Here is a 72,089-nt window from a genome sequence, read left to right as displayed (position 1 = left end):
TTCCAGCACCCCCTGGTGGCCACGCCTGGACATTGTGCATGTCAGAAAGGCAGGCGGCCGCTTACAGACAGTGGTTTAACTTGTGTTGTTAAAATTCATTAGATTAAACTGCCTGGTCTTTAAATGATAAATATTATTTTCTTTAGCAAGCGCTAAGAATAACTTTAACAAGACCCAATAAGAATAAATCAGGAGAAATAAAACAACACTTCATAATATGTAGGTGAATAACTTGCCCAACATGGCAGAATTTCGATTCAAACTTACTGATCTGACCCCTTATTTTGCACCAGAAAGTGATTCTGTTTAAATTGAGTTCAAAAGCCTAGTTAGTAAAAAATGATCACACGACAGTTGCAGAGATGAAAACCTATCCCATTATGAAATCAAGACAAAACACCGTTAACTAGTTAAGGGAGCTGCAGACAAGAACGAAAATGAAATCGTCTTAAAAGTGAAGACAGACCGGGCGCGGTGGCTCAAGCCTGTAATCCCAGCACTTTGGGAGGCCGAGGCGGGTGGATCACGAGGTCAAGAGATCGAGACCATCCTGGTCAACATGGTGAAACCCCGTCTCTACTAATACAAAAAATTAGCTGGGCACGGTGGCGCGTGCCTGTAATCCCAGCTACTCAGGAGGCTGAGGCAGGAGAAATGCCTGAACCCAGGAGGCGGAGATTGCGGTGAGCCGAGATCGCTCCATTGCACTCCAGCCTGGGTATCAAGAGCGAAACTCCGTCTCAAGAAAAAAAAGTGAAGACAAGGGTTTCTCCTCAAAAACGTTTGGATCTCAGGACAAGTCATGAACATCATGAACCAAAATACTCTGGATTCAAAGGCAACTGTACTCTACAATAATGCAATTCGTAAATAAAATAAAGGGCGAAAGGAACATTTTAGGAAACTAAGGGAAAATGAGGAAAAATGGAAAATGGGGGAAAATATTATATATATAATATAATATATGATAAATAAAATAAAACATATTATATATTATATATAATATTATGTTATATTATATATAATCTATACTATATGAATTATATATAAAATAAATATTATGTATATAACACATATTTTATACATATAAATATAAATGAATATATTATATATAAATATACATATTTTATATATATACTTTGTATATTTTTATATAATATATAAATACATACAAATATATATTATATATGTAAGATATATTATATATTATATATTTATATATCATATATTAATATATTTATATATTATATATAAATATATTATTATATATAATTATATATCATATAAATATTTATATATTATACAAATATATTTATATAATATATATTATATATATTATACATTACTATATTGTATATAAATATATAATATGTATTTATATTATATTAATATATTTTTATATATAATATATTTATATATTATATATTTATATGCAATATGTTATATATTATATATAAAAATATTATATATTTATATATTGTATATATTCATGTATAAATATATTTTTATTATATATGTAAAATATATCAATATATTTTATATATAAATATAATATATATTTATATATTTTTATATTATATTTATATGTATTGTATATTTATATATCTTATATATAATATATATAATATATTATATATTAGATATATTTATATGTTATATATTATATATTTTGTATAATTTATATATATTATATATTTTATATATATACAGAAAACAGAAATGTGTATACTCAAGTTTAGACAGGCAAAAGAAAACAGAAGAAATATTATTGTAGGCCGGGGGCAGTGGCTCATGCCTGTAATCCCGGCACTTTAAGAAGCTGAGGTAGGTGGATCACCTGAGGTCATGTGTTCAAGACCAGCCTGGCCAACATGGTGAAACTTCATCTTTACTAAAAATACAAAAATTAGCTGAGCATGGTGGCGGGTGCCTGTAATCTTAGCTCTTGGGAGGGTGAGGCAGGAGAATGGCTTGAGCCCAGGAGGCGGAGGTTGCAGTGAATAAAGACTCCACCACTGCACTCCAGCCTAGGTGACTGAGCAAGACTCTGTCGCCCATGCCCAGGTCCATGGGTAAATGGACAGAGGAATGGAAAGCCCAGTCTTTAAGTCTATACTCAAGAAGATGGTGCCCGTCCACACAGGCCCAGGCAGCAGGTGCATCGGAGCTGTGACTCAGGTCCTGCACGTGGAAGGGCTTTGTCTCCCACACCCTCCACACCGGGGACGATAGGCCAGGGGATAATGGGGCCGGCTCAGCATCGGGGGAGCCCTGGCTTCGACACGTGAAGGCCTCTGCTTTGTGACTTTGTCAAAATGACCCCACCTACGAGCAGGTCTCCAACACATACAAGGCAACCTCAGATGAGCTGGCTCTGGGAAGTGAAACTAAAATGTAATATCAGCGACCAGGTAACCCGGTGTGACTTGCAGGGGAAGTGAGTTCAAGTCCTCAGGGGGACATTAAGCAAGTTAATTGCTTAGAATTATTTTAATTGGTTAGAGTTATTTTAGGGGAGAAAGAGCAGTGCCAGTAACTAAATGCACAAAAGGGAAGTGGTGAATAGAACCTTCCAGACACAGAGGAGGAGGGTTCACAGCAGAATGTGGGATTTGAATTGTAAACAGCTGTCACTCCCAGGGATTAATGCACTAAAATCCTTTAAAAAAGGTATAGTTATAAGACATAAAAAGATAAAAAGTAAATTAGAAACATAAGACAACCATTATAGACATGTGCAAAATTGGAACAATTAGAAGACAAGATAAACATGAACTGTCCAAACCCTAAAATAGAATCGGCGTTGCTTTCGGGAGTGTGAAAACAGAAATCTGAAGAACTTACCTGTACTTGCTTGACAGTAAACTCATGAACGCATGAAAGGAAGGCCGAAGGAGGCCATAGGCCACTGGGTCACGTTTTAACACTGAAGGAAATTACGAGTTGGGAGGTGCGTTCCCTGCCGAGCTCAGTGCCTTTGAGAGAGCAGCACCTTCGCACGGAGGAACCTTTAGCAATGACCTCAAGTATGAAATGATAACAACAGTAAAGTTATGGCTTATGGTACCAAGTGCTGATACATTTGTCCTGACACATCTATTAATTCAATTAATCTTCACTAAACTCCTATTTGTACTTTGGGAAACTGAGGCATGAAGCCATTCAGGAAGTTACCTGAGGTCACATGGTGAGTGAGGAGACACCAGGCGGTGAGCTCAGAAAACTTGAGTCCAAGTCCCGGCTGCCCTGCCTCCTGGAAGCTGAGTTGTGGTGTCTCATTCCCAGATCCAGGTGGAGAAACTGAGCCTGACTCCCTCACTGACTCACCTCCTGGAGGCTGAGCTGTGTGGTGTCTCATTCCCAGATCCAGGTGGAGAACCTGAGCCTGACTCCCTCACTGACTCACCTCCTGGAGGCTGAGCTGTGTGGTGTCACATTCCCAGATCCAGGTGGAGAACCTGAGCCTGAGTCCTTCACTGCCCCCTGTCCTGGAAGCTAAGCTGTGTGGTGTCTCATTCCCAGATCCAGGTGGAGAACCTGAGCCTGAGTCCTTCACTGCCCCCCATCCTGGAAGCTAAGCTGTGTGGTGTCTCATTCCCAGATCCAGGTGGAGAACCTGAGCCTGAGTCCTTCGCTGCCTCCCCTCCTGGAAGCTGAGCTCTGTGGTGTCTCATTCCCAGATCCAGGTGGAGAACCTGAGCCTGAATCCCTCACTGCCCCCCATCCTGGAAGCTAAGCTGTGTGGTGTCTCATTCCCAGATCCAGGTGGAGAACCTGAGCCTGAGTCCCTCGCTGCCTCCCCTCCTGGAAGCTGAGCTCTGTGGTGTCTCATTCCCAGATCCAGGTGGAAAACCTGAGCCTGAGTCCTTCGCTGCCTCCACCTCCTGGAGGCTGAGTTGTGTGGTGTCTCATTCCCAGATCCAGGTGGAACACTGGGGCCAGTGTCCCTGGTTATAGTCCCGGCAGCACATGCTCCTGGGATGAGGCCTTGCATTCCCACAGAGCTGCTTGGTGGCTCATGCCTGTAATCCCAGCACTTTGGGAGGCTGAGGAAAAGGATCGCTTGAGCCCAGGAGTTTAAGACCAGCCTAGGCCACATAGCAAAGCCCCATCTCTACCAAAAAAATAAACAAATCTTAGTCTGGTGCAGGTGTGGTGCAGGCACGTGGCTCCAGCCACTGAGGAGGCTGAGGTGGGAGGATGGCTCTAGTCCAGGACTTTGAGGCTGCAGTGAGCTGTGATGGCGTCACTCCACCCCAGCCTGGGTGACAGAGTGACACCTTGTCTCAAAAACTAAAAACAAAAAACCAGCTGTTGGGGTGGTCTTCGGCCAGGCTGGCCCCCTAGTGCTACTTGACACAGAGTATCATCATAAAGGTCCGATTCGACCTGTCCTGCATGGTGGTGCACACAAATCCGGCCTCGGAGGATGGGAGTGTCGTTTCTGATCTGAAAGTCTTTAAAAGATGTCCTTGTTGTTGAAAAGTGGCCTTAAAGTTTTGGTAATGATGATGTTTATGTCCCCAGAGGTCCCTCGTCTCTTCTGACACAAAGTTTGTGGGGGAGGGGTCCAGGCAGAAGCACAGGCGTGGACACAGCATCCCCGGGAGCCCCTGTCCTGGGCGGCACCAGGAAGCACCTGCACTGTCTCCCAAGGACGCTTGTGAGCGTCGTCCCTTTCGCTCCCGGCTGACTGAGGCAGGACCCTGAGGTGGGACCAGGGCGGAGGCGCTTTTCCGGAATCACTTGCAGGACGCCGGCCGGCTGTGCTGTTTGATGACGTCCCCGCCATCATCTGTGAAACTCGATTCTAAATGCAGGCCTGAGCCACTGTCTTTCGTTTCTAGCGGGAGAGATCATTAAATGCAGTCATTGTCCCGAGCAGCCAAACTCCTTTCCTTGCTGCCTTCAGTCAGCAAAGGTCTGTTGTACTCGGCCAGCAACTCCCGGGACGGGTCCCCAGGCCACCGTCAAAGCCCTTGAGACTGTGGGGAGCCAGGCCCTGAGGCCGTAGTCGGGCGAGGTCGCTGCATTCATCCAAAAACCCTAAAACCCCCTTCAAACACAGGTGCCTCTCCCAGAGTCCATTTTCCCGGAGTCAGCGGCTTCCCCTCCCGCGCCCGACGCCCTCAGCAGGGGCAATGCGGGCTCCCCAGCACATCCATCTCTGATCGCCCCCGGGCTCTCCCTGTCCCAGAGTGCGAGGAGGTCAGACCAGGATGGAATCCAAGGAAAACTCACTTTCTCCATAACAATCAACACGCACTCGGGGAGGCAGGTCTCAGGGACACCGTTGAGGTCCAGAGCAGTGAGCTGTCTTCAGCTCTGCAATAAACGTCAATTCTGCAACTTTAGATGCTGAAGGTTAGTGGCAGACACGTGTGCAGCCACGTGCACGGGGCTCTGCTGTATCGGGACAGTGACGGCCACGCAGGTCCAGCTGCCAGCCCCCTGAGGTCAGCATGAACACGGCAGCGTCCACATCAGGATGACAGGAGCTGAGGCCTGGCAGACACCTGCCACGGTCAGCATGCCAGCCGAGGTGCCTGTAGAGACGGTTCTAACGATGCAGTTTAAAGTAGCTCTGGACTCCTGGACAAGCCGAGAATACAAGGATGAACAATTAGTGAATAAAACTGCCTGGCTCGGTTTTCGCCGGACTCCCTTCCGGTAAAGTTCCAGATCCGGCTTCACACGGAGTCAGTCCTCTTCCCTTCCTCCCCGCCTGGCCAGATGCCCCCATCTGCCCCACGTCCATCATGTCGGAAGATGCCGAGCTAGAGAGGCAAGTGTGCCGAGCCCCTCGCCCAGGGCAGGGGCCCTCAGAGGCCGGCAGAGACCCTGCCGGAGGCGGACGGGGCCCCACGTCTCACCCTGAGGTCCCAGGAGCAGGCAGCTGGGATGAAGTTCCTAGGACTGCTCATTTGTTTCCATTGGCGCTGTAACACATCACTGCAAATGTGGCTGAAGACAGCACGGATTGATTCCCCACAGTTCTGCAAGTCAGAAGTATAGAATCCAGGCGTCTAAAATCCAGGCGTCGGAGCCCTCAGGGATCATCCCTCTGACTGCCTTTCCCTGCGTGAGAGGCTCCCTGCATCCTGGGCTCCTGGGTTCCTGGCCCCTTCCCTGTGGTCAAACCTCAGCCTCTGGTTCTGGGGTCCCAGCTCCTTTTCCTAACTTGGGTCCCCTGCCTCCCCACTACGGGAACCCTTGTGACTGTGTCAGTGCCCAGCCCCCCACCCCTAGGTGTGCCAGGACCATCTCCCCATCTCCCCAGCAGATTCCCGGCTTGGACAGTAATTTAACTGCACCGCAAGGTCCTTGCTACCAGGTAAGGAGAAATGCAGGTTCCGAGGCGGGTTCCAAGGCAGGTGGGGACGTGCACACCTCCAGGGGCAGTGGCTCATCCCCCTGCGGGAGTCCTGAGACACACGTGAGGCCCCCGGAGGCCATGCGGCCACCGCACGCACGGGGCTTTTGCTCCTACAAGCTCTTCAAGAGTCTATGGAAATGTTTCCAAACACAATTTTATTGGCTTCCAAACAGGAAATGTTACTGCAAACTTTAAATTAATAAAGGTTTACTCATTCAACAACAAAAATTTCACTTTGTGTCCTCACAAACAATTATAACTTTTTTTTTGAGACAGAGTCTTGCTCTGTCATCCAGGCTGGAGTGCAATGGTGTGATCTCAGCTCACTGCAAACTCCACCTCCTGGGTTCAAGGAATTCTCCTGCCTCAGCCTCCCACATAGCTGGGATAACAGGCACCTGCCACCACGCTTGGCTAATTTTTGTATTTTCATTAGAGACAGGGTTTCACCATGTTGGCCAGGCTTGAACTCCTGACCTCAAAAAATCTGCCCACCTCAGCCTCCCAAAGTGACAATCATAACGTTTAAAACCATTTTGTACATGAGATTTGCTTTTCAATAGGTCCCAAATGGGCCTTGTGTCATAGAAAACTATTAATTGAATGAGATATTGTAGACAATTATTTCAAATCTTTGTAAAATGTTTTATAATTTTTATTTAAAAAATTCTATGTGGTATGTGGATACATTTTTAAATATTCGTGGTACTGGGAAGAGAGACGCACTCTCTGCGTGAGGGTCACTGAGGACAGAACGACCCTCAGCAAGTCTGAGTCCTTGAAGTACATGTCCCAGGTCCCAGAGAACAGAAAGGCTGTTCCCCCTGAATTCGGGCCCATTCCCTTCCCCACTCACTGTTACCCTTCCCTCAAAAACGTTTACCTTAGAAGACGAGGATTGAGTGTATCTCACCAGAAGAACCACCTTGTTCTCCTGCAGAATCACAGCCCAGGTGAAAGCATTTCTCCCACTGGAAGTTGAATTCAAGGACCCAGCGTCTTTCCATCATATGGCACAGCTCAGAAAACAAAACATGCAGCCAGGAAAGCAAACCCAGCACCACCCGTCTTGCCTGAGAGAGGGGCACTGCTCACTGGGGCCAGGTGCTTCACTCTGTCACTGGCGTGGCAGGAGGGAAGGTGCAGGGAGGCTAGGGCTGGCTCCAGTGCAATGGGACCCTCAGGGGTGGGGACACGCTCTTCCTGTTCCGATGGCCTCGGTGTCTGGAAGTTAGGTGTTCCCACACCCCGTGAGGAGAGGAGCTGCTTGTGAGTTGGAGACGCAGCGGATGAAGAGGATGGAGACCCTGCCGGGCCACCTGAGATGAGGTGTTGTCTGCAGGTTTGCAAAAGCATCTTCTGCCCCGATCCCCAGAAAAAGCATCTTCTGCCCCGATCCCCAGAAAGCAGGCCCCCTGGGAGGAACAAGGACCTACTGACCCCAGAAGGCAGAAGCCCCCGAGAGGACCAAGAACCTACCGACCCCAGAAGGCAGAAGCCCCTGAGCAGGGTCAGCCTTCAGCCGGTGGTGGCTGTGGGTGTTTCCAGCCGTATTTGGGAGCTAAATCTGTGAATGTGTTGAGGGCACCACTCACGCGAAAGTGTGGCATGAACAAAGCGTGTGTGGATTTTCTTTTAAAAGAAATTAAACAAAGACACAGACGGGTAATCGGATGAAACCAGACGCCATGGCCTCGGACCGTCGGGCTTCCACGCTGCACTTTAAAGTGTTTACATCCAACTGGAGAGCAGAGCCCACGCCTGCTGCTCGTTCACGCCCAGGGCGAGCGCTGTGCCTGCGCTTCCTGCGGTAACTCCCAGCCGACGGGGACAACCTCCCTGAGACTCCTCAAACGCGGAGTGTGGGCAGAGCCACGTTTTAAATATTAACTAACTTTAAACTGCGTCAGTCCGCTTTCAGTGCAGTGAAAACTGCCAGGGTGCAAACACAAAGGTTCTTTTTATTAAAGAAAAAAGAGTCACAAATAGGAACACAGAAAGAACATCTGTTACTCTTACAACGCTTCTTGTATCTTTTACTTTCTCATAAACAGCTAGTAGTATGTCATGCATTTTCAACCTCTTTTTTTAAAGAGAAGGAAGAAAGAAAGAGAAAAAAAGAAGAGAAACCACAGAAGCCAACAAAACCCCTCGGCCCACAAATATTAGTATTTTATGGACTCCTCATCTGTGTCTAGCGCTGGGCCGGGCGGGATATTCTTTCTGTCACAACCTGCTTTTCCGTTTTTTCGCTGATGGGCTGCCTGATGTGACCTCTCAGTAGATACAGAAACACAGAAATAGCCCTTGCATAATACATGCTGGAGGTTCGTGGGAACCTCTGCTGGGCCATGTGGGGACGCTAATGAGGACACTGAGCTGCCCGTCCACTCCGTGGGCGCCAATGGTGTGTAAATCTTGTGTGCGCCCGGCCCGGGTGGCCAGCCTGCGGCCTGAGGACGGAGGGGCAGGGCTCCCCGAGAGGCTGTCCCTGTGGCCGGCCAGCAGTGGGGCCATGTCCCGGCCACAGCCTCTGACGGCCACCACCAGGGGAGGCCCCGCCAGTCACAGCGCCCACTTACTGGAAACCGCGTGGCCATGTCTTGAGGTCAGTTCCTGAGCAGCCCATAAACAGCCGTTTCCAGAGGTGAATGTTCTATTTGCAGCAGCCCCCTCTCCTCCCGTCTCCTTGAGTGATAAATCCAGCGACGAACTCAACGGCGTGGTTGTTCCACAATATTATGGTCAGAAATGAATCAGTGCCACAGTGTCGCCGGCCGCAGACGGGCCATAAATACACTATTATTAATCTCTGCTTAATAAAATGAAAAGGTGGGGCCACAGAGCTGCTGGCTGCCCAGGTCTGAGCGGCCAGGATCAGTGGCCTCTTTGTTTGGGGTGGGGTGAGCAGGGGAGTGGTGTTGTCACTTGAAAACGGAGACTGGGTCACACCCCTGTCCCCAAAAGGCCTCAGGGTTCACCCTCGATGACTCACAAAGACAACTGTGCTGGGCGTGGGAACGCGGTGCCGGAATAAACGTTCGCCCTGGAGGTGTGCGTCCGCTGGCACCACGAACGCCCGTTCACGCTGCAGTCTGCGTGTTCCCGTTGCCGGCACAACCCCACCTCTTCATGGGGTGGGGAACAGCGCCTGTCTGGATGGTGCAGGAAGGGACCAGCAGCGTTTGGCTATGAGAGGAACTTTTCCTGTCCTTCCTTTCATACCGGGGCTCCCTCCTCACTTTCAGTCACCTGCCACAGTGGCATTTTTTACCCTTATTTTAAAAGCACAGAAAACTACGAAGAAATGATTAACAATCCTTCATGCCAGGAAGAGAAAAATGCAGTCATCCATTCAGAATCCCCCAGGGCAGACCCCACCTGATGCAGCCACGGGCCCCGCGGGTCTGGAACCCTGGACAGGCCCGGCCTGATGGGCCACGCAGGGTCCGGCAGGTTTAGAACCGCCGGCAGGTCTAGAACCCCTGGCAGGCCTGGCCTCGGACGGCCCCGCGGAGCCGGCGTGCTGCTCAGCCTGAGCAGCAGAGGGCACCAGCGCGCTTTACACGCGGTAGGACTTGGCCTTGGCGGTCCTCCTGGTTCCTTCCGTGCCTCAAGCGGAGCCGTTCACACAATTGTTTGTGCACATGACTACGGCATAAAACGGACGCACTGTGAGCCTCTGAACACACCCTGTCCAAATATCTGACATTTTCAGTTCCACGGACACATTCGGGTGGATTCATGATTTAGGAAACCCTCTAAGAAAAGTAAAACCCAAATACGGACAGGAAAGACAGCAGGGAGGCCACGCCCGCCACGGGAAGGAAACGTCAGCACATGCTGCATCCTGAAATCTGGCCAGTCTTCTCACAAGGCCCATCTGAGTGCCATGCGATGTTTCTACTGAATAATGGCCTCACATACACGTTTCCCCTGACTTTTCTGCATATTATTCAACCACCTTTCCATGTCCAGTGACTACCTCTATTTTAATGTTATTTTCCATAGAAAGAACAGAAAGAAAACAGTTTCCAGAGACGTGGAAAATAGGCGTGTATTGTTAGCGCTCCCGGTGCGCCTAACCCACGGTCGAGATTCCCGTGGCCCGCCACAGAAGCACCTGCTTTTCCAACTGCTGGCCCACTGGGCATTGCCCATGCCGGATTCTGAAAGAGTCTAACTGGCCATTGTGTTTGTGCCACACATCTGTCTTCCCGTGTGTGTGATGTGTTTATCGCTGCGTTGCTGCGTCCTCGACAGGGGCGTCTCGACAGATGAGGACTTCTGTTTGGACGAGGCAAGGACCAACCTGCTTGTGACTTCTGGTGTGTGCAGTGGAAGAATTCCCCAGAGCAGCTTCCAGGTCGATGCCTTTTGAGCCTTGTGTCTGCTCAGCTGCCCACCTCCTCGGGCCCCGGAGGACACTTCTGTGTTGGCAACTCACCTCCAGCCTTGCTCTTTGGTGTCACAGGCCGAGTGAGAGGCATGGTGCTTGGGTGAATGTTCTGGAAGCCATTCCCACACTGGGAAGATCAGCAGTAATTCAGACGTGATGGTGAACCTCGCGTGGATCCCGCCGTGCCAGAGTGAAATTATTGCCGTTCATCACTTTTCAAATTGGATCTCAAAGTCCTCATGATTGTCAATTATAGACAATTCAGGACAATCAGCCAAAAACTCAGCTAGGAAAACACTAAGGGCATACAAACATTTTAGGTTCTCCTCTGAAGGAGCTCCTGGATAGCTGGGAAGCCCCTCGGCCTTGATTCTGGTCCCCAAGATCTTCCTAAACCCTCAACTGTCACTGAAATCAGTTGGAACAACCCCCTCAGGGAGTCTGAGCTGCACTCGGCATGCCCACCACTGTGCTGAGCCGTGGACACTTCATCACCGCCGCGCTGAGCCGTGGACGCTTCGCCACCGCCGCGCTGAGCCGTGGACATTTCACAGAAGAAGCACGAATGTTTGCTCTCGAGGGGGAAGGACACTCACATGCACCCTCGGAAAGGCAAAAATGAGCCCCTAAACCAGGAAACAGCCAAGACAACCTACTAGCAAATGTTAGGTGATTTAGCAGCAGGTACAGCAGCTATGGGAACTTAGGGAAGCACTGAATAAATGTCTGTAGACTGCAGAGGAAAACCCAGGCTGCACGCCTCAGCTTCTCTTCCTCAAAGACTGCAGGGATGAGAAAGGAATTCCCAGGACAACCCCTCTCCACTCACCTGCGCTCCTCCATGCCTGTCCCCTGTAACACCCATGTCATTTTCATATTGAAAATGAAAAGAGTAACTTTGACAACAGCCAGCACTTTTGAATGCTAGACAGTACCTTGAGTTCTTCATATAGCCTTGATGTATTTATTTAATCTTTGACAAAACAGCAAACCTATGGTGCAGGCAATGTTGCAGAAACTGCAGTCACCTGCCTAAGCTTACCCAGTCACCTGCCTAATGATCAGTCACCTCGCCTAAGCTCACCCAGTCTCACAAGGCAGAAACCAGTGAGGGTCAGCTAGCGATGGCTGCAGAATCTCAGTCAGGAAGGGGCTTCGGGCCAGGCTGCACCAGGGAGCGGGGACCCAGAAGACCTGCACAGAACTGGGGTTGACTGTCTGGCCCTGTCATGTGCAGCCACGTAGACACGATTGAGATGACCTCCATGGCTGCTGTGAATGGAAGGAGCAAAAACAGGAGGCGAAGAAGAGTGTGGGAGGATAGAGCCTCCCAGCGTCTCCTGACATCATCCGGCTCCACAGCGGCCGCCTGACCCTGGGCCCACTCGCACAAGCACTCAGCTTCCTTGCTTCCAGCTCCCTCACAAACAAGGAAGCATTTCCAGCGCGTCAGCTCACAGAGGCCACTTCTGGAGATTTCTACAGGACCGCTCTACAGAGCATGACTCAACGGACCCGGCTCAGCTTCCAGAATGCTGGTGCCCGGCTGACTGGCCGCTCTGGATATGGCACATATGCCGGGAGGTAGCCTTTGGTTAAACTTAATTCCAAGTATTGGATGCAGCATAAGTTTCTTTTGCAGTTGCTCCAAAAGTTTACATCATAGCTAAATATATCCCTAACTCCTGGATGTGTGGGTTACCAAAAAATGTTTCAATGCCATAGTTAACAATTGACAGACAGGACACGCAGCAGTAATTTAGGATATTTCTTAAATTTTCCATTTATTATAAATTGAACTTCACATTTATAAGTATTGAAAGTGACATTGGTAAACTATCATGGTACCATTTACTATATTTAGATGCAGTTTGAACAATAAAACTGCACTGATCAGCTCAGGGATTTCTCAAACTGTGGAACTTTGTTAGATTTTGCAGCAATTGCCATCTTAAAAAGATCTACGATATGCATTTCTTTCTTACAGTTCGTTAAGATACGTATTATGAAGAAGATGCATACTTTTATTTTCTTCTTTGTCTGAACTTTCATGGCGTATCTTAAGAAAAATAGCGCTTGCTGCCCGGGCGTGGCGGTTCACTCCTGTCATCCCAGCAGTGTGGGAGGCCGAGGTGGATGGATCACTTGAGGTCCGGAGTTTGAGACCGCGTCTCTATTAAAAATACGAAAATTAGCCGGGTGTGATGGTGGACGGCTGTAGTCCCAGCTACCCGGGAGGCTGAGGAGGGAGAATTGCCTGAACCTGGGAGGCAGAGGTTGCAGTGAGCTGAGGTCGTGCCACTGCAGCCTGGAGACAGAGCAAGACTCCATCTCCAAAAAGAAAGAAAGAAGAGAAAAATAGTGCTTGCTAAATTGTAACTCAGATGAATTGCGAGGGCGCTCCTGCTGCCGGTGGGCGGGGAACCCCCGCTCCACGCAGGCCTGGCCAAGAAAACGTGCCCAGTAGGTGCACAGCCCCAGGGAAAACCTGCAGGGCCCAAGCTCCCAAAGCCACAGGACCTGAGGCTGTCCCGTCTGACTTTCCACCCATCTTCTCACTTTCATCAGCTCTTCTGTCCCCACCATGCTTAGCCACAAGTGGCTGAGCCACGTCCTGGAGGTGGAGCGGGGGTAGTTCTGACCCGGCGGGGGGGCAGCTCTGACCTGGGGGGGTTAATTATAACTGGGGATTGGGGGGTAGTTATAACCTGGGGTGGTAGTTCTAACCCGGGGGGACCGTTCTGACCTGGAGGGTAGTTCTAACCTGGGTGGTGACTCTGACCTGGGGGGAGCAGTTCTGCCCCTGGTAGCACTGTATCCTCTCAACTTCTCTGTCCCCGAAACGTGACTCTGGACAACACCTTGAGAGTTTCACCATTGAGAGATACAATGTTTCTCCTCAATTCTACTGGAGATAAAATCCTCTCTGAAAGAGAAACAGTCTAAGTGCTGCATGAGTTTGATCTGTCATGCAGCGTGTTTGCAGCACAGTGGGGAGATTTGCAACTCCACCCCAAGCTGTGTTTCCTTTAATCCACGGTGGCTTTGGCTTATGGTTGCCTACATCGGGCACTCACAGCTGAGCAGTGCTTCCTGCACCGTGCGGGCTGATTGGGTTCCTCCCGGTTCACCGTCTGGTCCCTCCACTCCCGGACTGCACATCCAGCCCACGTCTTATGCCGGCCAGTGGCAGAGCCATTAGCAGTGATGGTTTATAGGACTGCTGCTTCCCACAGAACGTGGCCGGCATCATATAACAGAGTGAGCCCAGAGCGAGGCCGTGCCACAGCTGTGGGGACACATTCTCCTTGGCCGACTACCAACAACTCAGCCACTGCCTGCCCTTAAAAGTTTCTGTTTTAGCGGGCATGTACCTGGAGGGGCCAGCCTCCTGCGAGCTCACTGATCCAATTGATTCTGCCAGCTGTACGTCCGTAGGCTGCCTGGCAGCGACTTCCCAGTGCCCACGGCCCCAGCAGTGCCAGAGAACAAAGCCAACCCCCACGTTCAGCAAGAGGCTGGGCAGAACGAGATGCGTGGAGACATTCAGAGGTAAAGAATGCAGACTGTCACAATGGCTTGCTCCATGTCAGTCCCTTTGGAGACGACTTAGTTCCTATGTTCTCAAAAATACATTTGGATGTACAGGAAAAAACTCAGGTTAAGGCGTCATCTGGAGTTTCCACTCAGTTAGGTAAATTTTCTCAGAAAAGTTGGCAGACTGTTTCATTACTACCAAGACCTTATTTATCATAAGTAACTTATTCACACTGAGGGCGCTATCCAGCCACAGGGTGAGTCTGTAGCTGTCCTCCCCAGGTGGGGCCGCTGTTCTTTGTAAAGAGAGCATGTCCTGAACTCACTATCCCCAGGCAACAGCCTGGGCGGGTCTGGGCATCTCAGAGGGGAAGTTTCTGCTTGTTCAGTGTGCAGAGCCTATCTACTTTAAGGAGTGATTACTGATTGGTGCTGGTGAAGCGAGGCCAAGGCTGCTGAATCTGGGGAGGAAATCCGTCACTCCCCCACCCTAGTGATGCCGTGTCTAGGAGGCCCCATCTCAGGGCCCGCCTCAAGCTCACGGCCTCACACTGTACTCGTTGCAACTGCCCCTCCATCTCCAAGATGGCAGTGCCCTCTGCCCTCCAGGCCTCCCTCTGTCGCCCTGCACTGCCGTTCCTGGGCCACCGTCTCACAGTCAGCTTTCTTCCAGTAAGCAGAGGGTTAGCTTACCGGACAGATAGTTCTTCCCTCTTTAAACCATCCTGTATTGAGTGCACACGATGTCGTGGAAATTGCCTTTCAGCATCCTCTGAGGGACTTCAACAATCACGGTGCCCTCCACTCCGCATCCCCCTCTGGTTACTCAGTCAGTGACTAACCTCTCCACACAGGCCTGTGGAATCTCCCCTAAACTTCTGCCCTATTCAGCTTTCCTCAGAGTCTCCCCAAAGGACCTGCTCCTGGCATCTGCAGGATTCACGCCCCATCCTTGTCTGACTCCTCATTTTTTTTCTCTGGGCCCAGGCTCCGTGTTCCCATCCATAGCGAACCTCATGGAGTGTGTGTCCCTGAGTTCTGCAGACACACGCATGTAGCCTTCACCGCTCCACACTGTCGCACACACATGGCACCATGGGGGAGCCAAGGGTCCAGTTACAATCTCAGCAGGAGCAGGGCTTCTGGGTGCTTCTCTGCACCAAGGCGAGTTGTCCACACAGCAGACCCTTCCCAGGTAATTGACGATTTGTTTCCTATGAGAATTCCAACAGGGACCGTGGTACGATCCACACGTGTGAAGAGGGACCGTCCCTCACACCCACACATGTGTGAGCACGCTGCACGGCTCCACCCGCTGGAGGTTTACACGGAGGTTTAAAAACAGCCCAGGAGACGTGCGTTCTTCTGGGGGAGCGGTGGAGATTCATCTTCTATCATCAGGGAAGGGTCCTGAATACCACAGACAGAATGGGCTGTCCCGGGACATTCGCGTATGTGATGAGAGGAATCCAAGCCCGGGTTACGTGACTCCTGGGGTTTCTCAGAGAAAGTGAGGTTCGCGGCACCCCACCACTGGGCTTCTGGGAGAGCTGCTAAGTGCTGGGCGCTTTCCCAAAATCGGCATGCTCACTTTCTCTTCTCTGGACCCTCTGTAGCTGTCAGTTTCTCCATGAGACAATGGGCCCTGCCTAGATGGAGGCTCCAGGTTGGACAGCACAGATCCTGGCCCTGGCCCAGGCCCACCCCAGCACCTCCTAACACGCTCCGTCACCACTGTCGACTGTGCCAGTGGTTGACCGCTGGCCTCAAGCACAGAAGGGCAGGGCCCGCACCGACTTGTTAAGGAGTGACTCTCGGGACCGAGGCTGTGCTGCTGGCCCTCCATCCTCCACCCCTGCTGACCGAAGAGCCACTGAGCCAGAAATGCACTTAAAGGGTTTTCAAGGATCATTTTAAATATTAACAATATCTATTATTTGCAGACATTAGTTATGCTCATGTTAGTACATCATGATACTTGTACATAGTGACTCACCTGTATACACGCATGCTCACATTAGTACATGCATCATGTGTGTTCACAGTGACTCATCTGTATACACACATGCTCACGTTAGTACATGCATCATGTGTGTTCACAGTGACTCACCTGTATACACGCATGCTCACATTAGTACATGCGTCATGTGTGTTCACAGTGACTCACCTGTATACACGCATGCTCACGTTAGTACATGTGTCGTGTGTTCACAGTGAGTCATCTGTATACACGCATGCTCACATTAGTACATGTGTCGTGTGTTCACAGTGACTCACCTGTATACACGCATGCTCACGTTAGTACATGCGTCATGTGTGTTCACAGTGAGTCACCTGTATACACGCATGCTCACGTTAGTACATGCGTCATGTGTGTTCAGTGACTCGCCCGTATACACGCATGCTCACATTAGTACATGCATCATGTGTGTTCACAGTGACTCACCTGGATACATGCATGCTCATGTTAGTACATGCATCATGTGTGTTCACAGTGACTCGCCTGTATACACACATGCTCACGTTAGTACATGCGTCATGTGTGTTCACAGTGACTCACCTGTATACACACATGCTCACATTAGTACATGCATCATGTGTGTTCACAGTGACTCACCTGGATACACGCATGCTCACATTAGTACATGCATCATGTGTGTTCACAGTGACTCACCTGTATACACGCATGCTCACGTTAGTACATGCGTCATGTGTGTTCACAGTGAGTCACCTGTATACACGCATGCTCACGTTAGTACATGTGTCGTGTGTTCACAGTGACTCGCCCGTATACACGCATGCTCACATTAGTACATGCATCATGTGTGTTCACAGTGACTCGCCTGTATACACACATGCTCACGTTAGTACATGCGTCATGTGTGTTCACAGTGACTCACCTGTATACACGCATGCTCACATTAGTACATGCGTCATGTGTGTTCACAGTGACTCACCTGTATACACACATGCTCACGTTAGTACATGCGTCGTGTGTTCACAGTGACTCACCTGTATATACACATGCTCACGTTAGTACATGCATCATGTGTGTTCACAGTGACTCACCTGTATACACGCATGCTCACGTTAGTACATGCGTTGTGTGTTCACAGTGACTCACCTGTATACACGCATGCTCATATTAACAGATGAGCTTCTTGGTCTATAGTCCTTTCCAGAGTCATATTTAGTTACTTTGATTTCTTCTGTTATTGTGACTATATGTGTTATCTGTGATTTAAAGTTCTACATGTGAAAAAGCAAAACTCTAATACAAGGAAATAGAAAATATTTTAGTACCTCTATATTTAGGAAAGCAAAGCTAAACGCTAAAACTCAGACTGGAATAACCCTCACATCCTTTAGAGCCGTAATTTATTTTCCCTAACGTAAAGTAAAATCACACAAGACCACACTGTAAGTTCTTCTTCACAAAGACCCCACCACCACCACCAGAAGCAGGAGCAGGATGCAGCAGGCAGGACTTTGTCTTGGAGGGTGATGTGGCTGGGTCTTCCCTCCTCTGTCTAAACAGCACCCCACACCCCCTTCCACAAACTCCCCAGCATGATGGCCCCACAGCTGCCACAGAGCCAGGAAACCTGATACAGGAGTGTGAAGCCTTGGGGTCCACCCCTGAGAGATGGGCCTCGTGGAGAACTCCTTGGTGCTAGCAAAAAACAAAGAATAACAATTCCAGTTCCCTACAAATCAGTTGGTTCGGAGTTACCCCTCAAAATCCTGGCCATCTCAGTGTTAAAGAAGGACCCTCCCCACCCACGTGGCAGTCACCCGGTGAGGTGGGGGAGATGGTGTCCTCTCTCCCTTCTGTCTCCCTCTTTCTCCAAGCCCAGCAGATCCTTTTCTCTTCCCGGCTGTGATCATGACAAGTGTCCTCATTTGTTCCTTCTCTGCCTGAGCGCCTTTTTTTAAACTTGACCCACATTGACTTCCACACCATGACATCCGCTTGGGTCGCCTGCAACTCATTAAACTCCACCAGCGCATCGAGGATGAAAGATGAACCAGGGGCCGCTGTGAATCTGAGAGATTGACTCTCCACTGTAGGCAATGGAATCTTTCCTTTTTTTCTGAACAATCAAGAATGAATTAAACAGAAGGGTTTCTGAAGATGCTCATTACCTCCATTCCTCGAAGCAGCCCCTTCCCCATTGCTCCAGCCTCTGTCCCTCACACGCAGCGGTGGGATCCCTGTGTGTGGGCCTACACTGGGCCATTCATTTTTCCTCGCCTCTGGGAAGAGTGGCAACCACCACGTCTTGGCGGCGATGGTGGGGCCCTCCCGATGGGCACAATCAGGAGTTGGCAGTGCCCCATACCCAAGGCCCTTTTATGTCAAACCCAAGCACCCACGTGGGCTGCGACTGGCCGCAACCTGACGCCAGCAGCCGCCACCAGCTCAGGGCTCTGTCACCAGGGCAGCCCTGGCCAGCAGCGAGGCAGGGGACGCCGTGCTCATGGGGAGGGGATTTCATTTCTCTTCTGCTCACGTTGTTTTTATTAAAAACTTCAAAACCTCCCAAGACTCAGAAGTAATTGTAGCTGATTTCTAGTCAAGCCCCTTCATTTGCTACAAAAACCTAAAGGATGGGGGCATGAAGCGATCGTCCAGGGTCGGGGTCTACAGGGGTCAGGTTTACAGGGCCCTGGACACAGGGCCTGCCTGCAAAGTTGCTAAGAAACTCAACTTCCCTCCGATCAATGACGCCTCACTCACAATCTTGTCCTGAATCCAGTTTTAGAGCTGAGAGGGAAACATTTTGAACTCCATTCCTTTATTTTTCAAATGAGGAAACTGAGGCCTACATTGTTTAACAGACCTGCCCAGGGGCCCACTCAGCCCTCCAACCAGGTAGCCTGCTTTTCTGCGCTGTTGGAAAACCCCAGGTCCCACAGAATCCTGGGGGACGATTCACCGAGAGGCAGGATGCTGTGGCCTCAATCAACAGAGCCCAGGCTGACCTCACGATTCTCAAGGAGTTCAGAATAGGAGGACTGAGTTGGGGCGGAGACTGATGAGTTCTCAGCCCTGCATCTCAGAGGATCTCTAGAGGGGCTTACATACATTTGTGTATATAAATTTACACTATATCAATGTAAACATATAATATGTCACAGCAATACTTTTCAGTAAAATACAATAAAATTAAAATATGAGAAAAATAAAAGGTAACAAAAATTAAAATACTACAAAATAGAAGCCCATTTTAAATTTACCCCATTCCAATTGTCAAATTCTGGCAAAATTCGTACATGTTGTTCTGAATGACTCCACCTACCCTCCTTTGCAGGCACGCCTCGCCAGCCACGCGGCTCCCAAGCCCACATTGGAGAGGGAAATGCATGGAACATTCAGATATATATACTTTTAAATTTTTCATTTTGTAACATAGTTACTTTATGGAAATTAAAAAGACATAGATTTTTAGCCACTGTCTTAAAATTAGAAAATAAGTGTAGGAATTACACACCCCTGCTCATGACAGCTTGAGAAATTAGAAATCCTTTCTTATTTCAGATGGGCTTTTGTTTCAGGAACTTGAAACTATTTTGAGGTCTCAGTCACTTTACTGTCCCTGTGGATTCCCTCTCTCTTCTCAGTGTGGATGTTTCTCCCCGTGGATTCCCTCTGTGTTCTCAGTGTGGGCGTTTCTCCTTGTGGATTCACTCTCCTCTCAGTGTGGGTGTTTCTCCCTGTGGATTCCCTCTGTCTTCTCAGTGTGGGTGTTTCTCCCTGTGGATTCCCTCTCTCTTCTCAGTGTGGACGTTTCTCCCTGTGGATTCCCTCTCTCTTCTCAGTGCGGGCGTTTCTCCCTGTGGATTCCCTCTGTCTTCTCAGTGTGGACGTTTCTCCCTGTGGATTCCCTCTCTCTTCTCAGTGCGGGCGTTTCTCCCTGTGGATTCCCTCTGTCTTCTCAGTGTGAATGTTTCTCCCCGTGGATTTCCCCTCTTCTCAGTGCGGACGTTTCTCCCCATGGATTTCCCTTCTTCTCAGTGCGGACGTTTCTCCCCGTGGATTTCCTCTCTCCTCAGTGTGGACGTTTCTCCCCGTGGATTTCCCCTCTTCTCAGTGTGGACGTTTCTCCCCGTGGATTTCCCCTCTTCTCAGTGTGGACGTTTCTCCCCGTGGATTTCCCTTCTTCTCAGTGTGGACGTTTCTCCCCGTGGATTTCCCCTCTTCTCAGTGTGGACGTTTCTCCCTGTGGATTTCCCTTCTTCTCAGTGTGGACGTTTTTCCCTGTGGATTTCCTCTCTCCTCAGTGTGGACGATTCTCCCTGTGGATTCCCTCTCTCCTCAGTGTGGACGTTTCTCCCTGTGGATTCCCTCTGTCTTCTCAGTGTGGGTGTGTCTCCCTGTGGATTCCTCTCTTCTCAGTGTGGATGTTTCTCCCCGTGTATTCCCTCTGTCTTCTCAGTGTGGGTGTTTCTCCCTGTGGATTCCTCTCTCTTCTCAGTGTGGGTGTTTCTCCCTGTGGATTCCCTCTGTCTTCTCAGTGTGGATGTTTCTCCCTGTGGATTCCCTCTGTCTTCTCAGTGTGGGTGTTTCTCCCTGTGGATTCCCTCTGTCTTCTCAGTGTGGGCGCTTCTGCCCGTGGATTTCCTCTCTCCTCAGTGTGGACGTTTCTCCCCGTGAATTTCCTCTCTTCTCAGTGTGGGCGTTTCTCTCCGTGGATTTCCTCTCTTCTCAGTGTGGACGTTTCTCCCCGTGGATTCCCTCTCCTCAGTGTGGATGTTTCTCCCCGTGGATTCCCTCTGTCTTCTCAGTGTGGGTGTTTCTCCCCATGGATTTCCTCTCTCTTCTCAGTGTGGGCGTTTCTCTCCGTGGATTTCCTCTCTTCTCAGTGTGGACGTTTCTCCCCGTGGATTCCCTCTCCTCAGTGTGGATGTTTCTCCCTGTGGATTCCCTCTCTCTTCTCAGTGTGGATGTTTCTCCCCGTGGATTCCCTCTGTCTTCTCAGTGTGGGTGTTTCTCCCCGTGGATTTCCTCTCTCTTCTCAGTGTGGGCATTTCTCCCTGTGGATTCCTCTGTCTTCTCAGTGTGGATGTTTCTCCCCGTGTATTCCCTCTCTTCTCAGTGTGGATGTTTCTCCCCGTGGATTCCCTCTCTTCTCAGTGTGGGTGTTTCTCCCTGTGGATTTCCCTTCTTCTCAGTGTGGCCATTTCTCCCCGTGGATTTCCTCTCTTCTCAGTGTGGGCGTTTCTCTCCGTGGATTTCCTCTCTCCTCAGTGTGGACGTTTCTCCCTGTGGATTCCCTCTCTTTTCTCAGTGTGGATGTTTCTCCCTGTGGATTCCCTCTCTTTTCTCAGTGTGGATGTTTCTCCCTGTGGATTCCCTATCTCTTCTCAGTGTGGATGTTTCTCCCTGTGGATTCCCTCTCTTTTCTCAGTGTGGATGTTTCTCCCTGTGGATTCCCTATCTCTTCTCAGTGTGGATGTTTCTCCCTGTGGATTCCCTCTCTTTTCTCAGTGTGGATGTTTCTCCCCGTGGATTCCCTCTGTCTTCTCAGTGTTGGTGTTTCTCCCTGTGGATTCCCTATCTCTTCTCAGTGTGGATGTTTCTCCCTGTGGATTCCCTCTCTTTTCTCAGTGTTGACGTTTCTCCCCATGGACGACTTCTCTTCTCAGTGTGGGCGTTTCTCTCCGTGGATTTCCCCTCTTCTCAGTGTGAGTGTTTCTATTATAGAATTGCCCCTCGGTGCTTCACTTAAACACCTCAGCAGGTCACTGATCTGGTCCGACTTTCCATCATGAAATGGATGTAAGGGAGCATGGTGGCGGCTTGAGCTCACCCTATTGGCTGAAGGTAAACACCATACCTGTGCATGGTGAGCACACAGCGACGTGGGCGGGGGACACAACGTACAACCGCTTCAGGCCCGGGCTTGGTGTAGAACCGGCATCAGGCCGTCGCTCGGCGTAGAACCGGCGTCAGGCTCGCGCTCTGCGTACGAACGCATCAGGCCCGCGCTCGGCGTAGGAACACGTCAGGCCCGCGCTCGGCGTACGAACGCGTCAGGCCCGCGCTCGGCGTCAGGCCCGCGCTCGGCGTAGGAACGCGTCAGGCTCGCGCTCGGCGTAGGAACGCGTCTGGCTCGCACTCGGCGTAGAACCGGCGTCAGGCCCGCGCTCGGCGTAGGAACGCGTCAGGCCCTCGCTCTGCGTACGAACGCATCAGGCCCTCGCTCGGCGTAGGAACGCATCTGGCTCGCGCTCGGCGTAGAACCGGCGTCAGGCCCGCGCTCGGCGTAGAACCGGCGTCAGGCCCGCGCTCGGCGTAGGAACGCATCTGGCTCGCGCTCGGCGTAGAACCGGCGTCAGGCCCGCGCTCGGCGTAGGAACGCGTCAGGCCCTCGCTCTGCGTACGAACGCATCAGGCCCTCGCTCGGCGTAGGAACGCATCTGGCTCGCGCTTGGCGTAGAACCGGCGTCAGGCCCGCGCTCGGCGTAGAACCGGCGTCAGGCCCGCGCTCGGCGTAGGAACACGTCAGGCCCGGGTTCGGCGTAGGACCGCGCCACACCAGCGCTTACAGGAACCTGGAGCGGCTGCTCAGGTTCACACTTGCAGCTCAAGGCTCTGTCCCTGCAGAGGGACGTGGAAAGCTGTATCGCCCGGAGCTGCTCCGGCCACACCGGGAGCACAGCCTGGCCCGCGCGGAGCAGCTGGCCGGTGTTCTCCCTGGAGGCCTCTGGTCAGGTCTGAAGAAAGCCGGGTTCTGGTTGCTGCTTCCCCGCAGGCTGGCTGCATGGCTGTGGGAGGCGCGGTGAATCCTCTGGGGCTCCATGAGAAAACTGGGTTGGCTGCTCTACAGAAGCTCCCTCTCTCTCTCTCTCTCTCTCTCTCGTCTATCTCCTTTCCTGAGCAGGTGCACGGCTTCCCGGGACCACTTGGCTCAATGCTCATTGGGTTTCACTTTCCAGATTTGGGAAGACAATTTCAATAAGAAACCATCTAATCTTTTGAATTGCCCGTATCTGGAGTTTGAAGGGCTGTGGATTAGATTCCCTAGGCGTTAAGACATAAGGAAGCTGACTCTCACCACTGTTCTGGCTAGGACGGTGCAGATGAGGAACAGCCCTTTGAAAGTGTATGGAACATAAAAGTGCATGCATCCCTTTAAAAATCCAGGTCTCACCACCCATAACACTTTGAAATTGGTTCCACATGCAAGGTTTTTTGCACGGGAGCAAATATCCCATTTGCAGCCAGTGATTAGAGCCCAGGCTTGGCTCCCTCATCCTCCTGCTCCATTTCCAGGAGGAGGGGTTGGTGCGGGCGGCTGGCCGGCCTCTGCATGGGGCAGGCAGGCAGTGATGGTGCCTTGTGTTTGCTTCACTGGCTGCAGCAGGCTGATGTCGGGATCAGGAGCTGTGAGAATTAAGCTCTGCTTCCAAAGTGGCAGGGCCCTGGGGGAGATGAGGCCGCCCCAGAGATGGTAGGCACTTGTCAGGAGAAGCAGGTGTTTCATGGACATGCAGGTTCCGCCTGGGGTTTGCAGGGCGAGAGCTTAGCTGGGAATTTGTAGAATCACAACTACGTGTGCCAGGTCACACTCCGACCTGCAGCAGCTCTTAACAAAGGTGCTCATATGAAGGAATGTTCTGGAAATCAGAGAAGTTGAGCATGAAGACAAAGAGCATGGACGAGGCCTGAGAGAAGATCGTTGTGTTGATGTCGTCTCTCTCCACAAGGGGCTGGGGTGCAGCTACTGCCGTTTCGGTTCCAGCAGCCCAGGCAGAGAACAGTGCCGTTCCACCTGCTCATGAACCAGAAAGCGTCTGAGACAAGTCTCGATGCAGATGTTTATTTTGCCAAGATTAAGGAAATGCCCATGACACAGCCTCAGGGGAGGCCTGACAAACTTGCCCCAGGCGGTCATGGTAGAGCTTGCTCTTTTATACATGTTTGGGAGACATAAGTCATCCATCAAGACATATGAGGTGTCTATCGGTTTGGTCCAGAAAGGCAGGACAGCTGGAAGTGGTGGGGGGCCTGGTCATAGGGGTAGTCAAAGTTTTTCTGATGGGAAATCAGTTGAAAGACTCAAGTTTTTATCTAAAGGCCTGGAATCCATAGAAAGCAGAGCCTGTTTAAGGTGAGGGCTGTGGAGAGCAAGTTCTCATAAGGCAGGTGCAGCCTCCCCAGGCAGGCTCCAAGATAATCCCATAGCAAGTGCTTCTTATCCAATGGAAGAGGTGCCAGACTCAGTACATTCTCTCCTAGATCAGGAATAAGGCCTGGAAAGGGAAATGGATTCTCTACAGAATGTAGATTCTCCCACAACAGATGGCTTTGCAGGGAAATTCCAAAATATGTCAAAGAACTGTATTTTAGGACAAGATACTTCCATTTGCTTTAGAGCCTGCTGTCATGGGGTGCTATACTAGACTCAGGATGGAATTCGGTGTCATTGCTACAAAAGTCTTAAGAGCTCTGCTTTCATGGGAATGCTGGTCAGTTGTGTCTGAACTCCAAAGGGAGAAGGAAGTGGGTGTGAGGAGGCACATCTGACATCCCCCACTTGCCATATTGGCCTGAACTAGATTTCAGGTTAGCTAGGAATGCCTTTTGCTGAGAGGAAGAGCACATTCTGATTGTCTGGGGCTTAGACTGTGACTTTTAGCTTACATGCTGGAGCAGCCCCGTCTTTGTAAGACACACAGGAGCATCTGCACCTAGGTGTCTCCACAGTTTCTAGGGAGACTTGGATAATCCCAGTGATTCAGGGCTTCTCGTAAAGTTGCATCTGCCTCATGACACCAAGAGTCCGAAGGTCCACGTTACCAGTGCAGGAGCTGCTCTGTCGCACCCACAGTGCAAACGTTTAGGAAGATGCGGCCTTTGGGGCTTCTATTCTGATGGATGACAGCATTTTCCCTTTTTTTTTTAAATTTCTTGTAAAATAATACAGCACATGTGCAGAACGTGCAGGTTCGTTACATAGGTATACATGTGCCACGGTGGTTTGCTGCACCTACTGACCCATCCTCTAAGTTCCCTCCCCTCACCCCCCACCCCCAGTAGGCCCTGGTGTGTGTTGTTCCCCTCTCTATGTGCATGTGTTCTCCATGTTCAGCTCCCACTTATGAGTGAACGTGAGGTGTTTGCTTTTCCGTTCCTGTGTTAGTTTGCTGAGGATAATGGCTTCCAGCTTCATCCATGTCCTTGCAAAGAACATGATCTCATTCCTTTTTATGGCTGCATATTTTTCCACGGTGTGTGTGCACCACATTTTCTTTATCCAATCTACAACTGATGGGGATTTGGCTTGGTTCCATGTCTTTGCCATTGTAAATAGTGCTGAAATAAACATACATGTGCATGTGTCTTTATAGTAGAATGGTTTATTTTCCTTTGGGGATGTACCCAGTGACGGAATTGCTAAATCAAATGGTATTTCTGGTTCTAGATCCTTGAGGCATCGCCATACCGTGTCACAGAATTTTCAAGGATGTAAATTAGGAACCACTGCCTCCAGCATTATATTCACATCTATATGTGTCTGTTTGCACAAATTTACACAGGCATAAATTCATATAGGCATTTATTTACGTGTATACTCTGTACGTATATAGTTACCTAAATAACTCGTTTACTTAAGGCTTTGTTTACTTAGAGGTGTTAATGCTTTCTTCATCTCATGAAAGTTTGTCATTGTACAGATCCACCGGTCCTGTCTGTTCTACTCAGCGCCTTCCCTCAACCGAATGTAAAAGAATTAAGAGAACTGGAGACACACATTGCTGTTTGCAGTGGATTTTGTTTGCTTGCTTTTTAAGGCTGCACGTTTGCCAGGTGTTCTGCACGGCGTTGCTGCGGTGTGAGGAGAGTCTCTAAGCATAAATGAGAAAGGCTGAGAAATTATACTTTTTTCACTTTCCTTTAATTCTTGAAAAAACTGCCCAGAAACGTTGAAGTTGGTATTTGAGGTAACGAGACCACATTTGGACCCACTACTAGTTCAGGCAGGTGCAGCTGTCCAGTAACGGCTCCTATCTATCATAATCATTTCACGAAAGTTCCTTCCCTCTAAGTGTTCACTTACTCATCATTCTTAATTTTTGAAAACACACATGAAGTCTGCTCGGAGGCAGAGGATGTCAGGAGCAAGCGCAGTGGGGAAGTCGGGAGCACAGCCTGTGAACCTGTGGAGCATCTCACTTCCGTCCCGCCACCTTCTTGGCATTGTGGGTCTCTTAGAAGATGAGTGGGCTGATGCCTGTGAAAGATGCGGCCCGGCTCACGGCCCAGAGCCGGGGCCGCAGCAGCCACGTGCTGCCGAGGAGGGCGAGGCGGCCTGCCGGAGGGAGCACGCGGCCATCCACACTCAGGCTGGAGGTCAGTCCAGGCACATACGGGGCCCAGAAGGATGGTCAACCCAGCTCAGTGCCAACAGTGCTGAACCTGGCCTCTGTGAGCCTGTGACGCATGCTCCAAGCAGCCCTCAGCCCAGCCGTGTAGTCACAGCTTGGCCAACCCCACACACAGCAGCCACAGAAGGGCCTGCCACTCAGCTCCTGACCCCTGGTCCTGCGGGTGGATGCCTCCGTCCCTATGCCACCCTGCGGCTGAGACCATCTGTCCACCCCCGTTGTACTGGAGCTAATGGGGGATGAAAGCTGACGAGCCGGTTTCTTTTCTACACCTGGTATCCAGTCCCCACCTCTCTTGCTCCTGCTGTCTCTGCACTGGCAGACTCCCCCACCCAGAGCTTGTCCCAGGACCCCCAGAGCTGCGCAGCCTTCGGCCTTTCCCCAGCTGGGGGTGGCGGTGAAGGGTCGCGAGGCTGTGGAAACCTTGTCAGGTGTGTGGTGTCTGAGGACAGGCCCCTGATGGACTTGAAAGGGGCCAAACGGAACCCCTGGAGAGCCCTGACATCTGGAAGGGCTGGAAAATGCAGCACATCACGTGTTTGCAAATAATCAGCCTCATGTTTGGGACAGGTCACGTGCTGAAACAAGGACTGGGGAACCCGGAGGCGTTAATGATTCTTGTCCTAAGCAGCTTGAACGCTGGCCTCCAGGTCCTCACAGTGTTGGAGGACGCCTGAGGACACAGACAAGCCTTCATTTCCCTTTCCCCTTTATGGTGGAACTCTGGATGGCTCACTGAGTTCCCTGGGGCTCAGCTTCCCATCTAAAAATGGCATTGATGCCACCCCTGCCTGTGAGAGGCTGTGAGGATTAAGTGAGAAGTTGCATGAGAGCACTTGTGTCCCCTGAGAGTTGCTAGGTACCCAGCCAACAGGTCTGCGCCAAGCTAAGTGTCAGCCGAGGGCCTGCACAAGCTAAGTACTCAGCCAGCAGGTCTGAACCAAGCTAAGTCCTTAGTCAAGGGCCTGCACCATCTAAGTACTCAGTCAACCGGCCTGCAGCAAGCTAAGTATTCAGTCAGCCGGCCTGCACCAAGCTAAGTACTCAGTCAACAGACCTGCATTAAGCTAAGTACTCAGTCAACAGGCCTGCACCATGCCAAGTGCTCAGCCAACAGGCCTGCACCAAGCTAAGTCCTTAGTCAAGGGCCTGTACCATCTAAGTACTCAGTCAACCGGCCTGCAGCAAGCTAAGTACTCAGTCAACAGACCTGCATTAAGCTAAGTACTCAGTCAACAGGCCTGCACCAAGCTAAGTACTCGGCCAAGGGGCCTGCACCAAGCTAAGTACTCGGCCAAGGGGCCTGCACCATGCCAAGTGCTCAGTCAACAGACTTACATTAAGCTAAGTACTCAGTCAACCGGCCTGCACCAAGCTAAGTACTCAGTCAACAGACTTACATTAAGCTAAGTGCTCAGTCAACAGGCCTGCACCAAGCTAAGTACTCGGCCAAGGGGCCTGCACGACGCCAAGTGCTCAGCCAAGGGCCTGCACCAGCCACCTGTGAACCTGCTTGGCCTGCACCCTGTACAAACCATGCAGAGTAAACCCCCCTTTCCCCAAGCCCACGCTGTCGCTGTACACAGTCCTGCTGTGATGCCAGGCTTTTCGCCCGGAAGGACCTATCCGATTGTACGCTTGCGGGTGTGCACAGTGGTATGTACACGATTTGTGCTGGTTACATGCACAGGTAACCAGGGGCTTGACCAGGCACCCAGCTATGGGTCAAAGCCCAGTCTAGACGTTGCCATCAAGGTATCTTTTAGATGAGATTAGCATTTAAATGAATAAACTTTGAGCAAAGCGGAAGGCCTCCTTAACATGGGTGGGCCACATCCATGTGGTTGAAGACGTAAGATGAAAAGGATGGTGATTCCTTGCGGAAGAAGGACTTCTGCCTCCAGGCTCCCCCCGGGTGCAAGCTGCAGCTTCAGCTCTCCCTGGGTTCAGAACAGTCTGCGGCCTGTTCTGCGGATTTTGGACTTAACCCCAGCAACCTCATGAGCCAACTCTTGACAGCAGATCCCCGCCCTCTCCCCATCTCCTTCCTGTTGGGTCTGTTTCTCCGGAGAACCCTGACTAATACACCCTGTTAGTTAATTCTGACTCTATTACAGTCTCCCATTTTCTGCTGTCGTGCCACGCACGAACCAGTCTATCATTCATCTGCTGAGTATTTATTAAGAATCCATTGTTGCTTGGTGCCCCCCACCTTGCCAGTAACTCGGCCACTTACTATGCTATTGGAAGATTAGCCATTTGGTACCCAGTCTGCCTGATACAGAAGAAGCAGGAAATGATGACCATTATTTTGATTATATAAGTAATAATTCTCATATGAAACACAAAGCATGACACCTGACCCTTCACAGGACAAGTCAGAGTTGCTTGATGGAGGGAGCCATAGTAACTAGTGCATGGCTTCACTGGACTCTTGATTGTCTGGATCATGGCCTTTCATCACTTTGCCTGCTGTGGTAACAAGCTGCTTGATACAGATCACAGATTTCCGGTTTACATTTCTCAGATACGTCTTTCCATCATTATCAACACGGTACTCCCCTTGGAAAGGGATCCGCAGTGTAGAATGTGACAATGCTGACTAGGTTGGGTCTACTCTGAATGATTAGCTGCTCTGTGAATATCAGTGAGAAGATGCTGTGATGTTGAGCTCAGAAACCACGTCTCCACGTTGATATTCCCAGTGCCTGGTGATTCCAGGAGTTAAATCAGTGCGTCTTCAATGAGGGAATAAGTGAATGAATTGTTTTAGATGCATAGATTGGTTTTAAATAGCTGGCAATGCAAAATGCAACTTACTTTTACGTAGGACTTTCCAAAATTTAAAAATCACACACACTTTCTCTCTCCCCCTCCCTCCCTCCCTCCGTAGGCAGTCCTGGAGCTTTTTAAACTGGATGATATCCCTGAGGAGTGACTCACACCCAGTCGGTTGTGGCATCTTGAGGAATGCGGCTGTGTGTGCTGTCGCGTTGATACACAAATTCCTAGGGAAGAGAAATCCTCTTTCTTCTCTTCTGTCGAGGACCCATCACACTATTCAAACCTCCAGTGGAGAAAACAATGGGAACTGTCTCTGCCAAGTCATTCTTTAAGATCCCTTGCTGCAGTCATGAAATCTTGAAACAAATGTCCCAAAAGTATTTCCATTCTAGAATCATGGGGACTGGAAAAATTAACATCCTTCTTCACTAAGTTAAAATTGAGTGTGATGCAATTTGTGATCACTGAGGAACAAGGGGAGACAAGGGGCCTCCTCGTGTCATGTGTGTGCAGAAGTGTGGATGGACGTGTTTACAGTGCTCTGCGGGGAACTGAAATTCAAAAATAAACTGTTTGGGCTGACAGCTGGTTCACGTTAAATTAAATTGGACTCAGAGCATTAATTTTAAATGCCATATAAATGAATGCAGCTTACACACTCTGCATTATTTCATAAAAGATTATGAGACTTGAAGTTTTCAGATGTGATCTCGCCCCTGCCCCGGGGGTGGGGGACCGCTTAGGAGCCTACTCAGCCCGTTACAAGGGGCCTCAGCAAACGTGCAGCCTCGTGGTTTAGGAAAAACATCTCAAGTTTTGCAAATGTCAATCATGGGGCAGATTCTTTACCATAGTCTAAGGGAGGGGAAGTATTGAACAATTCTGATGACAAATACAAATACCGCACGTGCAAATTCAACACCTCCACAACCCATGGGGTTCACTAACCTCAGCCATCAGGGGGGCAGGGAGCTGGAATGGGGACTGGGAGCTGTGGGTTCCTGAACACCCACAGGCGTGAGGCTGGCTCCCCCCGCCAGTGTGCAGGCCTGGGGTCAGCTCTCAGGCTTCATGGTGGGGGTGTTCCAAACCCGTAGCAAAGACAAGGTAAGTGTTATTTCACTTTACAGGATCTTGGGTTCTGGAACAATTCACTTTCCCTAGTGATGAATACACTGATTCATTTTCTGCATTTGTTAATATCTAAAGCGGTTTCTTTTTCTAGATAACATTCACCTAAAACCTCCCGAAGATCGCATGGCTGACGCTAAGTAAAGCTACAGTGAAGCGGTGGAGAGACATCTGAGTTAAGGCCCCTTCAGAGAATCCAGGCAAATCAGAAGTCAGCAAATCGCCCAAAGAGAGAGCGGCCTGTGGGGAAATCTAACAGTGTTCTTTACACTTCAGATCCCATCTTTAATACAAGCTGAAACGCAAGTCTCACCCCAAAGTAATTGCCACAGACATATTGTGGTGGCAAATTAAGCGTTCTTAGTCATTGGTATCTTGGAGATAATTCTGCACATGGGCCGGTACACGAAGGAGTGTTTCAAGTCCCTGTTGGCCTTGGCAATTTCTTCACAGAAAAGCTCCGGAAGCTCCAGGATGTGGTTGGGGGGACGATCATCTGGTCGAATGACATTTCCCTGTGATGGGCTTATCCAAGAGCAGTCTCCTATTGAGGTTATCACGTGTTATAATTGTGTAGCTTCATGAGTCTTCCGTGGATATTGTCATCAATGGGAACTTGGGATCACAGGCAGCTCCCCCTACAGGGCCTCCCATGTGTGCAGGAGGGGCCTCCTCGCAGTAATTGGGGACAGAGGTAAGCGGGGACAGAGGCTGAGTGCAGGCGACTCGTGGAATCCCTGCTTCCCTCAGCTCATGGGATTTACAAGCAAATTTTAATATTTTAAGTGAAGAAAAATGCAGTGTATTTTCAAGGGCAATTGAGGAGTAGCTAAAGTCCAAGGTGCCTGGGGTTTGACTAATGTCAGGATGGAGGACAGACATTAATTACAGGTGTCATTAGTTAAGATGAAGTCATTGAGATGGGTCCTAATCTGGTATGGCTGGCATCCTAGGAACAGGGGTAGCTCTGGACACAGATGCGGGGCGAGGCTGCAGGCAGGTGAAAGCAGAGACAGGCCACGTGCCTCCCAGCCACCGATGCCAGAAGACTCCCAGCTGCCACCAGAAACAGGTGGGGGCCAGGGGCAGATTCTCCTCAGGATTCTCAGGAGAAGTCAGTCCCACCCACACCTCCATCTCAGCCTTCCGGCCTCCAGCCATGACGCCATATTTTTCTGTTGTTCAGGGCCCATGTGAGGTCCCTGGCTAGGGAGGTCCCACAAACCCATGGGGCACACTCCACCTCTCTCATGCCCTCAGAAGTGCATGGAGGCGACTCTGGGAGGTCCTGTAACACCCGAGGACAGCCTGTCGCTGAAATTCAGGAAGCAGGAGCTTGTGCACTCTGGACTTTCTGGCATATTCCGGGTGTGGCGTGCCATTGTGTGCCTCCCCAGAGGGACTCAATTGTTCTCTGCTTGGACAGATGTGGCTGGACTCAGCGCCCTCCGAGCGTCTGCACACATTTTCCGTGTGAACGCTTCACAACAAACACACTGCTGCTGTGACACCCAGAGCATCAGGTAACTCTTCTGATCTCACGACTTCTCCTGGGACGGTTCTCGGGATACTTGTCTGATGGTCACACACAGTGGTGTGAAGACCCTGGGTCCTTGGGTATAAATCCAGAGGGGCTCCAGGCTGGTGAGTATGGAATTATCCCCTGCCAGACACAGCTGAGTGCAAGGCCATCTGACCTCAGAGTGTCTTTGGTAAAGCTGTCTGACTAGTAATTTTGCCAAATCCCAACCCTTGAGAACGTGGCTTTTAATATTGTCTTTGTCAGAAGGAAGCGTGCATGGATGCCTCTGTCGCCTGGAAGAGCAGCCTGTGCGGTTCTCGGGTCAAGAGAACCAGCCGCTCTTGTTCCCGTGGGTCACCCTGGGTTCTGAAGACCACGACTGGCCTGCAAGCCCGGGTCATCAGGACTTGGGAACTGCACAGACATTTCTCAAAATGAGGAAGTGAGTCTGTCTTTTCAAGGGTGGTGGATAACAGTTTCCGCTGCCTGTGGTAAAGCCTGAGCATCACCGTGGAAGTGACAACTCCAAAGGCCTCATATCTCCCTCTGTGAGCCTGTCACCGGCTTAAAGGGTGTCCTGATAAGACCTGTGGGCAGGTAAGCCAAATGCTTTTTATATTTGTAGTGAGAAGTGTCAACACTTTGAAGATCTGCAGAGCTAAGTAAGCTGATGGTTTCCGCTGCAAGATGGTACACAGTGACCAGCAAGCAGAGGCCGCTGCGGTGCCCGGGGCCCCTGGATGTCAGCGCAGGGAAGGTGCGTGTCCCAGCAGGAGGCTCAGATCCCACTCCGAGGCACAACTGTAGCAAGCTTCTAGCTTTGGGGCTTGGGGATGGTATCAAAGAATAACCACAATTATCTGGGGAAGGTTATTAAAATAATCCCTCTTTCCTAATGCATGTGTGAGTGACACTGAGTATTCACTGCGCACTTCACACCTTCACAGATGGAGTGCAGGGCGGCCTGGGACTCCGGACGTCACACACTCACAGACGGACTGCGTGGGTGGCCTGGGACTCCGGACGTCACACCTTCACAGACGGAGGGCAGGGCGGCCTGGGACTCCGGACGTCACACCTTCACAGACGGAGGGCAGGGCGGCCTGGGACTCCGGACGTCACACACTCACAGACGGACTGCGTGGGTGGCCTGGGACTCCGGACGTCACACCTTCACAGACGGAGGGCAGGGCGGCCTGGGACTCCGGACGTCACACCTTCACAGACGGAGGGCAGGGCGGCCTGGGACTCCGGACGTCACACCTTCACAGACGGAGGGCAGGGCGGCCTGGGACTCCGGACGTCACACCTTCACAGACGGAGTGCAGGGCGGCCTGGGACTCCGGACGTCACACCTTCACAGACGGAGTGCAGGGCGGCCTGGGACTCCGGACGTCACACCTTCACAGACGGAGGGCAGGGCGGCCTGGGACTCCGGACGTCACACCTTCACAGACGGAGGGCAGGGCGGCCTGGGACTCCGGACGTCACACCTTCACAGACGGAGGGCAGGGCGGCCTGGGACTCCGGACGTCACACCTTCACAGACGGAGTGCAGGGCGGCCTGGGACTCCGGACGTCACACCTTCACAGACGGAGTGCAGGGCGGCCTGGGACTCCGGACGTCACACCTTCACAGACGGAGGGCAGGGCGGCCTGGGACTCCGGACGTCACACCTTCACAGACGGAGGGCAGGGCGGCCTGGGACTCCGGACGTCACACCTTCACAGACGGAGGGCAGGGTGGCCTGGGACTCCGGACGTCACACCTTCACAGACGGAGGGCAGGGCGGCCTGGGACTCCGGACGTCACACACTCACAGACGGACTGCGTGGGCGGCCTGGGACTCCGGACGTCACACCTTCACAGACGGAGTGCAGGGCGGCCTGGGACTCCGGACGTCACACACTCACAGACGGACTGCGTGGGTGGCCTGGGACTCGGCCGGCTTCCAGGAAGCTGGACGCTGGTTTTGCCATGGAAAGCACAGCACTCTTGTCATTCAAGATGGTTTGGTTCGAGAATTATATTTCTTTTTCATTACACGTTATTCATGTTGGCATGTAATGGGTTTCCTATTGTGTTTTTTAGGTTTTTTTTTAGTTTAATTTCTAGCAGGATAAACAACAATAGACATAACCCACTTGATCAATTCATCCAACTTTCCTGCCACAGAGTCGTTTTTTGCTCTCTTTGTTCATTTCTCTGTTTTTAAAATGTAGGCCTTGAAGACACTAAACACGCAGGAACACAGACGTTGCCCTGGAGTTTACATTTTCAACATCAGGATACATTTCATTTTGTATTTAAATTAAATATACAGAATTAGTATCAAATAATGCGTTTTCAGGCAAAGCTGCCAAGGCTGTGAAGCTCGGCTCTGTCCTTGCCCACCTCGAGTGACCACGCCTGCTCCTCGGACTGGCTTGAGTCACGTGTGACCCTCCCACCCGGGGAATAGCGTCCATCAGTCATGTTGTTCCCTCAGATGGTTTCTATTCACTGGAAGGTTTCTTCTTTAATTGCAATCTGTTATTTTGTATATGGCTGTTCTCACCCTGAGACATAGTTCATGCTCCGTTTCAGTTTTTCATAAAGTAAAAAGCTGACCACTTGGGAAATGAAACACACAGATGTGAGATTACTAGATCCTCTGCCTGGAGGGCCCAGTCAGTCTGAGCCCCAAAGCCAGACACGGACAAAGGGCGGGGCACTCGTGGGTTTCCGTTTGTTTTGCTTTCTTGCTTGTTTCCAATTTCTGTTTGGACGTTGGTCTGTCAGAGGATTATACGAGCATGGGTGGGGATGCTAAAGGAATTTCATTTATCTTGCAAAATATGTAAAAACAAACATTTTGCTGGTACAGAATTGCTTCTAAGCACCTACTTAACCCACCTTTCTTCACAGACAGGGCAAGGAAACATCCATGAATAAAACTTGTCCTCCTATTTGTGAGAATTTTTCTCTAGACAACCTGTTTTTGGAATGTATCAATCCCTGTCCTCCGAGAACACCTGCATCCTTTCTTCCAAAGTAGAGGCCCCGGGACAGAACCAAGGTGGCCTTTGCTGCAGACTCAGCTCAAGGCACAGATCCCGGTCGTGGCTGGGAATGGGCTGGAAGGCCTCCGGAGCCGATTCAGCATCCCGCCTGCCGTGGTCTCTCAGGGGCTCCCTGCAAAGAGAAAGGCAGGGGGAAGGAGTCCCCTGGTGGGGCCCTGGTCGCAAGGAGCATTCCTCAAATGAACGCAGTTCCAATCACCTGGGTCCTGGGAAAAGGCAGATTCCAGCTCAGAAGCTCAAAGGCCTGATTCTGCATCTCAGGCAGCGTCACGCCACCACAGCGCGTCTGGGTCCCCTCGGAGCAGCCAGGTCCCGGGCACAGGGGAGAGTGCGGAAGCTGGTGGCTTTCTTCCGTGTTTTGTATTCAGTGCCGGCTCCCCTCTTCCTCCTCCTCTCTCTCCCATCCTGCCTCCTCTCTGCCCCCGCCCCACCTATTCCCCCATCCTCATCACACACTCACCCCGTCCGTCCCACCTGACACTGCCTCTACCGTCCTCTCAGAAATGCTTGTGATGTCGTTTTGATGTGATTTTGGACATCTCCTACCCCTTCTCACTGTACGTCTCACTCTATCATCAGTGGTAGAAGACAAACTGAATGCCACAGAGCTGCATGACAAATAAATGTTCGTGACCAGGGCAGCCTGGACCCAGCACAGGCTGAGGGTGGCTTCGTCGCTGCTGCGTGGTCCAATCAGATTTGTGGACAGAGAAAGGACAGTGATACACAGAAAACTGTCCGGGGGCACAGAAGCAGCCGGACGGGCACCGCGTGGCGTGGGCCTCATTGAAACTCGGTTTGAACCGGGCCACGGTGCGTGGTGACCGCTGGCTGCTGTGATCGGCTGAGATGCGGCTGCTGGGGCAAGGGTGGGTTGAGTCTGTTCACACACCCGGTTAGGCCACAGTCACTACGTGTGGAGAGGCCTTCAGGCCGGCCCCGAAATGTGTAAGGAGGCAGCTAGGGCTGAACGGAACGTCATACAGGATGCCACCATTTCGTGTCAACCGGTGGGACCTGGGGAAGTTTCCTTTTTCAATTTTGTGATTAGTTGCATTCATAGAGGTAAAATAATCAGATAACTTTTAAATGAAATTTATGTTTTCCTTCAGAAATTTTCCACTTTTGTTGCCTAAAGCAAACAATTCACAAGAGAAATGTCAAATATTTACTTGACTGAAAACTTTCGTATACCCAGCTTCTACTTTTTAATATATTATATTTAATTTTTAACGTCTCTCTCTCTCTCTCTCTTCCTTCTCATTTGTAAAACAAGGTACTTATCTTCAACCAAAATTCTGAGGTAATTATTCTGTTCTTAGAAACCCAGATATGGAAAACCTTCTCTTCCTTAGAGTTGTAGGACAGCAGCTTTTAAGAGATTCTTGGGAACATTATTGAAAATTCTGGCAAAATTCTTGAGTTCACGTACGGCAGTTATGGAAAGCATTTCCTCACATGTTGGATATTATCATCAAAGATCTTGGTCAAACTGTGTTTTTATCTGTGTAATCAGAAATTAAGGAGAAGTCCATAATCCCTTGTCAGTCATAAAGCATTGTGGGTAAACTATATTTCTTTCGGGGCCTGACCCGTGTACTGTGGAGCCACATTGGAAAAAAGTGAATCTCTCTTGTAGTCCATATTTTGCTCTCGGAAATGTCCTATCATGAAATTAACAGTTTTTTTAAATCCCCGTGGCAAAAAAAAAAATGCATTTTTTTCTAGGTAAAGATCTGACTTAGAAAAGCAATGGGAACGTCACCTTGGGTTCACCTCTCTTTATTGGGACGTTTTTTGGCTATTTCCCTTCCCACTCCATTTTTACACGTGACAGAAATCTCAGGTCTTGACAGTACTTTCAGAAACCGTTTTGTCCGTCTCTAAGGGTAGGAAGTTAAACAGCCCTATTGATTTTCGAGGCAGGTCTTCAGGCCCCTGAGGCTCTTACACGTTTGCCTCATGCTCGGCTAGCCTGGTGATGAGGCGTCCGCACATGTGTCCTGCTTAGTAGGAACGTAACTCTGTGGTAAACAAAAAAATTCACCATCATTATAAACTCAGAATCGATATCTGTGGTCACTGAGAAGAGAGAAACCCTGCCTTGTCAGTATTGACCCAGGCTGCCTTAAAAGCACAGGGTTTTCCAAAAGAGTTTTTCCCCGTTGTTTGCTCACCCGAAGACTCACCCAACCACAAATCTGCCCAGAGTATAACAACCAAGTGTTTCCCTGTGAGTGCCAAAGCAGTCAAATGAATTATTGTTCCTTTAACGAACCCGTTTTCCTAAACGAATGCCAGATGTTCTACAGGTGGCCTGAAAAGATGCCAGAATTCCCCGATTTCCATAAATAATAGGAAACCTGTCAAGAGGAATAAGCAAAGATCCATCATTCTCAAAGTCTGCCTGCATTCCTGGTTTTTTCTCTTTGTCAGCCACACAGAAAAACACTTTTTATCTCAAAATAAAAGAATTGTTTGTGATGACTGAAAATTCCTGATTCGTGTTTCCACGCTGTATGATAAATGAAGATTTCACCTTGGCGTGCCAAGTCCACTGAAGTCATTCTGCATCAAGCACTCGTGTGCAGAAGATGCATCGTGGGGCAGGAAACTTGTGGTCCCTCTGGAGCAGCTGCCGCTGCAGGACGAGAGCTCAGGCTATGATATTGCTCAGTCTTCCTTCAATCTGCAGCCTTGCTTAAAGGAGACTTCACTGGGCTGCTGTTAGGACAGCAGCTCCGCCAGGAGCATAAAAGGCCTCCTCCTCCTGACACCTCAAGGCCCTTAGAGCCCCAGGCTGCTCGCCTCACATTAACAGTCTGCATTTTTATGTCTGATGTTTGCCTGAGTAGCTCTTTGTTTTATTTTACTTTTCACCTATCTATATTTAAATTTATAGTTTGTTTATTTTAGGCAGCATATATTTCAGTCCCATTATTTTATCTAGTCTGACAGTCTTTGTCTTTTAAATGTATTCTTTAAAACGTTAACATTTTTTAAATCTTTTAAACACATACTCAGCATGCAGGATTCTAAGGGGAGTACGAAAAATAAATGTGGGCCAGGCGCGGTGGTTCACGCCTGTAATCCCAGCAGCGCCACTGCGCCCAGCGCATTCGAGGTTTTGAGTGCATCGCAGGTTTGTTTTTTCTTAATTGGTAAATAATACCCAATGGGATGAATGTGTTTTATTCATGTGTCTCCTGATGGACGCTTGGGTTGCTTCTGATTTGGAGTCATTATGAATAATGGTGCATGAACATTCAGGTGCATGTCGTTGTGTGGACGTGAGCGTTCCTTTATCTTGACGTGTATTTATAGGACCGAACGCTGATTTATACAGTAAGTAGATGCATGCTTTTAATAGACTGTCAGTCTCTTTCCAGGGAACGTTTTTTAACGCTTGTACCATTGAACATTCCCACCAGCACCGTAGGGAGGCATCAGTCTCTTCTTCGATGGCTGGTAACCCCAGACTTTGAGATGACAGACGTTCTGTTGTGTGTGTTGTGGCATCTCATCATGATTGGTTTTTGTTCTCAAAGACTGTTTCTTCTGGGCACACGGCTTTTTGCTGACAGTTATTTTTGCTTTTACCCTCTTCCAGCCCTCGGCGTGCGTGTTAGTTCCCTGTCTCCTGGCTTCCGTACTGTCTGTCGTGAAGCCGGCAGCCGCTGTCCTCACCATGCACCTCAGTGTCTGATGGGTCTTTTCTCTCCAGCTGCTTTTAAAATGTTCTCTTTACCACTGGTTTTCAGCAATTTGGTTGCGGTAGGCCTTCTAAGTGTTCATTGTGTGTCTGTGTGTATGTGTATGCTTTTTAACTTGAGATTATTTGAGCTTCCTAAATCTATTCACTTAGTTTTCATCAAATTCAGAAATGTCTTGTCATCTATCTTTTCAAATGTTTTCCTCTTATTTCCTTTACTCCTCCTGGGGTCCCAAGTATAATTTTGTGACACCTAGGTGTTGTTCAGCTTGTTTCCGAGACTGCCTTTTTTTTTTTTTTTTTTTTTTTTTTTTTATGGAGAGTCTCGCTGTGTTCCCCAAGCTGGAGTGCAGTGGCATGATCTCAGCTCACCGCAACCTCTGCCTCCTGGGTTCAAGCGATTCTCCTGCCTCAGCCTCCCAAGTAGCTGGGATTACAGGCATGCGCCACCACGCCCGGCTAATTTTTGTATTTTTTAGTAGAAACAGGGTTTTGCCACGTTGACCAGGCTGGTCTTGAACTCCTGACCTCAGGTGATCCACCCACCTTGGCGTCTCAAATCACTGGGATTACAGGCATGAGCCGCCACACCTGGCCTGAGATTGTATTCTTGTTCTTCAGTCTTTTCACTCTCTGTATGTCATTTGCAATTTACTCAATTGCTATTTTATTAAATTCATTCGTCTGTTTTAGGAAAACATATGGTCAAACTCAATCATCTAGATTTTGAGAATAAATAGGATTTTGAAGCTAAAACCTTCTCAGTGAAAAAGTTCTTAACTAGGAAAGGTGTAAGTGGAGTGAGGCTGTGGGCTGCTGCCGGGGGTTTTTAGTGTTGTCTGTTGGCTTGTTTTTTAAATAAAGTTTTAGCTGGGCACAGCAGCTTGCACTCGTAATCCCAAGGCTTTGAGAGGCTGAGGTGGAAGGATTGCTTGAGCCCAAGAATTTGAGACATAACCCACTTGTTATGTCTGGCCAACATAGTGAGATAGTGAGACACCCTTTCTACAAAAAGGAAAACATACTGGCCAGGCATGGTGGCACACGCCTGTAGGCCCAGCTCGGGGAGGAGGATTACTTGAGCCCAGGAGCTTGAGGCTACTCTGAGCCATGATCAGGCCACTGTACTCCAACCTGGGAGACACAGTGAGACCTTGTCTCAAAAAATAAAAATAAAAACAAAGTTTGATTGGAGTATAGCTGTGTTTATTTATTTATATTTTCTATGATTTGCCGTGATTTGTGTTGACAAAATTCAGTAGCTAAACCTGAGACCATATGGCTTGCAAGGCCTGAAATGCTATCTTATTGTTTACATAAAAGGTTATATAAACCATAATCTGGAACATTCTAAAGGGCTGCTGAACTAGACTGTGTTCTGGATATTTAGGGATTTGATCACTGTTTATCCCAAGTGTCACCATTGTTTTCATTTAAACAGAAACTTTATCCTTCCAAAAAAGCATTATTTTATTTCATGCAACATTTAATGGAATATGTAAACTTGCATGTAATTTGTTTTCTTCACTAAATTTCAGCTACTAACAGGCATTGCCCGGTTTAACACAAGTTTGCTGCTCCACTATGAGAGGGAGATGCTTGCGTCCCCTTGAGACTCAGTAAGTGTTCAGGAGCCCTGAGGCATGCACGCGGCGCCCTGAGCTCTGAGTTCCTGTGGCACGTGCGCCTCCTGGGTAAGGCTGTCATCTTGCAGCTGCCACAGCGAGACCGTCTGGATGGCCACGTGCCTGGGCGTGGTGGACGCCTCCCTACCACTGTTCCTAGCTGTCCGTGTGGCAGACCTCCAGGAGGGGAAGCGGGCAGCCGGATCAGGGCTGGCATTTGCCTGTTTGAGCCATCCTGGAGTCAGAAGCATTTATGCATCCATATTCACCTTAGCAGAAGGAGGCTGTTCCTTTGGGAACTACCGTTTACCTCTGAACATTCCCAGGCAAAACGCCTGCGTAAAAAGGAATCTGTTTTCTGCTCTACTGTCAAATTGGAGACATTTGGTGAGAAATGGGAGAAAAAGGACTGCATGGCACACAAACAGGGCAACTGTTACAAGAAACATTCCCTCATGCACAGACGCACGCGCGCAAAGCATTCTCCCCGGGCCTCCCAAGGCACAGTCGCCATCAGCATCTCACCCTTCACCTGTAGGACACGTTCCTGGAATCCCATCTTCCTTCTGCCATTTTTCCAACATATACAGCACCAGAACAATGATAAGGGTTTATTTTATTTTATTTTTTTGAGACAGAGTCTCACTCTGTCACCCAGGCTGGAGTGCAGTGGCATGATCTCGGCTCACTGCAACCTCTGCCTCCCGGGTTCAAATGATTTTCCTACCTCAGCCTTCAGAGTAGCTGGGATGACAGGGTCATGCCACCGAGTCTGGTTAATGTTTGTCTTTTCGCTAGAGATGGGGTTTCCCCATGTTGACCAGGCTGGTCTCAAACTCCGACCTCAAATGATCTGCCTGCCTAGGCCTCCCAGAGTGTTGGGATTATAGGCGTGAGCCACCTTGCCTGGCTAGGACAATGTTAAGTTTTATAATGATGATAGCAGTAACTCAATTTTTCTCATCTCTACTCTAAGTAATTATAGGCGTTATATTAGCTAATCCTCACTGCTGTCCTGTAAGGTAAGAGCTATCAGCATTCCTGTCTGCAGACATGGAAACCAGAGCTTAGAAAGATCAAATGAAGCCAGCTTATGAGTGAGCGTGCTGGACAGCGTTCTGCTGAATGAATGCACAACCATTTGCTCACGTGTGTCCACAGACAGAATATTTACAGAAACGGTGATTTCTATGGAATTTCACAAATTAATTACACCAAATGGATCTTTATAATGCTGTTTCTCCAAATATTTCGTTGCCTATTCTGTAGCTTAAATTCTGTTTAAAGAATATCAATCTTAAAAGGCAAAAGTGTCATATAATCCCAGTGTGTATCGTTTAATTCACCTGCAGGGCACTCCACACAGCACGTGTTCATTTCTTTCCAGACAGCGGGGCTCCCTGTTTCGGGAATAGAGAGAAGGATGATGGCTGCAGCTGGAGGAGCCTCCAGATGTCCTCTGCAGAGAGAGTAAGAGTGGCTCTTTCCCTCCCCGCAGGGAGAGCAGCTGCCCTGCTGACTCTGCTGCCCGTGTGCAGTTTCAGCCCAGACCATTTCCATCCTCCATGGAAGAGCCCGCCGGCCCAGGGTGTCGGCGGCCCCGTGGGCAGTGTCCACTAGGACTTGGTGTCCCTGGGCGTGGCCGGTCTCTAGGGCGGTTGAGACAAGGTCTTCTCCTCCGTGTCTCCAAAAGACCGTCGGTCTCCCACAAGCTTCTGGGAAACCCATGCAATGTCTGTCCCATACATAAGGATACAATTTCACGCATGACAGCTCAATAAAGCATATTTAATATATTCAACTCCTCAAATTTAAACCAGACACCTGGCTTGAGTGAAATTTCCAGTTGAGTTAATATCCCTCCCAGCCTCTGACATTTGTAACTGTTCACATGTTAACCCAAACCATTCACTCATTCACCTTAGTAAAAGCATATTTTGGGATTTTATGTGCTGGGATTGGACATCAAAGAATTGTTTTTATTATAGAGCTTTAACTGGCCAAGTCTGAATTCAGAACAGACAGCGTTCAGCAGCAGAGCCTGGTGAGCAGTCATGCTCCGTAATAAAACAGGTGAGCTGTGATCCATCAGACCCTAAACCCAAGTGCCCCCATCTGGAACCTTCGGAAAGTCCCTGTGCTTTGTGCAAATGAAATTTATCTTGCCTTTCCCCTGATCGCTTTTGCTTTCGTTTTCTTTCTCAGAAGATGAGATTTTTTTTCCGGATCATGGCAGCCAGGATGATGTGGCTACGTCTAAAAGGTCTCAGGTTCACGGTCTGTGGACTGCTCTGGGAGACTGGACCAGGTAGATGTCTCTTATAATCCACGAGTATTAAATGGAAAAACAGAACAAAAGGCCCTCTCAAGCTGTGAAGAAGATGGTTATTCTCTGCCCCATCCCAGCCCCAGCAGATGCCCTATTCTAAGGCTACCACTCGCCCCAGGGGTCAGCGCCGGCACTGGGTGCAGCCACATGGGGGAGAATCCCGGGCCTTGAGCAGGTGTGAGGTCACCTGTGGCCAGGTGGGCATCAGCTGCACCCTCATGGTTCTCATGACGCCCCTAAAAAGAGCTCTGGAAACCTATACCCTGGGTACTCTGTTTCATGCAGGAATGCGGGTTCCCCCTCCTGTATCTCTCGGGGAATCCCATCGTGATCTCATTCTGCCGGGTCATGATGCTCCCTCCTTCTGCTCCCAAAAACAACGGCATTAAGGATATTGAATCCAACACACAAAGGCAAACTCTAAGAGGAAAACCTGTGTGCTTTCTCTAAAACAAACTGAAATACCTTTGAATCAAAGCAGAAGATTTTGGGTTCCCAACGCCTGCTGACTGTCCTCCTCACCCCTCTCAAGGTGATGCTGGAGAAGGTCGGGGCCCTCAGGGTCTCCAAAGGAAGGCCAGCTCCTGAGAACTACCCGAGACTCCTGCTTCTCCTTTCTCTGGAAAAATGCCACTGTTTATGGTTAACTGTGAAGCTAGAAATAGACTCAGTAAAATGAGCTTCAACCTGTGAACAGAGGGGAAGGCGTGGCGGTGGGAGAAACGGAAATCAGGGTGGGAATCGGCTTGTTGCTTTTGACAGTGTGAATGTTTTTCATGAAGTGTTAAGAAGTAATATTCTCTATCCACAGATGTTTGAAAAAGAAAACATTGGCTTAAATTTTAAAAGAGCAAAACAAAACAAAATGTTCTGTTTCACACAGGGAAAAACTTGACTGGAAATCAAAAGTAAACATGGTCTCTCAAGGATGTGTCAGCAGTGAGGGGCTGGGGCTCCGGGTGCAGCCTGCTCCGTGGAGCTGGGGTCATACCAAGGCAGGAACAGCGGGGAAGCTCAGGCTGGTGGCCTCACCGTCCTCCAGAGCCCAGCGCCACTGTGCAAGTGTGCACCGTTGGGGTGAAGGCACATTAGTGTGCCAGAGCTGACAGCACTTCAGGTGAAGCTTGGCAGGGCCTGAAGCAAGTCCTGTGCCACCTCTTCCGAGAAGACCCTGCCTCCGCTGCCCACAAGGCCTGTGCCATCTCTGCCCACAAGGCCCGTGCCTCCTCTGCCCACAAGGCCTGTGCCACCTCTGCCCAGAAGGCCCTGCCTCCTCTGCCCACAAGGCCCGTGCCTCCTCTGCCCACAAGGCCTGTGCCACCTCTTCCCAGAAGGCCCTGCCTCCTCTGCCCACAAGGCCTGTGCCACCTCTGCTCACACCTGCAGATCTCAGGCTGGGCAGGAAAGCCTCTTCTCTACACCTCATGTGCACATGCTTTCTGGGAAGTCACCCACCCAGTCCTCCAGGGAGGCAGGCTTCTTCCATGGGCTGAGATTCTTTGGAAGTGAGTATTACACCTGGGCCGCCCGTGGGAATGACTGACGGAGTAGGCCCCGCCTGGAAATGACGGAGGCCTCACCTGCAGGCCTCGCGTCCTGCAAACTCAGCTTGTGTGTCGGGGCTCAGGGGCTGGGCATCCCTCACGGTCCTGAGGCGATGCTTGGTGAAGCCTCTGTGTTCTTCTCGACAGTCTCTGGGGTCTGTACTGGGGCAGGGCCGCGGAGCTTCCTTTTGGCAGGATGAGGAGAAGCTGGGGAAGCGAGTGGAGACAGGGATGAGGGTTAAAATACGACCCCAGGTGCGAGTGTGGGTTCGCAGCACCCAGTGAGGGGCCCCGCTGGCCAGCCTCGGACACATCCTGGCACCACAGCAGCATCCCCACGCCTGCCACCTGTTCATTCCTCCTCCTCCTCCTCTCTTCTTCCTCTTGTTTTCTTCTTCTTTTTCTTTTTTGAGACACAGTCTTGCTCCTCCACCCGGGAGGGAGTGCAGTGCTATAATGACAGCTCCCTGCAGCCTCCACCTCCCAGGCTCACGTGATCCTCCCACCTCAGCCTCCCAAAGTGCTGGGACTACGGGCGTGAGCCACCACCCCTGGCCTGTCTTCTTTCTTATCTAAACATTTCCCCATGAAGCATGTGTGGAAAATCCTTCAAAGGGAAGAGGAACTATGCAAATGTCTTCACGACAGTAAATGAATGGGGCTGCCCACGTTGGGCAGGGTGGCCGGCCTCCGGGGAGAGGCCCTCCAGGGCCGGGCGCTCTGGCCCAGCTCCCCCAGCTCACCGGGAGAACTCACGGAACTTCTGCTTCAGTGGGACTCAGAGTTGCTCAAAACTGTCATACTGAAGAAATACAAAGCATTTGCCACATATCAGGCTTTTCTCAAGTTCTGTGTCAAAACATGGATGTATTCTAAGATCCTGTTGAAATTTTGTTCTCATAATCACTGATTTGAGGCATCAACCCAGAACTCAACACTTTTTTGTCATGTTTTAATCCACCTTCATTTAGTTTTTAATCCCATTTTATACACTTTGAGGGGGGAGGCGATGCAGCATCCGAGGCGAACCAGTGCTTACAGTTAAATAACTCAGTGCTTTCACAAGCTGTCTGCCTGTTACCTGGGAGCATTTGCTATCCCTCAGCCCCTTGCTAAGTAGTAAGTCAGAACCCCGGGAGGGGCTGTGGAACACGGAGTTTTAACACCAGTCCAAGGTCAGTTCCCTGAAGGTCACTGTGGTTGGGCAGGGCTGGCGTGGTCCTACTGAGACGCTGAGGGGTGAAGGTCCCTCCTCTGGCCTCGCACCCAGATCAACCAGGCTCTCCAGTGCCTCTGAAAGCTCCCATCTCCCTGGGATCTGTTTCTTCCCTGAATTTCTCATTCTGCTCGTGAAACAAAGGATGTGTTTTCATGGAACCACTTTCTTAATTGACAGATAGGGAACTCTTATAAAGGGTGTTTTCCCAAACACACAGTTATGTCATTCAGTGTTTGTTTAAGGAGGAAAAACCATAGAGGCTCCAGTCGTGAAAATATATTTCTAGGTGAGAATCGAAGGCTTGTTGCATGAACTCCGAAGGGTATCAAACCTAACAGGGTTTTTTTGAAAATTAAAAACAGCAGTTGAGAAGTTAGAATAAACAGGTAAACTTCATGATGTCAGAGGCAGCTGTTTCTGAAGCCGTCTGAAGATAGCTCAGGGCCCCTGCGCCAGGTGAACGTACCTTGGAAGCTCGGTGAGCTCAAGGGAAGAAGGAGGAGGAGATCAACGGAAGCGGTCACTGCCTGCGCCGTCAGCACACCCGGCTGCGTTTCTAACCCTCGGCTCTTCCAGCAGCGCGGATGTGCTAACAGGGTCAGCTGCATGAATATGGAGAGCGCGGGAGATTGTTGAATGTGAAATCCCAGGTCTGCAGAGGTCTAGCGGAATCACCTCTTACCAACGGTTTATTTCGTGTTTGCCCGTAAACAAGTATAATAAACAATGACGCCTTCTCCCACCTCATCTCTAAGTCTTTTGTTTTCCAAGGCCTTTGTCTTCCGAAGCGAGTCTGTACTTAGAATTTTAGAGTTGGAGGGGAACCAGAGGTGAGACCATCCACGCTTTCTTAAAGGACTAGAAACAAAGTTTCGCACTCTTGCCAGGACACTGACAGTTTTCCCTCTGCTCACCTCCTAGCAGGGCCTGGGGGAAGCTACAGAGAACGGAGGAAACTGAAAACATGGCTTCATCTGCCCCAGACCCTCACACAAGGACTTACTCATTGAATTTCCTGTCAAATTGCATTAAAAAATGAGGTTGGGATGACATCCTCCATCACATAACCCACCTCCCCACATCCAGATGACTGGCGTTCCCTTTCCTGACACAATCGTCTAAATTTACTCTCCTAGGGGAATGCGTCCCAACGTAAACGTGCACTTGGTGAGGGCCCCAGTGCCGGTGCAGGCAATGAGAGTTCATGGCTGCTGTGATGAGTGTTAAGTGTCTGCATTAATCACTACAGACTGCCCCGTGTAAATTAAGACATATTTCCTATCATGAGGTTGGCCTGTGTCCCCACCCAAATCTCGTCTTGAACTGTAGTTCCCATAATCTCCACATGTCACGGGACAGTGCCCATCATGATGTTCTCATGATACTGAGTGAGTTCTTATCAGACCCGATGGCTTTATCCGGGGCTTTCCCCGATCTGCTCAGCACTATGGCACTTCTGGCGGCCGCCATGTGAAGAAGGACGTGTTTGCTTCCCCTTCTGCCATGATCGTAAGTTTCCCGAGGCTTCCCCAGCCCTGCTGAGCTGCGAGTCAAATACACCTCTTCCATTTATAAATTACCCAGTCTCAGATATATCCTTATAGCAGCATGAGAACAGACTAATACCATGTGCAGTGATAACACAGACGTTCTCCATCGGGTGGTTTCTGGTCTTCTCAAAGAACAAATCCAGAAGTAAGCTCCGTGCAGGTCATTTGGCTGAGGAAGGACGGGGAAGAAACAGCCACTCAGCAGGTCTGTGGTATCAGCATCTGTGCCAGACAGTCTTTTGATCAGTCAATCAGCAACATTAATTGGGAAGCCCTGTGCGAGGAACTCAAGCAGAACACAGCTGCAGACACACTTCTCTCGAGACGGACTATCCAGTGTCAGTCTACTGAACAGACTGATTTTGTTTTTTTCAGACAAAGGCTCCTAACTGGCCTGTGATGCCATCTGCCCTTTTCACCTTGGGCAGAATGAGACTGAAGCCTGCATCACGACAACGTTAACTCACGCTTCTTCCCTGACCCTCATTGGGCCTGTTCCCCAGGATCTGGGCTTCACCAGACCGATTACACCCTGAGCGGCTTCACCTTTGTCTTTTCACACATGAAACAAAAGCACAGCCAGGCAGTTGCGTCTAGCACTTGCCCTGGCCTGAGGATAGCAAACTTCTCTGAGAGAACGCTGACTGTTGAACGGCTCAGGACCTCTGCCCGGATGTGTTTCTTACACTGAACCCTGGACAGGGGTCACGGGTCACAGTTTCACTGCTGAAGGATGAACAGCCCAAGTTGCCTGTTTGCCACGGATTCACCACCGGCAGTGTGTGTGCCTCGGCCCATTCGGACCTTTCTCATCAAACCCTCGAGCCTCTCAAGCCATAAGGTTTTAGTTTTTCCACGGTTTTCCTGATGACAGAACCAGATTGAGAGTCGCTGAGGTGTCCAGTTCCTTCACGATGAGGACTTAGATCTTACTTACACTCCAAAAACATAAGGCAAAGGCCTGGCAGAGGACGTCCCAAATGAGCAAGTTCCCGCACGCTCCCAGCGGTCTGTATTGTATAAAATACTGTTGGAATACTGTCTCATTTTCTATTTTTGCTCCTGATAAAATACCTGAGTGACCATACGTCATCGGTCCTGGGACACACCATTTTCCATCTGTCACCGCCCCCCACGTGTGAGGGCGCCTTTTGCAAGCCAGGCCTCTTATTTCTTGCACGGAGACCATTCTGCCAGGGTTGCCGTAGCTCGCTGCGCAGGCAGCACTTAGGGTTATTCCTGGTGGCCTGGCCCAACAGGCGCCACCGCTGGACATCTCAGTCACACAGCTTCGGCGTCAGAGTCCTCGCTGTGGCTGAAATGGGTGCCTGCTTCTAGCCTGAGGAATCCGAAGCGTGGGAACTTGCAGAGCAGGTGGCAGTGTCTGGGAGGACGTTGGAGCTGCAGTGGCGGCTCCTCCGCTGAGAAACAGCAGATCTCAAACGCTCTTCCAGGCTCAGTGGCCACGTTACGTGGAAAGCCATGGGCCTTCACGACCATTGCACCCTGAATGTGAACATGCTTCCCTAATATCCTAATCAATTCACTCAATTGTGTGGACTGCATGTCTGTGTTCCCCCAAATCCCAATACCCACATCCTCACCCCCGTGTCAATGGGACAGGAGGTGGGGTCTTGGGGAGGTGATGAGGTCATGAGGGTGAGGCCCGGGTGAACAGGGTTAGTGCCCTTATCAAAGGGGCCTCTGAGCTCTGTCCCTCTCCACCACATGAAGACACAGTGAGAAGGCGCCATCCACAAGCTCACAGAGGGCCTCACCGGACCCTGACCACGCTGCTGCCCTGGGCTCGTGGTCCAGCCCCCAGAACAATGAGAAAAGAATTTCTGTTTTTTTTTTATAAACCACCCTGTCTATGGCAGTTTGTTATAGAAACCCGAATTCACTAAGACTCTTAGCTTTCACTGTCCTTTTTGTGGTTTCAAAACAATAATATATAATATAACTCTACGTATAAAGAGAGAGATGTATGTAGATAGACATACAGATACTCCACAAAATACATTGAAGGAACCCCTTAAATAAGTATAAAATAAAACTTCCGAGTCACAAGGAAGCAACCTGCCTCAGTGTACCTGGCAGTGTATTTTCTTTCTTACTGACACATGACATAACGGACCGTCTGAATTGATAGTGCTGCAGACGCACTTGAGTTTGGGACTTAAATGGGGCCCTGAGCGATAGAACACTGTGCCAGCCACTCGATTCGGGGCCCAGAGGCCCCAGGAAGTGCTTCAGGCCCCGATCCCAGGTACTGACTCTCAGGAGAGCCTGAAACGGGCCCACAGGCCACAGAAAACCTTCCCATTTGCTGGTGAGACACAGCGTCATGCCACATTCTCAGTGACACCATTCAAATGCCTCCTCCGACCCCCATTTAAATCCTATCCCATGATTTCATCAGGTGATCAGCATGCCGAGCCTTATTTTCTCATCTGTAAATTTGTGTAGCCATGTCTTCACGCTGAGCTTCTGGGGTGATGCTGACAGACAGCAGTGGCCTGACACATGGCCAGGACACACCAGCACCCACGTAGTGTCACATGTGTCACAGCAGGGACACACCAGGCCCACGTGGTGTCACACACATCACAGCAGGGACACACCAGGCCCACGTGGTGTCACACACGTCACAGCAGGGGCATGCCAGGCCCTCGTGGTGTCACACACGTCACAGCAGGGGCATGCCAGGCCCTCGTGGTGTCACACACGTCACAGCAGGGACACACCGGGTCCACGTGGTGTCACACACATCACAGCAGGGACACGCCGGCCCCCACATGGGGTCACACACGTCACAGTAGGGACATGCCGGCCCCCACATGGTGTCACACACATCATAGCAGGGATACACCAGGCCCACGTGGTGTCACACACATCACAGCAGGGACATGCCAGCCCCCACATGGGGTCACACACGTCACAGCAGGGACACGCCGGCCCCCACATGGGGTCACACACGTCACAGTGGGGACACGCCGGCCCCCACATGGGGTCACACACGTCACAGCAGGTACACACCAGGCCCACGTGGTGTCACACGTGTCACAGCAGGGACACGCCAGGCCCTCGTGGTGTCACACACATCACAGCAGGAACACGCCGGCCCCCACATGGAGTCATACATGTCACAGCAGGGACACGCCAGCCCCTGCATGGCGCTGACACATCGGGCTTCCCCAGGCCTGTCTGCACGGTTCCTGGGTTCTCCGGATTTTGTGTAGTTTTTCCTGGTGCCCTTGTTTTTATTTTAATCAGAGTTTAACCCAATGGAAATAAGTCGGTATTTTCATGGGAATGTCTAGAATCAGTTAATGTCGAGAGTCAAAGGATTTTGCCGAGTATCATTCAATACCTGGTAAGAGACAGTCAGCACTGACAGGGCTCCCTTCAGAGGAGGACGAGCCTCTTGGCCCACGAGGGAAGACACTGAGCCGGTGTGTGGTCAGCGTGGTCCCTGCGCAGCTGTCCCAGGCTCTCCACCTCACGCCAGTCTTCACTGTCCATTGCTTTGGATGGGAACCAGCCCCTCCTCCACATCACACCTGCTGGCGTCACACAGGAAAAGCAGCACACGCCTCCCCAAGAGCCGAGTACCACAGCAGCTGGGGACAGCCTGGGCTTGAGCGTAAAGCCCTCTCCTCCCTCACCTGCAGGGTCCCAGGGTCCTCCTAACCGAGGCTCCTGCTTCTTCACGGACTCCACAGAAGCTCTCCTCGGTCTTTCTGGAAACCCAACTACCCCACCCCTTCCTCCTGTCCCCCAGCAAAACCCCTTCCATCCCTCATTCCACCCCTCCCTCCTGACCCCACCCCCTCCTCCTGTCCCCATCCCTTCCTCCTGTCCCCACCCCTTCCTCCTGTCCCTCAGCAAAACCCCTCCCATCCCTCATTCCACCCCTTCCTCCTGTCCCCACCCCTTCCTCCTGTCCCCATCCCTCCCTCTTCTCCCCATTTCTCCCCCGTCCCAATCCCATCCCTCCCTCCTGTCTCACAGCCAAAGCCCTCCTGCCCACAGCGTCCTGCGCAGGGTGCCCACCTAGGCACCTCCCGCCAGCCGGTGCTGCTGGGCACTGAACTGCCCTGGGCTGCAGCACACACTCCAGCACCGCTTTTCAGGTCGTGCCCTCCTGACCCCAGGAGGACCCGCATGGACTCCACGTCAGTGTTTCATTCCCCACGCTCTGCGGTGCCTGGCCGGCTGCACGCCCTTGAGAACTGCGTGTCCTTGAACCAGGTGATGGGGCTGCCTGCCCAACAGGGCGGCTCTGGCACACAGCCAGCCTCAGCTCCCACCGCTGTCTGCCATGCTGGAAGGCTCCATGCCTCCCGCTGAGGCCCCTCCGTGGAGCCCTGGGTCCTCCACGCCCACATTCCTGCGCCTTCAGGCTCTTCATTCTTCACAAGCCCCGCCTCACCCTGAAGCCCATTCCGCTGCCTCCTCCTCCCTCCTCCCTTGGACCTAGCCCTTCCTGCACGCGGTCATCAGCACTGCGTCCTCTCCGCTCCCCGACACCTCCTTCCTGCCTCGCTCTGCAGCTCTAGCTCTTCATTCCATCCCAGAAGCCCCTGTCCTCCCCACTTCAGGCCTCTGAGCAGATCACCCTGACCGGACTTCTCCTCCCTGCAGACCCGTGTCTCAGTGACTCAACATGACGTCCGTGTCCCTGACATCCCAGCAAACCGCTGGCTGTCGGTCTAGAGAGGTGCACCTCCATGTACATTACCTTCACCCCCGGGGCTTGTCCTGCCTAACGTCAGCTCCTCACATTCCCCTCCAGCCCTCGAGCAAGCCCCAGGGACGAGGGCCTTCTACTCTTCGGTAAACCGTCTTCTCCCTGGGGCAGAAGCTGCGAAGCCTCTTTCTCCTGCTCCCTTGTCATCGCTACCTAAGCAGCCATGGGCACCATCAGCTCATTCTCGGACACAGCTCTGTCCCCCAGGTTTCACTTCCTCTGTGGGCTCCAGCGGCCTCTCTGCTGGTGACGTGCCCAGCACCCCAGGCCTCTGCCCTCCACACTCAGCATCCTCAACAGCCATCATCCCTGCACGCCTCGCACAGAACACCTTCTCAGCAACACACTTGTCGCGTGGCACTCCTTGACATTCACGTGGATTTCTACACTCTGCGAGCTGCCCAGGCCCACCTCCCTCCTGCTATGGGTCACAAGCCATGGCTCGGCTTCCCTCCAGGCTGGGTCATGAGCTGCCCAGGCCCAGGTCCCTCCTACTGTCCTGCGTGATTGATTGCCAGAAATTCCATGAGAAGATGTTGAAACGCACCTGATGTTTCTTTCAGCAGCACAGCCAGGCTCAATCCCTGTTGAATGAAAGGTTTCCCAATCCTTGCCAGGGACCCCCAAGAACCTAACAACTTCAAGAGGAAGAATGTGTTCTTGGGCCACCTCAGAGCCACATCCAACACTCTCGTTACTGTGACCTTGTGGAAACAGCAGAGTTGAAAAGAGCTTCCTGGAAGAGAGAGTGCCATATGTAAACAGTTCTCAGCTAAGAGCAGAAATTCCTTTGGAATAATCGCTTTATTAAAACTGGACAGTAGGGCCCCTGTTGCTTCTTGCAGAAAGCATTGAAACGATATTTTAGAGCAGTGAAAAAGAATTCACTTGAATGTGTCTTGAGATGTCAAATAAAGGTCTAGCTAATATCCAGAATTTTATTTCACTTCACACTGAAGAGAGATCATCGCTGGTCTTTAAAAGTTTTTTGAGCTGGACACATTTACTGTAACCATATTAACCTGGAAAGACCCTGGGAGATAAAGGAGAGATAAGACTGACGCTCATGGGGCACTGTGTGATGTCTGTTCCACCAAACCAGAATTCTAATCCGGGCTGTGTGGCGGCATCGCTGGCTGTGCGCACCCAGGTGAAGAGAGGACGTGGAGAGAACACCAGGAAAGCGAAAGGTCTGACTTTTGTAAATCAGAAAAACCGTCTGTTTTGCTAAAAGGCAGCTGAACATCTGGGCAGCCGTTTCATGACGGTCTGGTCTGCACAACGTTTTCCAAACACCTTGAGTGGCAGAGTTTTGCCTGGAGGGCGAGCACAGCTGAGAGGCAGGTGCTTAACGAACCCGCCACTCCTGCCCTCGCACATGAAAAAAGCCTCCCTTTCATGTTTGGATCAACAGTTTCCATTCCTTTGATTTTTATACACTTTGAGGCCTGCAGAATTCTGTTCGCACACAGATGTGCAGCCACCCGACAAGGCGCCGTGCCGGGGTCTCGCCCCCGGCCCCGACAGTGCTGAGCTCCACGGAGTTCTTGAAGTCAAGCGTGTTCCTGTCCAGTGTGTGGTTGTGTGGTGTGGACATGCACACACAGACATACAGCATCAGGGTCTGCAGAGCACATCACAGGCGCCTTCTGAAACACGAAAGGCACACTGAGATGACACAGAGGGACAGACAGTGTTTACCTCGCGGGTGTCCACACAGGCAGAGTGGGCGAGTAAAAATATCCTGGGGGAAGAGGGCTGAGATTCACTGGAAACCCGGTTCGTGCAGAAACCCATGCGCTGTCTAAAAAGGCAGCCTCCCCACCTTCCAGCTGACTTTGTCAAGTCCAAATGTTAAACAACAGTGTCAAATCTTCCGATTTTTTTTTTTTTTTTTTTTGAGACGGAGTTTTGCTCTTGTTACCCAGGCTGGAGTGCAATGGTGCGATCTCGGCTCACTGCAACCTCCGCCTCCTGGGTTCAGGCAATTCTCCTGCCTCAGCCTCCTGAGTAGCTGGGATTACAGGCACGCGCCACCACGCCCAACTAATTTTTTGTATTAGTAGAGACGGGGTTTCACCATGTTGACCAGGATGGTCTCGATCTCTTGACCTCGTGATCCACCCGCCTCGGCCTCCCAAAGTGCTGGGATTACAGGCTTGAGCCACCGCGCCCTGCCCGATTTTTAATGAGAGCCAGAAATGTGTGTTTTCTGTCAAATAATTGATTTCTAAAGTTATTTAAAGAAAACGAGTCTATGGGTCACCAAAGACGGCACTTGGTTTCCATTTTGCTCCTTCTTGTCCATCCAGAGCACTTGCTTTCTAATATTTTTAAAAATAAAAATCATGCATGAATCTCTAATGTAAAAACTCATACAGAGCCGAGCACCATAGCTTACACCTGTGATCCCACATTTTGGAAGGTTGAAGTAGAAGGATCGCTTGAGGCCAGGAGTTTGAGCCCAGCTTGGGTAACACAGTGAGAACCCATCTCTACAAAAATAAAAAATAAAAAAATTGCCCAGGCACACCTGTAGTCCCAGCTACTCAGGAGACTGAGGTGGGAGGATCGCTTGAGCCCAGGAGGTTGAAGCTGCAGTGAGCTATGATCAGGCCACTGCAACTCCAGCTTGGGTGAAAGAGAGAGATCCTGTCTCTAAAAACAAAATACAACTCATTGAAAATGTTTTTTTCATTTACGTTAAATTATTTTGTTAGTTTCATTTTCAAGTATTTATTTATTACAACTGAGAAATGATGAGGCTGTTTTGGTGGACATTTAACAGCTGGAAATGCGGGGAACCCATTGCAATGTCTGTTTTGATGGCCTCAGAATCCAAATTATTGTCACATCGTGTTTTAGTAACACTATAACAGGAAAACTCTAATCTGCAGAGATTCAGAAAGATAGCTGCAAATAGTGATTTTCTCTTTAAAATATGCCTTCCCATCCTGGGATTCTTCCAAATAAAGCCAGATCAGGTGCTTTAAAGATGGGTAGTACAAAATGTTTCTTTTTTAAAAAATAAATTAACTAATTAACTAGCAGAATGTAATAACTTCTTATTTCCTTACCATGAAAATAAATATCATTCAAGAAGAACCCAACACTCATAAAATGAGCACCAGAACTACCTATAGTGTACCTTTATCATGACTCTTAGTTTATGGCAGAAAAAAAATTCACCCACTGAAACAACTGCATTTGCCCTGAGAGTCAGCCATTCACCTCGGTACTGGAGGTATTCTCTTCTCCATGGAGTGATTTTACTTAAGGGGATGTGCATAGGCTGGGTTCTCAAGAAAGAAAACTGCAAAGCCACAGCCTTTGTAATGCCGTCATATTCACAAACAAATGTACATGCAGAGATTAAAGAAAACTTTCATTTAGCCTGTGAACAAATCTGACACCACTTACTCAGAAGCAAAACAGCATGACAGGATGGATGGACGGATGGATGGATGGACGGATGGATAAATGATAGATAGATAGATAGATAGATAAATCTGGAATCCCTGGTTTAAAAATTATTTATTCACAAAAGAGGATTTTAATGTGCCTGGAAGCAGTATCATACTAAGAACTATTCTGGAGTAAGTCAAAGAAACAAACTACTTGGGGAAAAAATCATTTGAAAACAATTTCAGCAGCAATATAATTCACCACCGATTTCTTGATGAATTCTCGTAGATATCCTCACGGTTTTCCGGTTTGGATTTCAGGTTCTAAGCTCTGGTAATGAGGGCTGTTGCTTCCATGCCTTTTTGACCTACGAGTGGATATTAATTTGGGGGAGATGCGACTCCCCCAGCATGAGGTGCCCCCGCCAAAGCCTCCCTAAGGACAACCTTGCTCTCGGCCATAGACGTGCTTGAGCGAGTCACACGGCATTTCTGCGCCTCAGTTGCCCAGCCGGAGAAACGGCAGGGGAGAGAGCATTTGCTGATCACGTTGTTTCTCTGACATCTGAAAAAGTCATTGAACCTTTTGTTTGTTTGCTTGTTTACTTGTTTGTTTAAGACAGAGTTTTACTCTTGTTGCCCAGACTGGAGTTCAATGGCATGATCTCCGCTCACTGAAACCTCCACTTCCCAGGTTCAAGCGATTCTCCTGCCTCAGCCTCCCAAGTAGCTGGGATTACAGGCATCCGCCACCACACCCGGCTAATTTTTTGTATTTTTAGTAGAGATGTGGTTTCACCACGTTGGCCAGGCTCATCTTGAACTCCTGACCTCAGGTGATCCACCAGCCTTGGCCTCCCCAGGTGCTTTACAGGGGAGAGCCACCGCGCCTGGAGGCACCTTTAGTTTTATGTTGCAGGAACAGCAACACAGCACGTGTAAATGGCAATGAGAAACACTGAACTTAAACGTGTCGTAAAAGGTGAGAAGCAAGGAATGTGCATCTGAAGTTTTGGTATGAAAGAAGCTTTTATTGTTTTAGACTAACTCTGTGTTCATTCTTACCACATGAATCTAGGTTTTTGTTTTGTGTGTGTGAGAGTTTGTGTGAGAAAAAAAAAAAAGATGAAGATTTGGAAGGCAGGTCTGTCTGGGTACTGAACAGCCATTGCCACTGAGCCTGACTAGCACAGCTGGAGCCAACTGCCAGTTACTGATCTCACAGGGAGCTTTGAGGTTGTATCATTTGACACAGTTTAGCTTATTATAATCATGGAGTAGCACAAACAATTCTCTTTTTAAAATACATTCAGCCCATGACACAGATATGAAAATCTGTAAAACCTAAAATATTTTAAAATGCATTTGTCCATGACAACAACAAAAAAGAAATAGCTCAATTATTCTCTTCTTTTCTTTTCTTCTTTTTTTTTTTTGAGACAGAGTCTCACTCTGCTACCCAGGCTGGAGTGCAATGGCACGATCTCGGCTCGCTGCCACCGCTGCCTCCTGAGTTCCAGCAATTCTGCCTCCACCTCCCGAGTAGCTGGGACTATGGGCACCACCACCACGCCCAGCTAATTTTTTGGGTTTTTAGTAGAGACAGGGCTTCACCATGTGGGCCAGGCTGGTCTTGAACTCCTGACCTCAGGTGATCCATCTGCCTCAGCCACCCAAAGTGCTGAGATTACAGGCATGAGCCACCATACCCAGCCAGCTACTTTTCATTTTTATTTCCATGTAGTTGTGTAAAGAAATGGCTGTGTGCTCTTCTTCAATCAAATAGAAAGAGAGACAGCAACATTCCATTATTCCCAGGAAAGCTTGTGGAATAAGCCACCATCCATGTTGACATGGACCTGGTCGTGGGCGCTGACGCGGAGCTGGTCGTGGGCGCTGACGGGGACCTGGTCGTGGGCGCTGACGCGGAGCTGGTCGTGGGCGCTGACGCGGAGCTGGTCCTGGGCGCTGACGGGGACCTGGTCGTGGGCGCTGACGCGGAGCTGGTCGTGGGCGCTGACGGGGAGCTGGTCGTGGGCGCTGACGGGGACCTGGTCGTGGGCGCTGACGGGGAGCTGGTCGTGGGCGCTGACACGGACCTGGTCGTGGGCGCTGACGGGGACCTGGTCGTGGGTGCTGACGGGGACCTGGTCGTGGGCGCTGACACGGAGCTGGTCGTGGGCGCTGACGGGGAGCTGGTCGTGGGCGCTGACGGGGAGCTGGTCGTGGGCGCTGACGGGGAGCTGGTCGTGGGCGCTGACACGGACCTGGTCGTGGGCGCTGACGGGGACCTGGTCGTGGGCGCTGACGCAGAGCTGGTCGTGGGCGCTGACGGGGACCTGGTCATGGATGTTGACCTGGAACTAGGCATGGACTATCACCCAGAAGACAGTGGTTGAGATGGGGGTCAGATTTCGGACAAACACCGTGAAGAGCTTGCTGAGAGGCTGCGGAGTCCTGGTGGCTGACCCACGCATGTGGGGAAGCACCTCTGAAGAGGAAGGCAGGTGTCTCACACCAGCACGGCTGTTTCAAAGTCCACATTTGGGCAAGAGTGTGGCCTTCTCGCTAGGGTGAACCCCTAGGTCTTGTCACCACTGGGATGAGACCTGACAAGCCCTGGGGAAGGACTGACGTCTGCTGGTGGTGATGGTGGTGATCGGTTGCATCCACAAGGACCAGAGGCTACGGCGCCACCACGGTGCTGAGGCCCCTTTCTTAAATGACTCTAGACAGGGCTGTGTTCTGGACAGGGGATACTTTCAGATTTATTTCAGCTGCAAACAGCGTAACTGGAGAAAGCTGTGAAGGCTTTCAGTACACAAGCTTGTCTCAGAGCAGTTGCATGAATTATTCCTCCCCCTTGGGAAGATCTGCCTTCAGAACTCCTCATAGCCGTTTCTTCATTCAGCAGATTTTCCTGCCAAAGCCGCCCTCTCAGAGAGCCCTTCTCTAAGAGTCTTGATGACTCGGTCCTGCCCTCAGCCCACACCGTGCTCTGGCTTTCTCTCATGTCACGCTTATGTACGGTATCCCTGAGTTTCTGAATTTGTTGTTCATTTTCTTCCACTAGAAGAAAAGAGTTCCTACTGGTCCTATCACTTTTAGATCAGCGTCTCCACATGTTTAAAATTCTCACAGTATTTTATCAATAAAATCTTCAGTCTTCACGTTGTGGGAGGGACAAGCTTCACTTTTGGGTGAAACAGCCCTACCCAGAGTCTGACCCTAACCCACACGACTGACCAAGGCACCATCTCTCAGGGCTGAAATTTCTTGTCTTTAATATGAGAGTAATAGCATCTACTTGGTAGTGTTATTAGGAAGCTAAATAGAAAAAAAAATTCATTCTACCAGGAAATAATAGTATCGATATAAAAACAGACACATAGATCAACAGAATAGAGAACACAGAAGTAAATCCATGCATTTACAGCAGCTCTTGTTCAAAAAGACACCAAGTACAAGCAATGGGAAAGGCCAGTCTCTCCGATAAATGATGCTGGGAAAAGCGGGTATTCACGTGCAAGAGAACGAAGTAGATCCCTGACTCTTGCCATTCACGAAAATAAACCCAAAGCAGATTAAATGCTTCAGTGGAAACCTGAAACTGGGAAACAGCTGGAACAAAACATAGGAGAAATGCTTCAGGACATTGGTCTAGGCAAATATTTATTTGCCAAAACTTCAACAGCATAGGCAAAAAAAAAAAAAAAGACAAATGGGAGTATATGAAACTACATCTCATGCACAGCAAAGGAAACCACCAACGGAGTGCAGAGACAGCTTCCAGAAGGGGGGAAAAGACTCTTCTGACAAGGGATTAACAGCCAGACTCTACCAGGAACTCGAACAATTGAACAGGAACGGCAACGACAAAACAGAAAATTGAATTAAAAATGATCAAAGTATCTGAGTAAACGTTTCTCAGACGAAGACACACAAATGACCAAAGAAGTCACAGAGAAATGTTCCACGTCATCGAACCCACAGGGCGACATCATCTCACCCTGGTTAGGATGACCATTATCCAAATGACAAAAATCACAAATCCTGCACAGGTGCGGGGAAAGGGACGCACACGCTGCCGCTGGGCGTGTCAGTACAGCCCCCACGGAGAACAGCATGAAGGCTTCTCCAGCAGCCAAAACCAGGACCACCCTATGATCCAGCAATCCACTGCTGGGCGTATACCCAGAGGAAAGGAGGTGGTTACATGGAACAGATATGTGCACCCCCACATTCACTGACGCACAACTCACAATAGCCAAGATACCGAATCAACCTAAAGGGTCCATCAAAGGCTCAACGGATAAAGAAAATGTGCTGTGTATGTTGACACAGCGGAATACGACTCAGCCATAAAAAGAGTGAAATCCCGTCACTTGCAGCAACGTGAGTGGAACTAGAGGTCATGACATGAAGTGAATAAGCCAGGCTGAGAAAGACAAATAGCGCGTGTTCTCACTCGTACATGGGAGTTTAAAAAGTGGAGCCCTCAGACGTGGTGCGTCCAGTGGTGGTTTCCAGGGGCTGAGAAGGGTGTCAGGGAGGGAGGTGAAGAGAGGCTGGTTAACGGGCACAGACAAACCGTTAGATAGAAGGAGTAAGTTCTAACATTTGATAGCACTAACTATAATTTATATTTCAAAGTAGGTAGAAGAGAAGCTCTGGAATGTCACCAACACAAGGAAATGACAAGTGTTTGAGTCACTGAGATCACCTGGCTTGACCACTGTGCGTTGCATGCACGTGTGGAAACGTACACTGCCCCCATAAAGATGCACAATTGTTACGGATTAACTAAAAATCCAGAGAGGGATTGGAGCTTCTTCAACCTGATCAATCTTTGAATCCTGTTTCAATCCCAACTAGTTGGTGTGAACTCAGGATTTCATCTCATAATTCATAATTTTAATCATAAAACTTAACCAAAAGGAAGAAAACACTGGGCTTCCATGTGCCGGGAAATGTGGCTTGGAGGAATCTGGCGAAGTGAAGCGCGGCTGAAGTAAACACAATGGCCTTTATAAAACGAGTGGAAAAGGAAGGGTTAACGCTGAGCAGGTTTTCTCCGCCGTGAAGAGGACTCCTATACCCAGAGATACACGACCTCCCCTCCCAGGACTCTGAGCCTCTCTAGCCGCAATTTCACCCTGAACTGTTTCTTTGCCAGTGAATGTGGGCTGGCTTTGAACTCTTTGGCCCAGCAGACTAATGGGCACCAGCTTCATGTGCTCTGTTTTTACCCAAGGCTGGCTCAGTGCATTTCCTTTGAAAAACAAGGGAGGTATTTTATTGCATAGACTTTTATTGGTGGTAACATCACTGATATTTACATTCCTTCACTGCTCCCAGATACAAACCCACTGAGAGACACATCACATGCTTTTGCAGCTAATTGAAAGCCAGGAACCCCAGAGAGATCAAAGTGCAAACGTGCAGATACAAAAACGTTTCATATACACTCAAACAACTCCACACAACTATTACTACACTTAAACTCAAAATAATCCAAAATCTAGACTAAATGTTTTCCAGTTAGACTTAACAATTTCAAAACACGTTTTATCATTTCTGTTTATATAGGAAAGCATTGACTTTACAGAAAGAAAAAGAAAAAACTATTTTCCGAGGGTAGGACAAATTTCCTAATTCTTAAAGATAATAAAAAAAAATGCAGATGTCCTCAGAATTCCTGGGTTTAGGGGGTGGGGTGGGGGTGTAAGGCAGTTCTTTTAAAGTGCTTGTTTAAAACTCCACCTCCATCAGCACCAGGGCCCAGAGCTGAGGGTGGGTGTGGGCCCCGCTCATCACGACTCCCGAGGCCAGGCAGGGTGAAGCGGAGATAATGAGCGCTCCCCCTAAGATGAGGGAAAGAGGGGGAGAAGGAGAGGAGCCGCTCCAAGCAGTTCCTACATCTGGTTTTCCTGCTGTCTTCCTGTCCTCCTGGCCTCTGATGTGCAGGGGACCCGAACCATTACCTGTCAGCTGCAGCCTCCCAAGAGCAGGGAAGCAGGAGGTGCAGGCTCAGAGGACGAGGCTGTGAGCCACGGTGACTTTGCTCAGACTCAAAGGCGGATGGTACCCAAGCGAGAGTACCAGGAGCCTCGAGGCAGGAGAGGACAGAAGGTCACAGGCCGCCACAGCCCTTCAACTGGAAGCTGTCCCTTACTGTCGTGTTCATGATGCAAGCAATGATCTCCGCTGAGGGACTTACAATTGTTAAAACATTTCACACGCCACATTTTGTGCAATTCATGCTTTTTATATCTCCAAGAATGCTGGGAATATGCTTAAATGCAAAGGAATACCGTCATCCTCAGTTCAGGAATTACAGCAGATCGCTTTCCCTATAATGCATTTCGTGTCATTTGCTTTAATATCACCACATAATGTGGCCAATCTTTTACTCTTTCTTGCTGTAGAAATTGCTGACCCTTTAGAATGGCTCCTCACAACACTTTGAGTCACCAGAGTCCTGATTTTGGGTCAGGTTCGAGGTGAGTTTACCTGGTAACTCACCTCGTCCTCCTCCGCTAACCGAACCCCTGGAGAGGAGCTGCCAGCTGTGTAGGTGGACTGAACTCTGGTGACACTGTCTTCCTGGAGTGACTGTTCCGCTGCACTTTTCCTACGTGGCGTGCATGTCTCTGTGTTTGTTTGTATGCTCTCTAACTGTTACTGAAATACACAGACCTGTAAATCAAAGTATTAAGTCTCTAAGTCTTTATTAACTATGTATTACCTAACTTAGATAGTTAACTACCCAAATGAACTATTAATGAGCGAGTTCACCGTTGGAGATAAGATACACACACGCATGCATATGCCATTTCACGGTAAAGAACAGTAACAACTGAATGGGAAGGTAATGGGCAGATAAACAGAGAAGGAACTCTGGACGCACTGCACGCAGACAGGACCTGAGGGTAGGGACGCAGTGCGTTCACTGAGAAACAGTTCTGAGCCTAACAGATCATAGGGTATAACGTATGTGGATGACCACAAATTCCTGGTGAACTGACCTTTGTTCAAACACTATCTATCTTGAGATCCAGAATAGACCATATATTAAGTTCTAAAACAAGCCTCAATCAATATGAAATTAATCGTCACGTAAAAAACATTCTTCAACCACAGAGAAATTAAATGAAAAATCAGTAGCAGAAAGAAATTCAGAAAATGCACAAATATAAACAATGGACTCTAACATTGTTTCAAGGAAGAAATCTCAATGAAAGTTAGCACTTTGAATTCGATGAAAATAAAAAGACAGCGTTACAGCATTTATAAGCTGCAGGAAACATAGTGGCTGCTGGAAAGACATCGCCTGAAATGACTCTATTGGCAAAAAGAAAGATCTCAACACAATCTCCTCAGTTTTCACCTTCAGAAGCCAGGAAAGACATACAAAGTAAACCCAAGGAAAACAAAATGAAGAAAGTAACAAAGATTAGATAATAAATCAATGAAACAGAAAAGAGAAAATCGATACAGAAATCAATGAAACCAAAAGCTGGTTCAGTAAAGATATCAACAAAATTGGCAAAGCTTTACCTAGACTAGTCAAGAAAAAAAAGACAAAAATTACCAAAATCAGAATAAAAAGGAAACATGACTGTAAGGTTTGTTCTCACCGAGTTTAAAGTGAAGAAACTGAGGCCAACACAAGAAGGTCCAACGCGAAGGAATTTATTCAGCTCCCGGACGAGGTTCTGTGGCCCGACAAGAGGGGCCGGAGAAGTCGCACAGACTCCTCTCAGACATGGGGTTTTATAGGGAGTGAAGGAGTTTGACTGGTTGTGCGTAAGGTGACTGGGGCAAAATGGCGGGGAGTCGGGCCCGGATGGGACAAAATGCTATTGGGTAGGTCCTGGCGGGGCTTTTTTCTGGGCTCCCGGTGGCGGGGGGTGGTGTCTGAGCTCCCGACAAGGCAACTGGCCTTACAATGACTACCTACCTTATAGAAACCGAAAGAATCATAAGGAAAAACAGAACACATTTGTGCCAACAAATATTTAGACAGTTAAGATAAAAATGAACAAATTTCTGGTAACACAAATTTCCAGAAATGACTCAAAACATAGAAACTCAGAATATTTCTATGAGAAATAAAAGGAATTAATAATGAAAAATCTTCCAACCCACAAAGGAAATCTGAGGCACAGATGACTTTATGACAAATTCTACCCAAGACTTAAAGCACAACACGAATTCCTCACAAAACTCTCTTAGAATGTAGAAGAGGATGCTTCCGACTCATTCTACAAAGCCAGCAGTATTCTCATATCAAAACCAGAGGAAAATATCATGGAAAAGAAAACCAGAGACCAATGTCTCCTGTGAACACAAACGCAAAAGTCCTAAGCAAAATACTAGGAAACTCAACTCGGCAATATGTGAAAAGGCGATCTATGGTGACTTGGTAGGGTTAGATGAGGACTGCAAGGTTGGCACAACATCCAAATATCAATTAATGTAATACAGCATTTTAATAAAGGACAAAAATACACGATCATCTCAATGAATGAAAAAAAGCATTTGACAAAATTCAACATCCACTCATAGAATAAATTCCCAACAAACTAGTAATAGGAGACAACTTCCCCAACGTGATAAAACGTGTCTGTGAAAAACCCACATTAACAGCACACATAACGAAGAAAAGCAGAATGGTCCCCCCGTAAAATCAGGAACAGAAGGATACCCAGGGTTTGCATTTATCTACAAGGCCAGTCAAGAATAAGATGGTGATAACAATGAGTGTTTCACTTCTACGTAATAGCAGTGAATAGTCCAGAAATGAAATTCCATTCACATTAAAAAAGACAAAATACTTAGAAATAAGCTTTCAAAAGAAGGGAAGACGTTTGCATTGAAACCTATAGAACAAAGGTGCCTAGTATTTTGACTTCCCTGTGCCACGTTGGAAGAAGAATTGCCTTGGGAAACACATAAAATACACTAACACTAACAATAGCTGGTGAGCTAAAAAATATATACACACATACACCTATATCACAAAGAAAAATATCCTCTGTTTTAAGACAGTTTGCAAATTTTCATTGGGCTGCATTCAACGCTGTCCTGGGCCACATGTGACCTTCAGGTTGTGGGTTAGAGAAGCCAGCTGTAGAATATGCTGAAAGAAATAAATGGAGATCATAGTAAATAGAGAAATAATCCATGTGTATGAGTTGGAAGAGTCAACATTTAAAAAATGAAAATTCATATGAAATTGATACACACGTTCACCTCAACACCTGTAAAAATGCCAGCAAGTTTTTGTGGCAATTGACAAGCTGTTCCTAAAATTTACATAAAAATGCAAAGACCCAATATAGTCAAAACAATCTTAAAAAAAAAAAACTGGAGGCATTTCACTTCCCATTATTAAAACTTGCTCTGAAGCTCCACTAAATCAAAAGATTGTGATACTGAGATAAATATATACATATAGATCAATGAAATATAAACAAAAGTCCCACAGATAAATGCCAAGGCTTACAGTCAATTGTGCTTCCACAAAGATGCCAAGAAAATTCAATTATGCAATGTTATGCTTTGCAATACATGGTATGGGGCAACGGATATTGTAGGCAAACAAGTTGAGTTTCTGTTAACTTTTCTCCATTCTTTTTTTCCTTTCTGCTCCTGAAATGAGATACTATGTGTTGACTTATCTGTAAGTTCTCCAGTGTTTTTTTTTTTCTGCTGACCCAAATCTGTTAAGACCCTCTAGAGATGTTTTATTTCACCTATTGCACTTTTCAACTCACTTCTATATGGTTCTTTTAAAATAGTTTCTATTTATTAATGTTCAAACAAGTTGAAATCAGATCATATCTTACATCGTACACAAAAATTATCAACAACAGGGCAGGTTTGTTCTAAAATTGTGATTTATTTATACAATGGAAAATTATACAACAGTAAAATTGAACAAATCATACCTACATGCATTTATTTGGATAGATGGCACCATGCTCGGATAAAAAGAAACCACTAAAGACGTATACAGTGTTATTTTACTTACAGACTACAGAAAACAAGTAAAACTTTCTAGTTTTCCAGGGATGCATGTACAATGAACTATAAAGAAAATCAAGGAAATTATTATCCCCAAAGTCGGATAATGGCTACTTCTGTTTGGGAATGAAGAGGGTAGAGTCATGGACGGTTTATGCAGAGGTGTTTTGTAGTACTGAAAATGATTCATTTATCAACCTTGAAATGGTGGCATGGGCTGTATGGGTGTTAATTTTATCAATACTAATGAAATATACATATAGAATAGTTTTATACGTGTATTACATCGAGAATATTTCACCACAAGCAATTAAATAAATAAAACCTATGTCCACATAAAGACGTGCACAGTAGTGTTCATAGTGCCATGAGCCATAATAGCTAAGACGTGGAAACAGCCCAGATGCTCATCCCCTGTGATTCCATCGACAACTGTGGTTTATCCAGGAGACAGATGCTATTCAGTAAGGAAGACGCAGGCATTGTGTGCTGCAATGTGGTCGAACCCTCGTGCTGAGTGAATGAAGATAAAAACAAAAGACAACTTACCACATGCTGTGATAGGAAACCTCCAGAAACGACATTTGTTGGGGTCAACCTGAGAGAAGAGGTTAACCAGGTTCTACGTGGAAGTGACGATTGCCTGTAACTGGGAGCGAGAATCGTCTCGGGTGGTAGAAATGTTCTAAAATTGTACTGTGGTAGCGGCTTACCACGCTGTTCACTTACAAGGAAATCATTGAATTGCACGCTTAAAAAGGTGAATTTTGTTATGTAAATTAGACTCCCCAAAAGCTGTCAAACAAAAATATTGAGATACAAATAAATAGAAAGAAACCTATTTCCTGAACACCAGGCAACAGAGTTCTCACGTCCTGTCTCTCTCTCTCTCCTCTCTCTGCTAAATCAGCCTTCCCTGCTGAGGATGTTGAAATAACAAAATGGAATTAGAGTGATACAAGAAACAGGGCTAAAGCTTGGGGAAGGGCTTAGCAGGCTGGGGGGCCTGGAGCCTGTCCCAGCACAGAGGCTCGGGGCAGGGAGCCTGGCTGCACTCGGCCTTTGCAATCAGCCTCACAAGCAGCCCCCGGTTTTGTCTGCTTCCCATGTGAGCATGGAATGGGAGGAGGCAGGGCCCTTAGGTTCAAAGACACAAACAAGTTGAGAGTCAAAGGATGGAAGAGACAGGCCATGCAAACAGTGCTTATGACCCAGCCACAGCGGCTGAGCTCCTGTCAGAAGTAACAGGGTTAGCAGAGATGTCACCTTCTAACCTCTCTGGATTAAAAACATCAAACCAGAACGTTAGCATCATTAAAAAATATCTCTGTGATCATTCCAGGCTTATAAAAAGCGTTTGATAAACTGAGCTAAGAATCTAAACTTGAGTGCAGCTTTGAAAGGGGATGGAATTTTATATGTTTACTTCTTATGATTTTAAGATGCTTTGACAGGGGTGCATTGAAAGTTACGTGTGTTAATTTTATTTAAAAGTTTTACAAAGCCTTAGCAATCATACCACTTTGCCCTATCCCCATTAAATATGTCATACTTTATAGTTTTTAAACTTTCTTCTTAAATGCAGTGTTTATGCAGCCCTATAAATCAATACATTAACCAGCCTTCTATAAAAGCTAGTTTTCAGCCAGGACGCACTGACAGGAGGGAAAAGAGGCTGGCTTAGTTAAGGAAGATGTGGCCTTTCAACAGGACTGCGAAATGCAGACCTGGGAGCTCCGCCATCTCCATTGTTAAAAATCATTGCCAAAATGCTTTGTAAGAGCAATGGTATCGCTTAGAAGGGCGGTTAGACTGGTCCCTGCAGGCTTCAGGCCGCTGGAGGCCTGGGCACCCCTGCGCCCGGGGCTGTGGGAAAGCGGCTCGCCTGTCGCCTCCCAAGCCTGCCGTCCTGCAGACCTCGGGGTGCCAGGAGTTGGTCACTAGGGCTTCCGCCCCAGGCCCCCAGACACTCACAATACTATGCAAAGAATGGAAGGACTTGTCCCTCCCTGGGTATTCTGGCCTTGAATACAGAAACGCTGGCGGTTTGCCGCTGACCTCACAAGGGCGGGAGAGAAAGAAAAGCTGTTGCCTGGAGTCTCTTTTCTTTAATGTGGACCCGTAATTCCTCGTTATTTAAACGAGATAAGCATCTCCTAAAGCACTGTTAGTGCGGGGGAAGCGTCATCGCCATTCCTTGCACTGAGGGGAGTACATGCTCTTTATCCAGGAAAAGAAGGGAGCCCGGGCCTGTCCCCACCTCCATGGCGTGGCCCCGTTTCCAGCCCAGGAAAATGCGCACAGGGCGCCCAAGAGGAAACCCTGGCAGCCCGGTGGCCTCCGCTCCTCCCTGCACTACGGACCAGTGGCCACGGCGGGGTCTCCCAGGAGGACGCAGCCGCCTCCCGCGGCCGCCCCCGCAGCCCAGGGCCCCACGAAGGGCGTGTGCTCCCCACCACGCCCCCTCCGGCAGGAGCGGAACGGCGGTCCATGCCTATCGTGTCTCCTTCAAATCCCAGCAGCCGGTCCCACACCCTCCCCCCGCACCCCCGTGCACGCGGTCATCACCTCCATCCCCTTCGTCTCTCCCGTGCACGCAGTCACCCCCACACTCCGTTTCCCCGTGCACACGATCATCCCCACACCCCACTCCGTCCTCCCGTGCACGCAGTCACCCTCACACCCCACTCCGTTCCCCTGTGCACGCGGTCACCCTCACCCCCTACTCCGTCCCCCCGTGCACGCGGTCACCCCCACACCCCACTCTGTTTCCCCGTGCACACGATCATCCCCACACCCCACTTCGTCTCCCCATGCACGCGGTCACCCCCACACCACACTCTGTTTCCCCGTGCACGCGATCATCCCCACACCCCACTCCCTTCCCCCGTGCACGCGGTCACACCCACACCCCACTCTGTTTCCCCATGCACGCGGTCACACCCACACCCCACTCTGTTTCCCCGTGCACACGATCATCCTCACACCCCACTTCGTCTCCCCATGCACGCGGTCACCCCGACACCACACTCCGTTTCCCCGTGCACGCGGTCACCCCACACCCCACTCCATCCCCCCGTGCACGCGGTCACCCCCACACCCCACTCCGTCCCCCCGTGAACGCGGTCACCCCCACACCCCACTCCGTCCCCCCGTGCACGCGGTCACCCCCCACACCCCACTCCGTCCCCCCGTGCACGCGGTCACCCCCACACCCCACTCTGTCCCCCCGTGCACGCGGTCACCCCCACACCCCACTCCGTCCCCCCGTACATGCAGTCACCCCCACACCCCACTCCGTCTCCCCGTGCATGCGGTCACCCCCACACCCCACTCCGTTCCCCCGTGCACGCGGTCACCCCCACACCCCCCCTCGCCACGCGGTCACCAGCCCCTCCATCTCCCCGCCACGCGGTCACCCCACGCTGTGTCCTCTGACCTTTCTATGGTGGAGGCCCCTCGCCCGCACACGGTGCCCTGTTCATCCATCAGCACAGGGCGGTACCGGAGAGGCTGCTCCGCGAGTGGCTTCCGCGGGACTCAGGGTGAGGGTGACCAGCGGCCCTGCTGACCGTGGGGCTGCCACGAGGATCCCGTGACTGGGAAGAGCGGCGGTTCTGAGTGTCGCGCCAGGCCCAGGGCGTTGAGCTGCAGCAATAGCGGACGCCAACAGTATTGCCAACCAGACGTCCTGTTTTGTTCGCTTTGTTTTTTGAGACAGTCTCACCCTGTTGCCCAGGCTGGAGGGCAGTGGCGCCCTCTCGACTCACCGCAACCTCCGCTTCCCGGGTTCAAGCAAGTCTCCCACCTCGGACTCCCAAGTTGCTGGGATTACAGGCACCCGCCACCACGCTCATGTAGAGATGGGGTTTCACCATGTTGAGACCACCAGGCTGGTCTTGAACTCCTGACCTCACGTGATCTGCCCACCTTGGCCTCCCAAAGTGCTGGGATTAGAGGCACATCCTGTTAGTATCATACTTCAGCTTCAGGTAGCAGGGGGAGAAAGAAATTGGCCCAAACAAGCTGAAAGCCAAAAGAAATTGCTTATCTCACACGGCCCAAACAGCAGCTTCATTCACACTCCGGCTCTCTGGTGGGCAGAAGACAGCACCACACGGGAAGGGGGATGGGGACAGAGTCCCGGTCCAGGCCCCGCCTCAGCCGTCTTGGCTGCCCTGACAACACACCCCAGGTGGTAACCACAGACATCTATGTCCTTGTCTTTCTTGGGACTGGAGGTCCAAGGTCAAGGTGCCGGCTGGGTGGTTTCTCAGGGGCCCCCTCTTTGGCTTGAGACCACAGATGCTCGCTGTGTCCTCCCGTGGTCACCCCTCTGTGCACACAAATCCCTGGTGTCTCTGCGTGTCCAAATCTCCTCTTCTTGGAAGGACATCCTCAGCCTGGATGAGACACCCTTGTGGCCTTGGTTTAACTTAACCACCTCTTCAAAGACCCTGTCCAAATATAGCCACTTTCTAACACCCGTTCACTGACAGCCACCAGGAAGAGAAATGGAATCATTATTCAAACACTCAGTGGGGCCAGATTCCTCTGAGATCAATGGAATTGGGGGAGGGGTAGATACATCAATAAAACCAATCGGTTGTAGGAGGAAAAGGGGATGAGAATTAGGTTTATTACACTGCTTTCCACTCTTCCTTCCTCTATGTATTAATTCCACCCTTAAAACAAGGGTGGGTCGGGCATGGTGGCTCATGCCTGTAATCCCAGTGCTTTGGGAGGCCAAGGCCGGCAGATCACGTGAGGTCGGAAGTTCAAGACCAGCCTGGTCAGCATGAGGAAACCCCATCTCTACTAACAATACAAAAATTAGCCAGGCGTTGGGGCAGGTGCTTGTAATCCCAGCTACTTGGGAGGCTGAGGTGGGAAGAGCACTTGAACCTGGGAAGCAGAGGTCACAGTGAGCCGAGATGGTGCCATTGCACTCCAGCCTGGGCAACAGAGTGAGAATCCAACTCAAAAAACAAAACAAAACAAAATAAAAAACAAGTGTCTGCGCCTCGCAGGGGCAGGCTCAGCCGTGGCTCACTGTGGGCTGAGAGATGCACTGGCTGAATTCTCCGTCCAGCTCCCTCCTCGTGGGCTCTGGGGTGTCCTCCATTAAACGCAAGTCCCACAACTCCAGCCCCTCTCGGAGCAAGTGTACTTCTGGACGTTGGGCCTGAGCCTGTGTTTCCTCAGCCTTGTCTTGCTTGAAAAGCGCTTAGCCCCTCTGACCTCCAAAGCTCCAAATCCTGTGCTGGCGGCCTCTCCTAGGCTCACTTGCACACAGCCTGTCTTGGCTCTGCATAAGCTGCCAAGATTTCCAGACCTCTGACAGGGGTCACAGACCAGCAAATCCGAGTCAGCCACGCGCTAGGAGTCGGGGAGGGTGTCTGGAGGCTCATGGCAGCCGCATGTATACAAATGAAAGGACAGAAGGAAAGAATGAAGGCTACCCCATGAAATCAAAGAAAAGCAGGAAAAGGGGTTTGTGGCCTTCCTTTTAGATTACATCACAGACTGTTACTTATCCATCCTTTAAAACCGCTGCAGGATTCTTGGGGGAAAAAACATTTGACAAGCTAATTACAGGTTTAAGGTAATTAGTACTTTGTCCCAGACACATGGTAAAATATTGACAGATTGAGAAATAAAAATCATGTTATCTGACTGTCATTTTCATCCTAAGCACACTCTATTCAATACTGGAAAATACGAGAGAGACAAATAACTTTTTTAAATGTGCTAAAAGATGGGAGAAGAAATGCCAGACCACAGAGACCCCAGTGTGAAATGACCTGCAGTGGCCGTGCCAAGGATGGCCGTCTGCTGGGGGGCTGCCCTCCACACCACGCTCTGGGACGTCCAGAGTCCAGCACAGCCCCTACTCCGTGTCCAGCACGGTCTGCAGTTCCCAGCAGCGCTGATGTCTGATCTGTGCCCAGACGTCGGCGGATAGGAAAGCAGGGGCTGTCTTCAGGGTACACTCTGTGCTGATACAAACAAAACTCCACTGGGTTCGGGAGTGGATCCATGCTCTCCTGTCCTCACTCCACATGGATGCAGCGGGGTCACGCCAGCGCTGATGTGTCATGTGACACATGGCCGTGCAGGTCAGCTGGAGCCATCAAGTTGCTGGGACCTTAGAGACAGTTGTCTTGTGCAGCGGCCATTGGTGTGTTGGGCCACTTTCCCCGGAGCCTGTGCAGGTGGATCCTGACCGCCTGGCCTCCACACCTTGGCATGCCCTTCCACTCCACTCAACGCTGGTATCTCTGGCCAGACGCAATGGCTCATGTCCGTAATCCCAGCACTTTCAGAGGCTGAGACAGGATGATCACTTAAGTCCAGGAGTTTAAGACCAGACTGAGCAACATGGCAAAACTCCATGTCTATTTTTTTAAAAAATAAACAAACAAACAGAAAACACTTGTATCTCCTGTTGGATAAAAGATGAGACAGACGACAAACAGCTTTAAAATCACATAGGACGCAGGGGCTGCTGGTACCTTTGGCCCTGACCTTGGCTGGAACTTTGCCTCCTAAAGAGACACTTGTTGCTCAGATTTAAAGTCACATAGGACGCAGGGGCTGCTGGTACCTTTGGCCCTGACCTTGGCTGGAACTTTGCCTCCTAAAGAGACACTGTTGCTGACGGTGCTGGGTTTCCACTGGGAACAGTTTTCAATCATTTAGCCACTGCTGTG

The sequence above is a fragment of the Aotus nancymaae genome, unplaced genomic scaffold, assembly GCF_030222135.1.
Source record: "Aotus nancymaae isolate 86718 unplaced genomic scaffold, 86718_ANA_hifiasm-v0.15.2.pri h1tg000034l, whole genome shotgun sequence".
In the NCBI taxonomy this organism is placed as follows: domain Eukaryota; kingdom Metazoa; phylum Chordata; class Mammalia; order Primates; family Aotidae; genus Aotus; species Aotus nancymaae.
The sequence above is the reverse complement of the archived record's forward strand: the minus strand, read 5'-3'. Positions refer to the sequence as shown.